This window comes from Coffea eugenioides, chromosome 6 (genome assembly GCF_003713205.1).
Source record: "Coffea eugenioides isolate CCC68of chromosome 6, Ceug_1.0, whole genome shotgun sequence".
Taxonomy (NCBI): domain Eukaryota; kingdom Viridiplantae; phylum Streptophyta; class Magnoliopsida; order Gentianales; family Rubiaceae; genus Coffea; species Coffea eugenioides.
The window spans coordinates 146432-217131 of NC_040040.1; the positions used below are offsets into that span (position 1 = coordinate 146432).

The window sequence follows — 70700 nt, forward strand, 5'->3', positions numbered from 1 at the left end:
TTATCTTTCATTGCCCATGCTCAGCTTTTGTTTTTCCTGTTTCCTTAGTTTAGTAAAAAACTGCTTTGCTTTCTATTTCTGATGATCTGGTTGAGTTTCATTCGAGATGGTTGGCTATAGACTATAGTCAGACCACTGGAGTGCATGTGAATTGTGTACCATCTTCAGATGACACTATTTGTATTTAATTTATTGGAAAAGCCACTATACTGTCCTTTCATTACTGTCCCCATGCACAAACTAATTGGAACTATGGATTCAGTATTTCCCTGGAATTCATCACTGTCCCTTGTTTGGATTGCCATTTTAAGAGTTTTTAAGAGCTTTTCTCTGTTATTTCATTAATCTGAATGTAAGCTTGAGAATTGAGATAGGAACAAGTTAAAGAAATGTTAAAATTAGCTTGAAGTGGGCATTATTTTTTGAAATCTGTTTTATTACTTTTGGACCTTATTTCTTAGAAATCTTATTCTAAATTCTGTTTTAACTAATCAGAATCTGTATTGGTTATTAAATGTTTTTGATTAAGGAATGTACAACTCATTTCAAGGTTCATCATCAAGTCCTGCGATGGAGCAAACTAATGAAGACGTGGAACAATTGAATTACAACGAAGAAAGAGCTGATGAAATGAGTGAAGAAGAAATAGAAATAATAGAAGATGATGGCAATGAAGGAGGACAGCAAGTAGATGGAGATGGAGGAGCTGGTCCTTTTGAGAAAAAGCAAAGGAAGAAGAAATCCAGCATATGGGATGAGATGACTGAAGTAGTGCTAGATAATGGGACGGTCAAAGTGAAGTGCAACCATTGCAAGGAGCTTTTCACCAAGAGTACAACCGGAGCCACATCTCAGCACAAGAGACACCTGACTTCTTGCCTCCAAAGAAAGATGGCCATTGGGGAGCAAAGCAAACAAAAGCAACAAGTGCTTTCATTCACCGAAGGTGGAAGTGATGGTATCACTTCCATCACAAATTTCTCGTATGATCATGCCAAGGTAAGAGAGCTTGCGTCACACATGATTCTTGCACATGAGTACCCATTTTCTATGATGGAGCATGTAGTTTTCAACAAATTCATGAAAGCAGTTTCTCCGTTTTATAAAAAGATTAATCGGCAGACTGTTAAGGAAGATTGTATGAGTACTTATACAATTGAAAAAAGGAAGCTGAAATCATTGTTGAAAGGTCCTGGTAGGATTAGTATTACAACTGATTTGTGGAAATCTGGTCAAAAAATTCAATATATGGTTGTGACTGGTCATTTTATTGATTCTGATTGGGTGCTTCAAAAGCGTGTATTGAATTTTTGCAATGTTCCTCCTCCTCATACTGGAGTTATTATAGCTGATGCTCTAAGTAAGTGCTTCATTGATTGGGGGATTGAGAATAAGGTTTCTAGCATAACTGTTGATAATGCTTCATACAATGATGTGTGCATTAGGAGACTTAGAGAGGATTTTTCTCTAAGAAAAAGATTAAGTATTGGAGGAAAAATTTTTCATGTTAGATGTTGTGCACATATACTTAATCTCTTAGTGCAAGATGGTCTTGGTCAACTTGGTGGTGTGATTGATGTTGTTAGAGAAGGGATAAAATACTTGAACAATTCAGAATCTAGGCTTATTGAATTTGCCAAAATTAAAAAACAGCTTCAGTTGCCCTCTAGAAAACTAATTTTGGACTGTCCAACAAGGTGGAACAGCACTTATTTGATGTTAGCTTCAGGTTTAGAGTTCAAGGATGTCTTTCCAAGATATGCAGACATAGACCCTGGATTTCACTATGTTCCTACTGATTTTGAGTGGATGAAAGTGGAAGAAGTGTGCAAATTTCTAGGAATATTTCATGAAATCATTGATATGATTTCCGGGTCTGAGTATCCAACATCTAACATTTTTCTTGTGGAGCTCTATAGGATTAAAGAGCTTTTAAATGAAAAAGCTCTTGATCCTTTTGACCATATTCGGGCTATGGCTGGAAGTATGTCTGCTAAATTTGATAAGTATTGGGGGGAAAGTAATGTGCTGCTATCTTTGGGTGCAATTTTGGATCCGAGATACAAAATGTTCCTTATTAATCATGCTTTTCCGGTGATTTATGGTGAGGATGCAGCTCCTAGATTCATGGCTGAGATTAGAGACATTCTTTATGAGCTTTACAATGAATATGTTGATTGTCATGTTGTTTCCCATTCTGAACAACAAAGGCAGGTTGTAAAAAAGAGACAAAATGAAGGTTCTACTTCTTCTAGTAAGAAACAGAAAATGACTGCACCCACCGTTTTAACTGGCAAAGAAAAGTTTCACATGCATGTGAGTGAAATTGATAGGGCTCCACCAGAAAAATCAGATTTAGATGTTTATTTAGAGGAAAGTAGGTATGCTTGTGATGCAAAGGCAAATCTGGATGTTTTGGGTTGGTGGAAAGGAGAAAGATTGAGATTTCCCATCTTGTCGAGGATGGCTGCCGATATACTCTCCGTTCCTGTTACCACTGTGGCTTCAGAATCTACCTTCAGTGCTGGAGGGAGAGTAATTGATGATCGAAGAGCTTCTATGTCGGTTGAGACGGTGCAAATGTTGCTTTGCGGCAATGATTGGATCCGCAGTCTCCATGGCCTAAAGAATAAGTCTCGTGTAAGTAATTGATTGGATGTTTTTGTTGTTGTTACAGTTGCCTTATTTCTAATTTTGATGACTTTTTTAACTTTCATACTTTTATTCTGTAGGAATCACTTGATGTGGCCGAATCAATCACATATGAAGAAGTTGAACTTCCTGAATCATTCAATGACTAATTTGGTGGCTGTTGTCCGTTGATGTTGCTTGGGGACAGTTTATGTAATTTTTTATGTTGTAATCTGATCTGGTTTGGACAGTTGATGTTGCTTGGTGGCTGTTTATGTAATTTTTCATGTTATAATCTGATTGGTTTGGACATTTTGGGTTGGACATGTTGTAATCTGATCTGATTTGGATATTTTGGTGTGGACATGTGGTAATCTGATCTGGTTTGGATTACTGGTGGCTGTTGATATCGTAATGTGGCTGTTTATATAATTTTTCATGTTGTAATGTGGACATTTTGGTGTGGACGTGGTAATCTGACCTGGTTTGCTGAAGTTTTAACTTCTTGTATTGTCATTTGGTGTAGTTTTAACTTCTTGCTGCAGTTTTAACTTCTTGTAATTTGATGTGGTTTGGACATTGTAATCCCCTTTGGACATTTTGTTTCTCCATTTGATGGTTTTTGCTGTAGTTTTAACTTTAGACTCTGCCTTGTATTGTCATTTGGCATGGCTTGTTGAATTGAATCAGGGAAATACGAGTATTGTCATTTGGCATGGCTTGTATTGTCATTTGGCTTCAAATGATAAATCAGAGAAAGTGTATCTTCTTGTGATCTGGGCTCTCCCGTAAACGAGCTCGAGCTTCGAGCTCGAGCTCAAGCTCGAAAAGCTCGACTCGAGTTTTTCGCGAGCTCGAGTTCGAGCTTCGAGCTCGGCGGCTCGATTTCAAAACTCGAGCTCGAGCCTGAGCTCGAGTTTTCTATGAACACATCGAGTCGAGTTCGAGCACCTTGTAGAGCTCGAATGACTAATCGAGCGAGCTCGAGCTAGCTCGATTAGGGGTTCGAGTCGAGCTCGATTGTCCTATGCTCGAGCTCGACTCGGCTCGTTTAACAGCTCTAGCAGTGAGGCAAAAGCATGTGGGCTCTTGAGCAAGAATCGTACACTCCAAATTGAAGTGGGCTTGATAGAGTGGATGGGTTAGGGAGAGAAGTCCGATGTGGAAGAGATTCACAATTGAGGGGGAGATTGTTGGGATATCAAGTGTGAATCAATGTCCCACATCGAAAAGAGATGAGTAGAATAAGGAACATATAAGTGGGAATGATCCATAGATCCAATGCCTTAAGGTTTTGGGTTGAATGTGGTGTCAAACCCATGGTTGTGGTTTCCATTCTAACTCATGGTTAAATTCTCCCTAAGTTTGGCTCTCTCAAAGCCCAACAATTATAATACCAAAACATGACTCAACTCTATTTCCTAAACCAAGTGTAACACCAAATCCAATATAGTTACCAAATAACAAATCAATTTCTAAAATTATTAAAATTCTAAACATGCTCGGTTTAAAATATGTCATCAAGTAGCATAGATTTCGCCCGTCTTCAACCTCTATCCAATATTGTCTAATGTTTACCCCATCTGAGAGATTTCATCTGCAGCCTCCCAGAAACCATATCAATACGCAAGAGATCATATCTACTACAAGAGGTACACAAATGAAAGGGTAAAGAAAGCTCTCAAGGCAATGAAAAAGCACCAGAAAGAAAATTTTGTTTCTTCCATTGTTGTTTGAGACATTGCATTTAGCTCCAATAGCTGTCATTGATCCTCATTTTGAGCAAATAGCACAAAGGCAAATATGACCACCGCTGGAAACAAGAAAAGTAGCACTCCTCAATGAAAGTCTAAAAACAAACAAAATAAATCAGTGCACGTTTTCCATTTCATATGTACAACTTTCTCAGATGATGATCAAGCACTAGCTGAGGAAAAAACTAAGAACAAGGGAAAAACAAAAAAGCACCGTTGTGCAGCTTCTCTTAGTCTATTCTTAATTTACAGGTGCTAGTGGAAAACATAAAAAGTACTCCTACAAACGAAACAAGCACGATTGAGCAATTGAGCCTCCATGACAGATTGCATCATGTGTTGCCCTTTAAAGCCCGTAGGGTTCTAAAGCGGCACCATCTGCTCTGCAACTGAGGCCAAGCCCTGCATCAATCTTACAATTTCAGCCGTATCATCAAGATAATATTTTGCCTTGCTGGGTTTTCGACCAACAGTACATGCAAAGACTTCTGCAGTTGGAGCTATAGATGTTCCTGCCACAGAGTTCGTGATGACTTCAAACATGTCTTCATCAGATCTGTCGTCTCCAATACACAGAACGAAATCTGGAGATATTCCTCTCTCTTGCATGGAGGAGAGTAGGCGTTTGGCGACAAGACCCTTGCTCACGCCCTGCAAACAAGCATGCAGGAAACTCCATTAAACAAGAAAGCTTGACAATGTTTAATCTCCTCAAAAATCAGAACGCATAGAATTTTTTGCCGACGAGTAATTTGGAAAGAATATCCAGCAAAGCTTAACATAGGATGACAGTCCTTGGACTATTGTTCTGTTGGTTGATGACAAATATTCAGTTTCTTTTCCTTGTCCTTAGAAGGAAAGAAAAACCGCGCATCCACTAGCAAAAAAATGATAACTCAATACCCATAGAATACATGATAATGCAATGGCATGTTGCACTTATATGTCTCGAGAAAAAGAGAACCTACTTTTCGTCTGTCCCAAGTGAAAATGGCAATACTTGCTAGCTTGGATCTGTTAAGTTCTTTGAGGTTAAGATGCGATGACAGAAATGACTCTAATCCAGGAAGAAGATGGAGACATAATTTTAGTTGAAAAGTGCAGGAAATAAATATAAAAGCATAGTTGTTCTTGCTATCTCATGAATCATGAAGAGGTAATTGATTTGCAGTTGCTAATCTGTATAAAACCTTAGGAAATTAGGCTAAAAAATGTTTGTTCTTCTCGATTTCCAAATGAATTCAACCAACAACATTAACAACTGGTAATGCTACAAAGCCATTTAACATAGACCAGTAAATATAAATTTGCATTGAAGACATAAGAGTTGCACAATAGAATCATTTTCATTGAAGAAATAAGAGCTATCCAGTAGAAACAACAGACGAAACTATATGTACCTGTGGCTTAACTTCAACAATGTTCTGACCACTCTTGACCGTAACAGGCTCATTGGAAAGGACACTTTCAAGATGATCAAGAAGTTCTTTTGCTTGACAGGATCCAAAATCTGGATCTGCATCTTCATAACACCATACCATCGCAGTCTCCTTGATTTCAATTACTGATCCATCAGTTGTTTCTGTGTAAAGTTTCATAACAGGCTCTGCAATCTGTTTCCACCCACATTCCACTGTTGGTACGCAAGTTTCCCACTCCTCATCTCTCCTAATCCTTAAAATGGAAAAACAAATCACAAGGTTCAACAAATAAATTATTTATCTGACCAATGTCAATGTGAAGTGGAATTGTACTTAAAACAATCATCAATACATACCTCAGGAAATGGCCATGTTCTGCTGCAAGTCCAAGCTTTTGACAAGATGAAAACCATTCTTCTAGCTTGTTTCGACTTCTAGCACTGACAATGAAAACCGTGTTGTTCTTATCTCTGCACAACGTATTCAGGATTTCAATCGTTTTAGAGCTAGGCTTCTTATCAATTGAATTCTGAGGCATCAAAGTGCCATCATAATCCAGAAGGATGGCCCGAATTGTTGTCCTTTTGTAAGCTGAAACTATATGCTCCATTAACAACTTCCTGAAATTTGGATCCAGCGCCACCACCCTAAAACTTAAGCCAAATCCAATACCCCAGCATCTCCGCCTTACATGATCCTTACATGTTCTACCCAAATCCTGCAGAAAACTACGAGCCCAATAGCCTACATCATGTGTGCTTACATACTTGTAGTGTTTCTCATGCCTCAGCCGTTTTTCTGGTTCAGCCATAACAAGAGCAGAGTCCATAGCTTCAGCAACTGCATCAATGTTCCAAGGGTTAACTCTGATTGCTCCACTCAGGGATGGCGAGCACCCTATGAACTCTGAGACAACTAACATGCTCTTTTTTGGACTGGAAGGTTTCAATCCTAAAACTTCATCTAGTTTTTCATTTCCTTGTCGGCTAATTATGTATTCATACGGAATGAGATTCATTCCATCCCTAACTGCTGTGACCAAACAACACTCAGCAACTACATAATAAGCAACCCTTTCATAGAACTTCAGTGGCTGGTCGATCAAGATAACTGGTTCATATCCTGGCTGCCCAAATGCCTCATTAATTCTCTTAACAGTTGAGTAAGTTTCTTCCTGAACTTCCTTCACATCTTTCCCTTTCCCCCTTGCTGGATTGGCTATCTGCACCAAAACAACCTTCCCTTGCTTCTCTGGATGTTGCTGCAACAGTTGTTCCATCGCCAATAACTTCAAACTGATGCCTTTAAATATGTCCATGTCATCAACCCCAAGCAACATTGTCCTCCCCTTATCTTGAAACTGCTTAATAAGCTCAGCAACTTTTACCTCCGTCTCTCTTAAACTCAAGACTGACTGAAGCTGCGCCATATGAATACCAACTGGAAGAATCTTGATACTCACAGTCCGCCCGTAATATTCAAGGCCTATGTAACCCCTTTTAGATTCATAAGATAGGCCTAGCATTCGACTGCAACAGGAGAGGAAATGCCTTGCATAGTCAAAAGTATGGAACCCAATCAAATCTGAGTTCAGTAGAGCTCGCAAAATTTCTTCCCTTATGGGCAAGGTCTTGTATATCTCTGATGAAGGAAATGGACTATGTAGAAAAAACCCGAGCTTCACCCTATTGAACCTCTTCCTCAGGAAGGTAGGCAGAATCATCAAATGATAATCATGGACCCATACAAAATCATCTTCAGGATTAATCACTTCCATTATCCTATCAGCAAAAATCTTATTAACTGAAACATAAGCCTGCCATAATGAGCGATTAAACCTGCCACCAAGATCTGGTGACAAGGGCAGCATATAGTGGAACAACGGCCACAGCTGCTGTTTACAGAACCCATGATAGTACCTGCTAAACAGATCGGGTGGGATAAAAGTCGGAACACACTTAAATGTCTCAAGGAGTATCTGCGAGACCTCATCTTGCTCATTCGGATGAATATCCTCCTTGAGACACCCCACATATATGACCTCAAGGTCATCATCACCCAAACCATCCTTCAACTGGAGAAGAAGTGAATTATCATCCCAATTGAAAGTCCATCCCTTACTACTATCACTTTTTCTCTGAGCTCTTATGGGAAGCTGGTTGGCCACAATAATTATCCTATCCTTTTGAGCTGATGATGATGGGTCAGAACACACACTGTCTGAAGCATCATCATCCAGATCAGACATGATACCGGCTACCGTCATAATTCGTGGAATCCTCCGGCTAATACTTCCTAAAGACGGTGCCGGAGCCTCTCCGGAGGCGAGCTCCAAGAGGTTTGAGTATGACCTTGAGACCATTTTCTGTTTTAACCCTTCACTTTTCACTATCTAACTAAACCAATTAACAAACCAAAACCTTATTTGTCTATCCAAAAACCACCTAAACATAGAGAAAAGTACCCCCTTAACTTAAAAGCTTCCTAGCTCAACCAATTCCTCCCAAAAATCAAGAAACCAAACTTCCCACTTTACTCTTCTTAAACCAAGCAACAAATAAAGATTACAGCTCAGAAGCGTGCAAGAAACTATTTAAAAAAGTGATCTTTAACATGTAAATCAAGCTATGAAAGTAATAAAGCTATGAAAGTAATATTTCCTACCTAAACAAAAGTCCCTCATCAAACAAATATAAGTGGAAAGCAACAGAATAGATTCAGATCAAAACAGAGCTAAGAATATAACGAAAAAAAAAACAAGCAGCTGTTTCAAGAATATGACTGATAATTACCAGACCAGCCAGTAACCAATCAGCAAGAGCTAGATAAAGATTTGAAACCAAGAAACTGGCAAAGGACACAGCATTAATGAGAATTCAAGAGTAGTTTCAAGAAAATTTACCAGTTTTTGACACTTGAATCCCAAAAGGTGAAGGCCCTTAAGTAGAAAAATGAAATGAAAAGGGCAGAAGACAGCTAACAAACTATTCTTTTTGTTATCTTTATTATGGGTGGAGTTCCCTCAAAGCTTGTTATATACACTGTCCCACTGTCCAGTGTCCACTGTAACTGGTGTACATAGTTTGTTGATATTTAATAATCTTCAACTTTCTTCCAGCTAATGAATCATAATTTTTTTTTTTGTAAAAAAAAAAAGAATCATAAATTTTTGCAAAATTTAGCCCTTTTATGTTATACTACTTTTGGATTCCAAATCTTAGAACCTTGTTTGTCTATGGGATGATTGTTTTAAGCCTTGAGCAAATGTTCAAAAATAAGGTGTAAATTTGCATAACAGTCAAATTTCTAGAGTTCGAAGTGAAAATTTGATAAAAATTACTCTGAGGGAGTAATTCATTCATTGAAATATCATATAAATCTCGTTTTAAAAAATACATAATTCGATATTTACATTTCTTTTTCGTTACTTTTCACAGTCTCAGTATAATACCATAACCTTTTCCTTTCTCCATTGTTCTTCTAGAGAAAGCAATAGATAAGCTTTCAAATGATAAAAGGCTAGGCTAACGAGGTCAAATTAAAAGATACTTAATGGATGGATAATATAAATTAGTGGTGCCTTATTCAAATAATTTTTTTTTTTTTTTTTTTTGTAATTTGTAAAGAGCCTATGGGATAAAGATATTGGAGGTTAGAGTCTCAGATGCAAAGAGTCAATTAAAAGGAAAAGAATTAAAAAGTGCCCAATGGTACACCTTGACCTATCACTGAGCAACTTAATTGTGCACTCCAGAACCAATCATTACCCTTAGTGTTGAAGAATAATTTTCTTTAAAAAATTTTTTTTGATGTAAACTAATAATGATATTAGGTTTTTCAATTGGATTTTTTTGCCACTAATTGTAGCTGTAATGAGAAACTTCATTCATAGTTAAGGTTTCTTTGTTAGCAGTAAATAGTAAGGGTGATGATTTGATTTAAAGTCAAGAAAAAATTTCTTATCTTGTTTGAGCAATGAATGGATTTAGTTTTTTTTTTCTTTTTTTTTTTTTGTGTAAGCAGAAGGGCTCCAATCCGAGACCTCTTGCTTACACTCTCTCCTTCCATATCACCCAACCCGTCCCTCCCTCCGATGAATGGATTTAGTTAAGTTGACTTACTTTTTATTAATATTTTCGTAATAGCAACTTCTAATAAGAGTGACAAAAGATAAACAAAAAATATAAGGAAACGATATTAGCGCTTTTTAAAATATCTCAAACACTCCTTAAACTTCATCTAATGCAAAAGAACGGAAGGAGTGCCTAAAATTTTCCGAGAAGTGCTAACATCATATTCCAAAACATATTACTGGCTTCACTATTATTTCCCATAAAGGAACTATAAATCTTCCAAAAGAAAAAAAAATTAACAAAAACAAACCAAAAAAAATCACACTGTTTGTGATTTTGTTTCACTTGAGGTTAGAGCTCACATTCTCAAGTTCAAGATTGAGAAGGTATATATTCCTGCATGCCTAATTTTAGTGGGCACAACAATTAATGGACCAACTTACTTGTACTTAGAGTGGTGACAAAAGCTGAAGTGACTATTATTCTTCCCACCATTTCTTGGTCTGGTAAGGTTTGGAGCTAGAAGTGCTTCTTTAATTATGCTGGGATTTTTCACTAAATTGGTTTGTGCATTCCTCTTTCAGTTGCAGAAATGCCACAAAAAATGTCTTCTTCTTTTAAATTATAAATTTGTTTTGTTTGTAAGTGTCATATTTGGAATATATATATCTCTATATATATAAATGATTCTTGCCATATATAGGATACAATTTACTACTTTTATTTAAGAATTTCGTCCATGGTTTGCTTTTTTTTTTCTTTCTTTTTTTTTTTGGTAGTCCTAGTGCTAGCTAACTAATCTAAAGTTGCTCTATTTTTAAATAAATAATTAAATGCAAACCTAAACTATCCCTAAAGCTAGTTTTGCTACAGACCTTTGCAATTCTTTGACAGCTAAACCATAGAAAAGGTCTTATTCTTTTTTTTTTTTTTTTTGGTCATAGGAAAGGTCATATTCAAATCAACGTATATGAACTATCATTGGGCTTTGCAAACAGCTGTATGCCCAAGTTTTATATAAGCAAATGGACAGCATAACCCTATCCGATTGATAATACATACAAAATTACACCATATTATCCCTGCATACTTATATGTTTTTATTATATATATATAGTGTACCATCTCTTTGCTTGCTTAGGTAGTCATTTATTTATTTTTAAATTCAATTTTTTTAATCTTTTTTCTAGAAAGAAAGAGATAAGATTTAAGAAGTGAAAAAGGGATGAGGAATTAAAATTCAAGATATCTAATTCTCAAGGTCTCAACCTTAGTCACTATATGAAGAACTCCTTATCTGTTTTTAAATTGGATTCATTAGGCACTCATATTCATAAAAAGAATCATTATTATTCTTTTCCAATTTTCAACATCTAGGTTAAGAAAACCTAAAGAAAAAAGAGTAAATATACAACTTTAACAATGCACTTAAAGCCTAAGAAATCTAAGGCTGAATTCTTTGATTTCTTTTTTTTTTTTTTGTCTTCACCCCCTGTCTAGTAAATCTCAATTGCCCCTACTCTTTTGTAAATAAAAATCACAATTTTCACTCGCATTATTTAATAATACAAATAAATTATGAAATAATAAAAAAATATATAAATGTGAAGTTTCGAATTCGAACTTCCCCACTCACACTCGAAAAAATGTTACTAGGTCAAGTTGGCATGGTTGAGATTTGTGATATCTCAAAATATCAAGTGTACAGTAATGGGATGGCTGTGCCATCTAACTAGAAAGATCTTATCCACTGGAGCCTTGTAGAGGTCGAAAACGAGGTGAGGGACAGGGTCCCACATAACAGATTGAAGAGGTTGTCCCAAAATGCTTGTACTCTTTGGTACCACCTAGAACTAAAATTACAAAAAAAAAAAAAAAAAGGACGTGGCAACCTAATCCTGTCAAATGAGCTTCTGTACCGTACGTGGCAACCCAGGGGGCTCTCATGAACACGAGACCTTCCCTTGGATTATGTGTAGTCAGTAGTCAAGGCGTTGATAGCACCGTAACAGCTGATCCAATCCATGTCCTGTGGGTTTGACCAATTTTTCAGCTTTTATCATAAACCTTGGGAAGCTACATTATATTGTGTTTTTTCTTTTTTTTTCCCTTTTTTTTATTTTCCTAGTTTACGTAAAGAAAAAAATTGAAATCAAGACTCAATTGAAAGGTTTTATTCTTGTTACTGCAGAAATTTTCATGAGTCCCCATTATGAAGGAGGTACTGTTATGTTTCTCTTTACATTTCAATTTATCTCCGAGTAAATTTTTGCAATATGTTATTAAAAATTGAAATGGTATATTGGTTCTACAAAGTTTTTCAAGATAGATTTATTTTCAAAAAGAATTTAGTGGCTTCAAAAAGTACTCTTCTGCTTTAAGCAAGCAAGAAATTAAATTTCAAAAGAAAATAGAACACCTCATCAAATTTTCTAGTATTAAATCTCCAAATTTAATCTGTTAAAAATCAAAGAACAACCTCTAGGCAAGGAAATATTCAAGAATTAATGGTCATGGATTTTTTTCGGTTTTTTTCCTCTTTTATTTAGTTTTGATAAACTTTAACTTGGATATTTCATTCACGCAAAACAGTGAAGTGAATTTACCAATTAATATGATTCATAGCAAATGGATCGCTTTGCATGCAATATATGCAAGAACTATATAAATACTCAAAAGAATCACAAAATATTCGTTTTTTAGGTTGTTGTCATCAACTTTTCATCACCAATTAGTAGCCGATTGAAAGATACTACTGTTGAACAGCTACTGCATGGATTATGCATGGCATCTTCTTGTTCATGGTGCTTAGGTAAGTTGTCAGGCGGCGGAGCAAAAGCAAGAGATTTAATTTTCTCTTAGTCGAAGTGACATTTTTTGAGTTATCTATTTCTTTTTCTATTTTAGGGAGAGATTATTGAGGTATATTCTTTTGTTTTTCCATTATGTACATTCCGCCTTCTCTATTAGCTTTCGTGTTTAATCTGTTTATTATTGGAACCCTAATAACTAGATAATTGTAACAACCTCATATTTGGCTTATGATTTATAAGGAAAATTTGGACTACTAGTATAGTATACATTTTGCTAACTAAGAAGTTTTAAGGGATTTTCTTCAACATGACATCAAAAATTAAAGAAGATCTATTTAGTTTAGGGTTAAAAACAGAACATTAACGGAGATTTTACAGTATCGTTCGTTAATTGGATATAATCTTGTTAGGCGATCGACTAAATTAATGTTAAATTAGTGATATATTTATATTAAATGGGTAATAAGGTACTCTAGATTGTAGAATTTCCAATTGCATCTTGAGGGGTCAATGTAACACAAGGAAAGCTTTCTCTTTTAGATGTTTGTTTTGAGATATTAATATTTCTCACTGAAATAAGTTAAACTTGATTTTGGATGGTAGGATATGCGAGAAAGATTCTTTTGTTTTTATTTAGTCTTTCATTTTCAAAGAAAGCCAAAAAGAATATTTTGAGAGAATAATTCCTGGATGTCATGGAGCTAGTTAATTTGGGAGGTGGAACCGGCCAAGATATCGTACCTTGTTTTCATCCTCTCATGAGTTCCATCACAAGAATATTTACTTATATATGTTATTAAGTTATCAAGATACAACCTACAAAAGAGAAGACACAAATTTTATTGTCATAGGCTCTTTGACTTATTTGTCTGGCTGTGGCTGGCAACCTGCTTCAATTTTTATTTTTTTACTTGTTAGGAAGTTTCTATTAATTGATGTGGTGGGTCACGACTTAGATCGGATAAGATAAAATTAGATTTGCTATCAATTTTTGTTGGATGCACGAGGGCACGAACATTGATGATTTTTGATAGACAAATATCACAAATCTAGGGCTTCCAACTAGCCACTCTCCTCCCTCTACTTTTTATCTTTAACATTTTTTCCCTCTCTTCTTTCTCTATTGTTTTACTTTTTCCTTCCTTTGAAAAATCTCAAACAATAGAAAAATTATTTTGTTTGGATAGTGTTTTATTTGCCAAATTTTATTTATTTGCATCATTAACACATTTTTCAATCAACTTGTTATCTCACATATATCACGACAATTAAATAAGTGTTACAGTATTTTTTTTCTTCACAAAATTACCCTAGATAAACTACTATCCAAACGTATGTCCACTTTTTTTTCCACCATCCAAAATTTCTTTGGAATATTGATCTTCACTTTTTGACTAGTTAACTAACCTAAAAATATCCATTGTCTTCTATTTTCTGGTATGCAATGAAGAAAAAACAAAAGTATTAGTATGTTTGAAACTAATACTAGATAGAATTAATGTGCATGGCCACTAAGGAAGACCTACTTTCGATGGAAGTTTTACAAAGATTTACAAATAAAAGACAATCTGATGGCAAAAGTTTCCTAGAAAGATAGCAGTTAGGTACATATATAAGACAGCCATATAGGAAGGGTCTAATCTTGTAGTTAGAACAATAATTTTATCGTCTTCCTCACTTTTCTTTCATTGCTTCGTCATTTCTAACCCAATCTGCTTTTGAAAACTTTAGATAGGAAAAGAAGAAGACGATTGGAGACAAATTATACTTGGATAGTACAAAGTTAAAAAAAGAGAAGGAAAAAGTAAGGGCTTATTAGTTGCTCGTGGCGGCTAGCAACTGGCTGACTTGTAAAAGAGCAAAATATCCAGATTAACTGAAACTGATTTAGGACGACACTTTGCATCTAACAACTCTATACAACAAATATCGGCCGACAAAGACACATCGGCAATAATAGCTTTAGGCTTTGAGTCGTCTTCCACTTGAAACACATCTATAGCTTTTAAGACGTTGGCATATGATGGTTTTTGTTTTGTGTTTGGTAAGAAAAGGTCAAGAAATAGGGTTTAAAGGTTATCTCCTTCCAAGATCACGACAACTTGTCCATATATTTATGAGTGATTCAAACATTATTGTTGTTAGAGATCGCTTACCAACAACACATGTTATTCACAAGACTCAGAATCCAAACTTCTCTTATCAACAAGAGATTGCTGTTTACGAGTATTATTGGTCGTGCCAATTCTCGTTGGTGATATGGTGGTTGATTTTGAGCTTTGGCAACACTATAGGGTGCATTCTGTGCTAGGTATTGTTGAATGAGTGGTAAATAGGATGCATTCTATGTTGAACGAAAATAGGATGTATTCGTATGTTCGGATTCTATTGTTAATATGAGAATTATGTTAATGAACGATTTGTAGGAATTTCTGTAAATGACTTATATTTTGAGTGCACGTTCTAACCCGTAATTGTGACCAGAATAAAAGGCATCCAAACTTTTTTCTAAAAAAAAAAAAGATTGGAAAATTGAGATGAGTTTAAGATGCATGAGCAGTAGTTTACAATATTTTTATTTTCTTTGATATTAATATTTGAAAAGCATAAATAGTGATTCCCTACTTACTCCTTTAATCGCTCGATCCTATTTGACGTGAATGTTTGCTACACAAGAAAGATCAATTTTTTTTCCAAGAAATTTCCCTACTATTGAAACCTGCACAACTTGTAGAATTTTGTATTACAATTCTAGGTGAGTGATTGCTTTTACTATTAGTCGTCAATTACACACAATTTGTACTTAAGTTTAAAAACATATGTCCTACCTAGACGTGCACACAAAGAAGAATTACTTTCATTTTCTTTCACTTTCTCGTAAATAGATTTCACTTGCGAAATGTGTGTCGCTATTCAAATAGAGTGGTAGAGAAGTCAAACATGTTTTTGGAAAGACTTTTGAAACAAGAAAAATTCTAAGAGTTCAATTTAGAGAAGCCATTATGACTAAATGCTTGAAATGAAGTTTTCTTATGCTAAATTAATGTGTTTTACAAGATAAATAATGTGACTGATTACCAACCAGTCAAACGCTTTTAGTCTAGTTTATCATTTGGGTGAGTCACTAATTTTGTGCCCCTAGCCATCTTTCATTACATTTTTTTTTTAATCTTTCCTAACAGGAAAAAGATGAAATTTAATAAGGAAGGGAAACAGAAATATAAATCAAAAACCTCTAAATCCTGAAATATCAATTTTAGCCACTAGGCCAAGGCTTCCTCAGCAACTTTCACAAGTTGTTAACTTTATGATAAAATAACTTAACATATGGCCTGGATATGTATAGATAAATAAAAGCAATTCATTAGACAACTTTCTAATATAGCTAAATTAGACAACTTTTTTATATAACTTATTAAGTAGAAATAAAAAAAAAGTTGAATTTACAGATATTTTGTGACATAAAAAATGATTGAAATATGTTTACTATATAATTTATTTTTGAAAATATCCTTTAGATAACTGAAATAGAACATAAGGGGATGGGTTAAAAGGAAAAAGACAAAAAAAAAAAAAAAAAAGCAGTTTGTTGTTGTGGCATTGACCATTCAGATGAGAGGAGATACGTCATCGCTTCGTGTGTGTTCCACGAGGTACGTGGGCCCCACAAGACAAATGGTTTCCCAGGCTTGTGAATTAATTAATTAAGCATGACGATTATTAGTGGATAAGCTTGAGAAAAAGTGACCCAATGCCTCCTATTAGGTGCCCATTAATATAAGTACAAGTGTCCTTTCCTTTCATCTTACCTTATTGTTTTAGGATTTTTTTTTTTGATTAGGTAAAAGGACAAAGCAGCAGTCTTTGTCTACATTATCTTGTCAATTAAGTTCTTGAGCACCCCATGTAGCTAGAAGATATCCTATCATTTTTTTTTTTTGGTTAAGATAAGATAAAATACTTCCTTCTTGTATCAAGTTGTCCCGTGCTTTTCCAACTTGAGATTAATGTGTTATTGAAAATCACAAAAAAAGGATGAAATCACGTAAATATGCCAAAACTACTTTTGAGTCTAAAGGAGTATATAAAACTAAAGAAAGATAAATGACCTAATACTACATTTAGTAAAATCTTGATGAGATGAACCCAACATATAAAAATGTAAATTCTTTTGGAAAATAGTTTAGGGATTGACTTCGATACAATATTTGGACAATTATCGATTTACTTGATTTAATTTGAATTTATTTCTGCGTGCAACTTGTATCTAGCATGGAATGAACTGTCTACATTTTCTTATCTTTCAAAATAGATTTTAATTTATTTGTAATAATGAATGGAGATTTCCCTAAATTACACTCTTTTTTCTCTTTTTTTTTTTTAATTTCTAAACAGAGAAGAGATGAGATTTAAGAAATGGGAAGCGGGAGGGAAACTTTGTAAATTACACAATTAATTTATCAAATAACTATAATTCCTAATATTGAACTTTAAGAAATTCGAGTTCATGAATCAAGAACGCTTATCAAACAATACTATATTGCATGTCAATTTGTGTTACATTTCTAAAAATAAACTGAGGGAAAACCAAAGACGATGAATATGCCTTTTTCAAAGTAATCAAAAACCCCATTATAATCTTCTAAGTTTGGAATATTTTAATTTTTGCAAGACCCTATTTTCTTCTGCTGATGTTTGTAATGGTGACTTATGCATAACTAACGATGGTATTTTGTTTTCTTTTATGATACACAAATGGAAATGTTGGCTAGCTAACTTACCCGATATAGTGAGGAAAAATTATGCTCATATCATAATAATTTGTATTTTTACAAATTCTCACGACACCTATGTAGCAATACTGTTGGTAATTTAGGGGCACGTCGACAACAGAACCAGTTTACAGGGCATCATTCTATAATAAAACCAGAAAAGTTTGCAAAACATTTCATATTTACAGATTTATTCTTTTTATAAAGAAAATGGAAAAGAAAGCCAACTGTAGGTCTTAATTTTTCTTCTCCTTTTCTTGTTAAGTTCTATATCTGCATTTCAACCAAAAAAAAAAAAAAACTGTTCATTTAGGAAGGAGGAGCAGCCCCCCTTCCAACAAGGGGGGAACTCAGCATGATGGATGATGGAATCAAGATAAGTATTTTGATTTAGCACTTACACTGGCCATGGGTATCCGATTCACCCTGGTCAATTGAGGGTTAGCTGGTAGTTTTTGTCCTTTTGGAGGAAATTTTGAGTACAAACTCCAAATGAGACAACAAAAGTATATAAGTGTATTTAGAATAATTAATGTGTACTAATTACTAGTGTCCATTAAAAATTTTCCAAAATTTATAAGGTGGGAGCAAATGATCTACTAAAGATTGGCTAAAAGATCTTGCTGGAAGAGATAGGTACTGTATAGAAAAGAAGAACATTAAACCAAACTCTATCCTAGTTTTTGATATTTTGTTTGTTTTGTTTTATGTCTCAAAATATCTTCAAAATATCTTCTCTACAGATTCGGTCACTATTGCAAGTAGTCGCCATTCTCTGTTCTTATTATGTTTCTTCTGTCATCCTATGCGTTTTTTTTTTTTTTTTTTGGAAAAAAAAAATTCTCTAATGGGATTCAACAAGCCCTACTTCAATAAGTAACTTATTATCTGAATACAAATATACTTTTGTTAGATATCAATTTTTGTGTTTCGATAGTTTTTTTAACATTATTTATTAACATATTTTTTAATTAATTTTTTATTTTACATATATTAAATTACTACAACACATTTTTCTTTCGAGAACTTGAGAAAATAGCAACCCAAACAGACCGTAACACTTGAGATTCTTCTCATTGAATGCTGTTTGTGGACTTGTTATGAACAAACATTTCTTTTCTTTTTTTTTTTGTTAAGAAAATCTTGAATTTAAAAAAAATTTGTTCTTTCCACTTGAGACACAGAATAGCATCTGAAATCCACTTGAAACAGTGATGCCTCATAAACCAGAAACCAATATTAAAATGCAATTACAGGATAAGTATGAGCAAGCTTTGACTGAATATTTTATTTTGAGCAAAAGGATGTTTTATATTTATCGGTCCCACAAATATGCCGGCCACATGAATCTAATTTTACACAAAATCCAAAGTGCAATGTTTCAACTTGTTGATAGACAAAGCAGAAGCAGACATGGTCAACGTAGACTTTAGGATCTATTCTCGTTTAGATATTTATTTATTCTCATTGGAGACGTGAATCATAATATTAAATTATAGGAGAGAAGAGTCTAGAATTCTAGTTTCATATCGTCCTCAAACTCCAAATCAATAAGCAATAAGGATGCTTATAATTATTCTAATATATAGTTCTCAAATAGCCCTAGGCAACAAAAGTATGAGATCAGTCGAGTTTTTTTCAAATTACCATTGATGCAACAAAAAAGGAAAAGCAAACGGTTGAGGAAAGGAGTGCAAGTGAAAACTCTCGAGTTTGAACCCTCTCACTTATATTATAAAATAATAATATTTTTCTCGACAATCTACCTAATAATTACTTATAATAGACGCGTGACGAAGTTGATAAAACATGTTGAAATCATGTTGAATTCTATTTTAAGTTTAGGGAATATTAATATCTACTGTTAGTTTAAACGTTAACTGCCAAAAAGAGACTCTATAAGTTGCTTTTTTACTAAAATGAGTTTAGTGTCAATATTGTCTATTCATCCATTAATAAAATTGAAGAATAAAACATCTAAAGCAATCGAACCAAAATTCGTTCACCTAGCATTCAAGATGGTCAAGAAAAGAGATGCTTGCATCAGGCGTTCAAAAATGTAAATAATGGAGTCACTTCGGTGAGTTGTAAGTTTTTTTTTTTGGGGGGGAGAGGGGGGTCGGGTGGGTTAGTTAATTAAACAAAAGTGGTTGTGAAATATTGGATATTTGACTTGTAATATACTAGTTAGAGAATATATGCAAAAATACGGAGAGTTTTGATACACCTATCATTTCCACTAATATGCAAAAGTACGGCTACACCTTATACGATTATACCAAGGCAATGTTGACTCGCCTTGAAAAAATCCTACAAAGTGATTCATCCTATGGCTTAACCTAATTGCTATAGATATGTGTTGCATATTTATTGTTGAGGCCTCCAATTTAGTTTTTTTACTAAGCGAGGATGGAACTTAAGAAGCGGGAAGAGGGTAAGAAAATTTGAACCCAAAATTTTTAATTTTTGGGGTTTAAATCTTAGCTATTAGACTAAAACTTCTTCGACCCTTTTTTTTTTTCCTAATATTAGATGAAGGTCTTTGTAAAGAATAAAAATTGTGGTTGAATTAGCACGACACGCAAACTTTGCATGACCATGTAGGTGAGAAAATACAAATTCGATGGTTTAGGACTTTTTAAGCACCGGTAACATTTACGCTTTGTTGAAGAAACTTTTTTAACACAAAGCTTTAGCAAATCAACAATTTACTCTCTCCAATATTTCAGGTGTTGAAACCTTGGATTCACCAAAAACCATTATTATAATCGGTTATGCTAAAGTAAATATTGAATATTCCTAAAGAAATAAACATCTTTTGCACACAATATCATGAACGAAACGGAACGAACCATTGCATACTAATTAAAGAGATGAGGCATATCTTCCTTTTTTTAATTTTTTTGACTTTCTATTTCCCACTTTAGAAAATTATGGTGAATAATACTGTATATATTTTGACGTATCCATGAAAGTAACACCAAATGTAATCAATTCCATATGAGTCTGTGACCTTTTGCACATGCGATGGGCTAAGTATCAAAATGGACCCCTAAAACAAAAAGGGATATGAGTGACTCATTCCACTATAATAGTAGATGGTTTTCATACCCAAAAATCACTAACAATGGCATATATTTGGTGGATGATGAAGCATTTGTACAGCATGAAATAGTTCCCATCTTGGAAGAGAGGGCACATTTGGGTTAGGGTTTTTGAGATGGAACAAGGAATTAGTGGAAGTTTTATTTGTCTATACTGGAAAATTACATTAACTCATGGGCTGTAAATGGGATCAGGGCTCTCAACAATCTCCATTTTCAATCGCATCTAATGATGTAGATAGAGTTTAAGAAAAATAAATAAATTTAAGATAATAAATGCAAATACAAGCAATCAAATGTATAGGAAAGGTACTATTTACATGCAATTTCTTCACTTCTTGAAAAAAAAAAAATGTGCCCAGAAAATAATCTAAACCATGTGAATTTGAAATGGACAAATTTTCATCATAAACGAAAAGGAAGATGGAATTGCTTAACAAATAGCCAAATTGTCTTGCTGTTGACGTCTATATATAACAAAAAAAACATAGGAATGGATGTGAATTTTTTTGCACTTCTGAAGAAAATTTGATCCTGTTGCTCTATCCTGTGGACAGTGGCTCAGGGCCTCGTGTTTGGGCTTTGAAGCTCTTCTATATTTTTTCCGTCAAGACCTAAAATTGTAATTTTCCTCAGCTGCTGCGCGATTCTTGAAATTATCACATTTGGTTCTTCATATTTTTCGACCTTATGAGATTGAATATTTTAATTTTGATACATTGCTTTTGATTTTACAGTCAAATTTGAAGAGATGATAGGGGGGACAAATAGCAAGTACCAACCTCCTGAATGGCCTCAAAACTCTTAATGAAACCAAATGAAACTGCTAGAAAGAAACCTCAGGATAGATTTCTGATATTATCTAACATAATAATGCAGACAACTAATACAAGTGACCCAAGTCCTTTCTAAATTTTGGAGGCTAGTGCACGAGCAACCAAACTCCTTTTGGGCTGGCGCTAGCTATACCCTGCCTAGTATCAACATTTGAACTACGACAAAGGTGATCTAATTCACCACTCATTAACCTCACACGGAAGTATTCTTCTGATATGGTCTAATGGTAGCTTCCTAATGTAGAGGCATGAATGCAGAAAAAAAAAAGGAAGAAAGTTGTTCAGAGAAGAAATCTTTCTTATGCCCAATGCTATTGGGACAACATCAAGTAATTATGACCAAGCAAACCATCCAAGTAAGCTGTAGCAATTGCACTACTAATAAAATTCATGTAAAATGTCATGTCAGCTAGGCGATGATGCGCCTACACAATGTAACACCATCTCCTATAGGAACCTGAGAGATCTCAACTCGCGGATCCGAGGCTACATAGTTGTTGAATTGTATGATGGCTTTTCTGTTGACAGTGGATCTTTCGTGCATTTCAATTTCTTCACTGACAACATATCCACCGTATAGAGTATTATCATAAGCGATAATTCCTCCAATCTTCACCAGCTTGATTAGTTGTTCATGGTACTGGATGTAGCTTGGCTTGTCTGCATCCACAAATGCAAAGTCGAATGTTGCTTCACTGGCTTCCTGCATGAGCATGTTAGCCTCAAGATCAGCAACTATCGAAGTGGCTTACATCATCAGTTCTCCATGTTTCTAACACTACTGAATATCCATATTGAAGTAAAACTAAGAACAGAAGCAATAAGAGAAAAGTTCAAACTTTCTTAGATCATTTGCATTCTCTTGAGAGGTAGCAATCAAGATTTCCATATCGAGTTGAGTCGGGTAGCTTTGTCATGTGCAGAGGCTTCAAAGTCCATCACTTACCAGTCAAATAGAAATCCAGAGCTGCTAGTTAAATCAGATCAATCTACTATATTCTTGGTATTATGGTTTTTTAGAATGACAAGTATCAGTTTTATCTAGACTTTCAAGGGAACCTACTAGTGGTTACTTTATAGTGCATTTTTTCCAGAAAAATCTGAAGGGAGCTTCTGGCAAATGCTGCATACTCACATTGTTCAACAAATCATTTAGAGCAGAAATGCCATCTGATTTGATGAATTTGATTTTGTTCTCCACACCAGCTTTCTTGATGAATTTCAGACCAACTTCAAATGCTCCTTGATCAGGGTCTATTGCAACTATCTGCTTGATATATGCAAACGAATGCAGTATTTCAAGATTTGCATCAATTTATTTGTAATCAGTTGTACAGGAAAATACCACATTCTAAAATTCTACTTATTTTTTATTTGCAACAGAATATGGTTAGCTATGTCTAAAGTTCTACTTATTTTTTATTTGCAAGAGAATATGGTTAGCTATGTACCTGGCCATCATCAGGAAGTGCAAGAGCAGTAGTAAGAAGAGAATAGCCAGTAAAAACACCAATCTCCAGTGTCTTCTTGGCATTCATTACTTTCAAAAACATGGACAGGAAGAGCCCCTCATCAGGTGGCACACCCATAAAAGCCCTGCAACACAAGATCAGTATAAATGTTCCTTTCAAATAAGCATCATGCATCCCATCTCTGCAACTTTGCAAGATCAAATCTGGTTCCAGGCCTACAATTGCTGATTGACGTTTTGCAGCAAACAATTCTGCATCAGTATAAATTGGTCTAGCAGTGTAACCAATCAAGAGCTTTTGAAGCAATAGAATGCTCGCTAGGCACTTTATGTCTTTTTATTTATTGACGAAGTAAAGAAAAGAACAAAATGTAATTTAATCATCATGCTTCATAGCAGAAGCAGAATTGGAACAGCCAAAAGATCTTAAGTCATGAAAAAGTCTGATTACCAGCATTTCTTCCATTAAGCGTTATGGTATTTTCGGTCCTGGACATCAGTAAAGGACAAGACAGGTGGTTTCCAAGGTTGACTACATAAACATTGTAGTTTCATTTTCTCGAACTATGCTCATAGAGTTCATACACCCATGCGCTTGCAAATCTTCATGATTGGCTAACTCGATGGTCTACCTCTTCTGCCAGGTTTTTCTTCAATGTGTAATCATCCTAACTGGTTAAACTGTTTATAGATCTTCCTTGAGTACTTCCACACAATAAGAAGCAACTTTTTCTTACTTCCCCTTCAAGATAATGCTATTTTTACCACATAATGGATAACAGCCATTTTTTTTTTCAGTGAAACGTGTAGCTTCATTTTTAGCTGTCAGATATGTACAAAATTGCGTAAGAAAATTTGAAGTTTGATAATTTGGAAACCAACTAAGCTGACTAAAATATCATATAGCTATGATCAAAATCAAGGACTTCTCCAAATCTTTCCTATTGTCTTCAAGGTATTGGTATATCAGCGTAGATTTAAGCTTGAAGCAGGACCAAGTTTCTTTTCTACAGCTTTATCTAGACTTATCATGCCAAAAAGCAAAGAAGCAATATTAAAAACTAGAAAGCTTATTGGACTCTATACTGCATATTCATGACACAGGAAAGGAATTCCGAGATACATATTTTTGAAACTTCATAGTCATTTGCAAAGCTTTAAGAAATCACTAAAAGGCCTTTCTGTCACTTTTCTGAGCTGGAAGAAGAAAGGTATCTGAGTTGAAAATTAGAAGTTAAGAAGTCCTGTCAGTATCAGGAGTTCGCGTTACCTGGCACCATATTTGCTGGCAGTCTCTTCTCTTAGCTCCTTCAGTTGTTCATGCTCTCTTGGGTATGTGCTAGTATTCAAGATGTACTGCACATAAGCAGAATCAACAAGGCAATTACATAATGAATGAATGCTTGGACAGAAGGCACTTGTGCATAGTGAACAAATTCATCTCAAGTCGTCATCAAATTTATAGATTCCTTCAACGGGGTTATTCATTCAAATATTACCTTTTCTTTGTTTAGAATCTAAAAAATATTGTTGCTCTAAAGTAGTTCCAAATTTATAGTAAGTGCACTTCTTTTTCCCTTTGCTTCCCAAAAACAAACTCTACTCCATGGCTGGGTTTTTCTACAAAGAATAATTCTCTTCCCACAACCACAAATCAGTTTTCAGTTCTGACGCAAAAAATCACCTTCGGAGGTTTTCAGAGCATCCAAATTTATTTCAAACGCCCATCCCAGAAATCTTCAAAAATTGTCAAAACTATAGAGAAGGTGGCAAGATTGCCTAATCAAATCATGCCTCTCCCAATGCAGTTCGAGCCAGCAGTTGAGAATCAGCTGCCCAAAGATCATGATCAAGGATTGAATCAAGTCATTAGGTCACAAATGGACAACTCGCAGGCCAGAAACCTTATATGCTGAAAATTATCATCTGGTTTGTACCAGAAAAAAAAATTATCATCTGGTCTCGCAGGTTTTCTTCAGGAATTTGAAGGAACACCACCAATAGGTGAATTTTGCCTCAAATTGAGCTGGTACTTTTCAATTTGAGAGAAAGCACAGGACTGCAGTGTTGAAATGGCACTGGAAACAACCAAAATTCCAGCCCAAGACAGAAAGCTTATGAAGACAACTGACTAATTCTGAAAAAAGCGTACTCCAACTGACTAATTCCAGATCAAAGTACATCTATAAGAAATTCAGCTCTGTTTCCTAACCTAAATCAGCTGGGAACAGGCAGAATCTTAATTCTGAAAAAAGAGATTTTCCCACACCCAAACAACAAAAAAGAAAAAAAATTCTAAAGCAGAGGGAACTTTCGTTCTTTAAACTGGCGTCTTCTTATTTTCCATCTTAGCAATCAAGGCCGTTCATCTTTAATTCTTTATGCAATCGGGTATATTATCAGTCCCTAATAAACTCTTTCTTGCAAGTTTACGTACTGAACTGACTCTTGTAAGGTGACGAAAAATGTCTCTGCTGAATACACTCGTGAGCAACACAGATAAACAACCATATATAACACCACAACAAAAATATTTAACCAATTACACCCAGAAAAAGACAGGGAGAGGAAGAGTAAAATTGAAAAAAAAAAGGGATTCAACACAAGAACTCAAAATTTTGGAAACTTATGAGCTGGTTAAAAGACAACAGAGAAAAATAATACTAGTAAAAAATAAAAGATTAGATTCAAGTGTTAATGGGGGAGGACTGGCCTTCTGGAGGGCCTCACTCTGGAGAATTGTCTTCATTTTAGAACCTCCTTCCTTGGCCATGCTACTGAAGATGAATTCTGAAGATTTTGTAACGTGCAGAAATGCCCCTTAGCTTTATTCAGCCCAGAAGATGGTGGGGCTATTGGCATATAACGATATTAATCCAAAGTTTCCGATGCCATATCCTCGAGAATATTGTATACATGCATAGTTATCAAGTGTGTTACAGCACATCGAAGAAATTGTCAAACATTAGGATCATGCACGCAGCAGCATGGGCCGTTTACAAACAGGATCGAGACACGATAATGCAACACATTACGGGCTAAGAGCCTTGCATATCATCTCTGTTAGATTGGGGGTACAAATTAATCAAACTACTCAACTTGGGTTCACCCTTCATCAAAATTTCGACTCGAATTTGGTGTTGACTGATACATTGGATTTGATAACTCTTGTTCAAGTAAAAAAATCAAAGCTGGAGTACTTATTGAGCCTTATCAAATAGTATATTTATAATAGGATGTATCTAATGAATGTGCCTACGACATGTGTTAAGATATATTTTAAATGTCATATTTTTAGAAATGTAAGATTAATTAAAGAAAGTAAATAAATACAAGAAAGAGTAGGTAAGATTAAATAAAAAAAAGTATATAAATGTGAGAGAGTAATAATTGTGGTGTCATATTTTTGGAAGTGTAAGATTAATTAGGTAAAGTAAATAAATACAAGAGAAAGTAGGAAAAATTAAATAGAAAAAGTATACATATGCGGGAGAGTAATAGTAATTATTACTGTATGTATATACATAGTAGGTTAGATGAATATTAAGTGTATTAATAAATGCCCCATGAGTACCTATTAGAAAAATCTTTATAATATAATTTTTAATTATAAAATTTACTAAAAAATCAAGCTTAAAACCTCAATTGAACTCAATTTGGTTCGATTGAGTTCGATTTGGTCAAGTTTGAAGTCAAGACCAAGTAAGGTAAAATAAATTTGAACTCGAGCTCGACTTTGAAGATTTCGACAAGATTGAGTTGGAATTCGATTTCAAATATTTTTACTCAAGTCAAGTCAAGTAGTAGATTATTAAACTCGACTCGGCTCAGTAGTAACCTTGATTAGATTAAGTGGTGAAGCCCCGAAAAGGCTCTACCGCTAATAAGGCATGCGAAAGTGTTTTGACCCCTCACATGCTTGTTTTGTTTGTGTCTGTTCTTCAAGTTGCTTCATAACCTTCAGCCCAATAAGTGGGCCTTTTCATGTAGGCCTCTCTAGTTGGGGTGGGTTTCATGTAGGGCATAGTGAACTTTACCCCTCAATTCCAATGCCCCATTAAGGACTTTATACTTTATACAGCCAAATCAATGAATAGTCTAGTATTTAAATTTGTTTATTTATTTTAATAAGATTGAACTTATCTTTAAATTTGACTTTGCTTATTTATTAAGTTGTAGTAAAACGAGCTTTTTATCGAGTAGTTTAACTTTTTTGGACATGTAAATTTCAATTTTTATTGAGCAAAATTTGAATTATAATTAAAATTTCATAAAAAATAAAAAATTATTTGTAATTGAGGTTAGTCAATTAAACTTGAACGACCATGAGTTGATTCAATTATAGAGTAGTTATATTCACCTGCCAATTGCATTGCAAACAACTTGCTAGACAAATTCCAAAGAAACACGCTTTTAGAAAAAAGAAGAAAAAGCGGATTACGTTTAGATATTTTCCACCGTCAATGTTCCCATTAACGCACCAATCAGAATGCACCTTCCGCAGAATCTGCACCGTGCCATCTTTCATTTCCTTTTTGAGTTTCTGTCAATCAAAACACTGTACATTCCCCCCTTTCCTATACATGACCTTTGGTTGCTTCTATGGTGGAAAGTAGATGGCCTGCCCACCATAGGCAGAACGAATGCAAGGAGGACACCTCAGCACAAGCATCTCTATCCATGTTTTTGGGGCCCAGATGAGAGAAGGTGACCGGCAAAGCCTATTATCATCTGAAGGAGTTAAGAGCAAATAGTAATATAAATTGGGTTGGGTAGTTAAATAAATTAGTGAAACTATAGATGCTATACTGGAATAACAATAATAGGAAAGGACCTTATAAATACCAAGAGATTGTAGGGTTTTAGTCAATAACCAAGCAGAGTGTGCGGCGCCGTCTCAATGAATGAGGGTGCAAAACAGAATGTTGCTTCTAGATTGATTTGAACAAAAGGAAATGAGTTCTGAAAGGCCAAGCTTGTCCTTAGTAAATTTGTTATCATCAGAGGCGGAGGAAACAGAATGTGGGATAAAAAATTTTCACCATACAAGCTCTCCAGGACCCAATCGCAATGCAGAGAAAAACACAACATTGGCTTCGGAAGATGGCTTGCCAAAATATCAAGCATGTGCAGCAAAGGTATGAAGTATACTTGTAATGTGATATGACTGGAAGTATTTAAGACATTAATTAACGATGGCAATAAATGTAACTTGAATCTCACAGGCAAGTTGGAGGAGTAGTACGTCAACAGAAACAGTTAGGGAAGTGATTGATAATCTGAATAGTGAACAGAGGATAGCAGTGACCAAATTGGGATTTGGTTCTTTGCTAAACTTGCGAGCTTTGCATGAAGATGGGCAGTTCTTATTTTGGCTGGTTAATAATTTTAATTGCGAATGCCGTACTCTCGAAATCCATGGGTGTTGCATCAAAGTTATGACAGAGGATGTAGAGCATGTGTTGGGTTTGTCAGCAAATGGTGTCAACATTGCAGCCTTAGAGAAAGATTGGTATACAAATGATCTGTTGGAACAAGAACTTCACATAACAGTTAAAGACGGAGAAGTTGTCTTGGCTGACCTGAAAAAAAGTCTCTTGTTTATGCAAACTTCAGGGGTAGAGTTCAAAGTGAAGTTCGCACTTCTTGTAATAGGCAAAATTTTGGCTCCTAGAAGTGATATTCTGGTGAAAAGGACCTTCATTCCTTTTTTGCATGAGGTAGAGCTAATAGAGCATATGAATTGGGCTAAGTTCGTTCTTGATGAATTGGTAATTGGAATAAGAAATGCCCAAATGATGAAAGATGAGCAAGTGGATGGCTGTGTTGTCTTTTTGATGGTAAGGAGTCACTTAAATTGCAATTGTAAAATTAGCTTTGGTTTATGTCTAACTTGTTACATAAATGCAGCTATTCTACATGGAGCACTTCTCCATTCATGGCGATGCATATATCCCTTTGCATATCCGTGCAAAACCTCGGATACAATTGTGGGGCAATGATAGACTGCAAAGAAGGATCAGTAGACTAAAACATCTTGGTGTCATGGATGGAATAGAGGTAATTATTTTTTTGTTGGCACAAAATTTTGGTGGTTGGATTTTTTCCTTTATTTCATTTTGTTACCAGAAATAGGCATATAAATGAAGGATAATTATATACATTCATTACAGGTTGAGGTAATTGCGGATGATTCTGTTTGTTACACTGCTCAGCATGGGGAAGAAAGTCAAAACTGTAACCTTGGAAAAAGGATGAACGAAGTTGAAGATTCCACCAGGGAGTTGAAAGAGGAATACAAAGAAATTCAGGATTCAATGTGTAACATGGCACAGTCGTTGAAGACAATGCAAGATGCAATAATTAGTGAGATGAAAAGATTTATAGAAAGAGTTGGGGACAAAGAAGCGACTGCAATTAGTTTAGGGGAAGGGAATGGAATGCTGTTAACAGCAAAAATGGCGTGTGCAAGAACTATTTAAGGAAGTACAAGCCAAAATGCAACCCTATTTGTTTTAAAGAGCCTATTGCATGGAATATACTCCCTCAAACAGAAAACCAAGAAAATGATCTAACATCCAGATTTGTTGAATATGAGAGGGATACTTCCATAGATGTGACTTCTCCAGTGAAGGTGGACAATGTGGAGGTAGTAGCTGAAAAGGAAGCCTCACTCAGGGTGTCTTCAATGGATGACAAAATGCCCAGAAAAACTTGCATCAATAAGGCTCTTGGACTTGCAAATCCGGATTCAGAGATGTCTTCCACAGGGTCTGTGAAGGCTAGGCTATTAAATATGACTAGTCAGGGGGTTGTACCAAAGCATAAAATTCAAATCTCCCCAGCGAGCAAGAGACTTTTCAAGAAGAAGAATGCTTCTCCAAAGTCTAAAAAGGTAGCTTTTGTTGTGTGTCTTTGACTCGAACAAAGGTTACCTGCATAATTACCGATGATAGTTTAAGGTGATTAGAATTCTACTAAAGTTTCAATTTCAACAGGCCCGGTGCTGCAAGAAGAGGAAGCAACCATGCAATGGCGATAATCCAGATTGTCCAATCGAAATAGTACGTAAATAATTATAAAAATGATTTGCATGTTACTGTTTGATATTTATGTCTAAACAAGTGGCTAACCATACTTATTATAGGGAGATAATAGTACTAGAGATGGGGAATTACCACCGGAAACACGTGCAAGACTAATTGATTTGCTTTTTGATAACAGATTGCCAAGATAGTAAGTTTGACTTTGGGTTTTTGTAGTTGATAATTGAAAGATTAATTGTATAGATTAATATGTATTATTTATGCAGCACCACTTTAGCATCAATGTTAGGACAGAAGGCTACCCGATCGCAATTGAGGTCTCTTAGGCCTGGCCGTTGGATCCACGCAGAGGTGAAACCACTCTGATTTTGTCAATATTGGTATTTTGGTATTTAAAAATGGATATGTCAATTAGAAAGGTCTTAGCATGCGGGAGATTTTTTTTATTCTTTTTGCCATAGGTATTGAGTTGTTATAGTGCATTATTAACACTCAGAGGGAGAAGGGATTTGAAAGGCTCCCGGAGAGTTTGGTACCTACCAGCTTACTTAGAGGTGAAAATATTAAGGCTACTCGTTATAAAATTCATCATTGTACCCCTTTTATTTTAATTATAAGAAGTTCTGCTAGGTAATGATTTTTTTAATTAAAGACACATAGTATAATACTGCAGCAATTGATTCTTCATGATACTATTCGTCCCGAAGGCATATACGGGAACTATCTAACTGAATCAAGTTTCGGGGGCCCTATCAATGAGTGCGAGAAGGTAAAGCGCATGAGATAACTAGATTGAATTATGATGTCTCAAATTGATTGCTAATTGGACTCTTTTTGGTTAACTTGTGTTAGATTTGTTTACCCATGAACTGGAACAAGGAACATTGGTACTTATGTATCATAGACATAATTAGCCGTCAAGTTTTCATTTGCGACTCTGCACCTGATAGCAATGCTGTTAACAAAGAAAGGGAGAATAATGCCAAGATTGTTGTGAGTGTCAACTAGGTGCTTAATCTTGTTACATTTCCTGTAACTAGAACTACACAATGATTGATGTCTCCAATTAATGATATTTGAGCAGTGTGCAGCGATTGAAGAGGCACTGTCATATGGATTTGGCCATGGAAATAAAGGAGATGTGAACAACTACAAATTTACTATGCCTGAAAATTGTCCCAAACAGGGCAATGGGTAGGAGTTATTGTTACTTTACCATAAGACGAATTTATTTAATGTGACTTGATCTGGAAAATTAATTTTTTTTCCTTGTTCAGCAATGATTGCGGGATTTACATTGCAAAATTCATGGAACATTGTGGTGATGTTAAGTCTGGCTTCAAGTTGCATGTAAGCTAACTAAGGAATGAGCAATTTGATTTATTTGTTCTCTTTATCTATATTTTACTATTGCATTCAACTAAGAATGAAAGGTGATGTATGTTAAAAGGTGACAAGTTTGGATCGTCTGAGGATTGCATTTGACCTTTTCCTGGACTTAGGCAATGAAGTTCGACACCTCTGCGTGTATGATTTCGCCGGATTGGAGAACTTGTTCGGATGATTACGTTGTAAACTCATGTGGAGCTCAACAAGTTGCAAGATTTTAGAAAATTAATTGTACATGTTTTTTGCCGTGATATTAGATGCGCATGATGAGTAACTATATCTTTGTTGGTGGCTTGTTATTGGTCTTTTGTAATTTGATTGGTCAGGCCGTTATTGGTTTTTTGTAATTTGGATGACTATGTTATTGGTCTTTTGTAATTTGGTGGCTTACACGTTCTATCAAATTAATGACACACAAATTAATGACAACAAGTTGATATTTATTTACATTAATTTTTTTTAAACTAAGCACCTAATAACCTCTAAAATATCACAATCAAAATTCTGTCATGATCAAAGTTACTGCAGGCAGCAGCATTAAAAACGAGAGTGACGGTTACTGCAGAAATTGAATTTTATTTTCCTCTTATTACAGTACAAAGTTTTACAGCCTTCTTCTCCTTCTACCACCAATCATCGAGTGCTATCAGTAACATGAATAAAGGTGTCATTGAATGAAGCAAAAATGTTGGCAACCCCAAAAACTTGCTCTCCGTCCCTCACAGCAGGGCCGAGGGTCACGTTCTCTTCCTTTGGCTCCCTTGTCTAGAAGAAACGACATGATGTTAACTGCAACACACTTCCTTGTCCAGAAGGCATTCTCTTCCTTTGGCTCCCTCAAGAGTAATGACCTCAACCCCACTTCCTTTAACCGCAACACGCTTCAAATTTGAAGTTACAAATGCATTGATATCTGGGTTGCACTTTGAATTTGAAGTCACAATTGTATGCAATGATGGAGCTTTGCTCCAATCGGTGCTGAAAGTGACATATCAACTTTTGTGTACAATCCTATTTACCAAAGCCTGACCTGCAATAATGACATTTGGGAGCAAGAAGCACGTTATACACCAGATTTGTGGGATTAAAATGAGTTTTTTTTAATACAGCTGTTATCATTTAGCCATTAAAAAATATTTCATTATACACCAAACAAACAACTAAATAAATATTTCTAATTCAAATAGGCTATAGGTGCAGCTGCATATTATAGATCACAATCGATGAAAGTTTGGAGTCCGGATCTATTAAGGTAGTTGCAAGGAGTCCATCCAATTCATCTTTATCACTCAACATCACTGCACATATAATGGCCGGAAAAAAGTACTACGTTGTTTTCTCCGGTAGGAGAATCGGTGTGATGCAAACTTGGGTTGAATGTCAAGCTGCCACGAACAGGTACAACGGAGCAGTTTTTCAATCCTATAGATCATTCCTGGAGGCAGATGCGGCATGGAGGGCTTATACCGACCATACCTCAACAATTACCCCAAATGTCCGTCAGCCCACTGATCGTCCTGTTGTGCATCCATTTGCAAACACACCACAACATAACTATCCTAATGCCCCACTAGGTCCCTCCACATATTGGCCTTCATCTTCAGCCATCACTCACTGCTCAACAACTGCATCAGCAAGATCTCCGACCAGCAGTGTTAAGGGGAGGACCTCGAAGCCCGCTTCCATCTGTCTCAACTGCCTCATCAGTCTCATAGTTCTCATAAGTCTCATTTATCTCATATTTCTCTTCCGCAAACAAGTGGAACCATCACCAATGTCTCTATCATCCAGATTTGATGCCCCTAAATGTGATTCGAAGTAGCTCCATGGTCAAATGGGTTTGAAGATCAATATACTATTTAAACATTCAGTTGTAAAAGAGTAAAACTAAGGCTAGCAGTATGGTTACCATGTTTTCCTGGTTGAGAAATCTGGAAATCCCGACGCACTAGATGACTCTTCTGCTTGATGGAATGCTCCTCTCACCTTGTTCATGATCTTAATTATTATGTGATTTGTCTGCAAAATGTTAATCAAGAGCTGCATAATATCTATATATATACATGTGTCCCGATGATTGGGAGGAAACCAAACTAAAGGCGCCAGCAGCGTAAAATGAAAATTTTAGGGAAATGGCGCCATAAAATTGGTAGTCAAATTTTCAATTCAATGGATAGATTTTCAAATTTTCATTCACCACGCGGCGACTAATTTTTGAATTTTCATTCCAAATTTTAAATTTGCATAGCCGGTCTACTATTGTATGCAAGTAATGTCAATAGATGTATGCTACAAACATATAATTAAATAGTGTCAAGGGCCCTAATTAAAATTGACTTGCATGATTTACCATGTTGCAACGTCCTAATCGGAATAGATAAATTACTAAATTAGTATAGATAAACCATCATAAAGTATAGTTGACACTTATATTGTCAATCAAGAATCTTAATTTGCCCGAATTATATTTGAAATCGGGAATTGCTATGTTGCAATGTCTAAATTAGGGGTGAGCAAATTCGATACATATCAAACTCATGACCGAATTCAGATTATGAATTTGGTAGTTTGAAATCGGCTATTTGGTAATTTGGTACAAATTCAATACGTATCGAATTCATCGAATTCTAATATGGCATGAAATAGGTAGGGGTGGGCACGGGTCGGGTACCCGCCCCATTCACCATTTGACTGACCCGACCCATACCTTGCGGGTCAGTCATTTTCTGACCCTTACTCGCTTCGCATATCAGCGGGTACCCGCTAAGATAGGGTCGGATCAGTGGGTACCTGCCCCGCCCCGTTTATCATTTAATTTTTTTAAAAAAATATTTATACCAATTTAATTTTATATTTTACACATTCATCTAAGATTTAATAAATTTTTTTTCTAAAAAAAGTTTCCCACCAAGACACAAGCATATAAAGAGAATATAAGATAAAGGAAAAAAATTAAAAGAATTCAAAATCAAGACACAAGCATTATTTTATAGTGTGTGTATAAAAATAAAAATAAAAATAAAAAATATATATGTGGGGCGGATCGGGTACTCGCGGGTTTTTAATTATGTGACCCTAACCCGTCTCACATCTTAGCGGATACCCGACCCTCTTTTGACTCGATCAAATAATAAAAATTGGATATCCTAATTTTCGGATCGGATCGGATATGACGGGTTTTCGGGTTAACGGATAATTTTGCCCATCCCTAGAAATAGGTAATGAGATTATGAATTTGGTAATAACCAATTTCGCATTCAAATTCGGTAATATGAAATAGGGTACCGCATTACCGCATTCGAATACCAAATTAGTTTATAAAATTCGGTTCATCTATACATAAATGCTATTTAGTATTATATTATATAGGTAAATGCTATTAATAAAAGTTATTATATGGTATTATCATGTACTTATAATAATAATAATAATATATAATAATGTACAACATATAATTTTAGTCTACGGTTTATTATCACTAATCATTGTATAGTCTAAGGTTTATTCTAGTTTAAATTAATCACTTTTTATGTGTTCCTTAAATCATAGACTAAGGATTCTACGTATAAGCGATGAAATAAATGCCAATTAAATTAAAGTTCATATTGATTAGAACATATGTAATGTGTTAAATTATTCATAAATTTGGGGATTCACATCAGTAATAATTTTTAAAAAATCGATTTTTTTTTTATAAATGAATTCAGTTAACCGAATTCATTACCATTTTCGAATTCGAAAGGGGTTGCAAAATGAATTCGGTTATAATCAATTCGAAATTGAAAATGGTTTAGATTTCTATAAGTCAAATAACCGAATTCACCGAATTCAACTAACCAGATTATCGAATTTGCACCATTTCCTCACCCCTACAATCAATTGGAATTCCATTTGATTAAATTGATCAATTTGTATAGAGGAAACCATAAATAGATGATAGGTTGAATTGAATTTATGGGGTTGACAGTCAGAAGATCTTCAAATCTTAAAAGAACTGAATTGCTAGCTTGTCGAATAAATGATAATAATTTCCCGCGATTTCAATTGATTGGAGATGTTGGGCAAGTATCATGGAATTGGAAAGCAATTTAATGAAATTACAGGACAAGTAAAAAAAAGATTACTTGCTTGCCAAATAAATGATACGTCTTTCCCTTGTTTCAAAACCCGAAGTCTATTCAAAATAAATACACTGTTTATGAAGGGGAGGAAACACCCAACAACCACTATATGTGTAGCTTAAAACATATGATCTCCATGGAATAGATAAATAGTGGTCCATGTATGGGCAATTGGCAACCACGACAATGAGCTTGTGAGTGGGAGACGAGCAGGTTGATCTAGAAAGAAAGGTGGATTCCAAGAAGGTAACTCTAATCTGAATCTTAATTTTTTTGACATTTTGTTCCTTGTGGCTTGTTCATGTTTCCCTGTGTACTATTTGAATAGATACTTCAAGAAAAAAAAATTGGCTTCGGATAGATAAATATTTTACCTTCAAAAAAAAAAAGAATAGACAAATATTTAACCTGCAAAAAGAATAGTGGACTGTGTTTTTGGGCCGACTAAACTATTTCTTATAAGCCAAGAAAAATACACTAGTTTCCCTTTAAATACACTTCAAATTTTTTGTTTACACGTTAGCAGAATGTTTTGTATTCTTTTCCATGCAAACTTCGCAAACACATTGATGGGGTTTCTAGTTGGATGCATTTTGAAAATAATGGCTTTCAAAACATGTATAATAGTCTGTAATGAGGACCCCTTAACATAAGATAGGACCTGTGGTGTTGAGTACAGCGTAAACATACGATGCAATCTGCTAATGATCCGAACGGAAAGCGACCAGTGCAAGATTCATGGAAAGATTTGACCATGTGGGACGCCATTGATGAATTTGAAATATCAGAAACTGAAGAGGGAACACAAGCAATGTCTGTTAGGGGACAGCTCCATGAAGGAGTGCAAGACTTCAACTATGAGGACTTAGATGAACGAGATGTGATGTCAATGAAGTTCAATACGGAAAACGAAGCTGAAGCCTTCTACGTGATGCTTGGTCGAGCAACAGGATTCAGTGTCCGCAAGAGTTATAAGCTAAAGGACCCCGAAACTGGTCGGGTCAGATATAGGCAATGGGTGTGTAGTAGGCACGGGCTCCGGGATGAGAAACACATACAAAGAGAGGATCGGCAAAGAGAGCCAAAGGCGGTCACAAGAGTTGATTGTAAGGCATGTTTCAAAGTAAGGCTTTCAGTTGAGGAGGACAAGTATGTGGTCAGTAATATTGTAATGCGTCACAACCACAAATTAGCAAGCCCAACAAGTACGAAGTTCCTAAAATCCCACCGCCACATCTCAGAAGCCGACTATGCTCAAGCGCACGTTCTTCGTCGTGTTGGAATGAAGACAAGTCAGATTATGAAGTTGTTCGTGCTTCAATGCGGTGGGTATAACAATGTTCCTTTCACTATCAAGGACCTATATAATAAGATGAATTCAGAAAGGATGGAAGAGATCGCGGATGGCGACGCAGAAGGGGCCTTTGCATACCTATTTGGTAAGAAAGATGTAGATCCGAACTTGTATTTCAATTTCACAGTTGATAGTGAAGGGAGACTATCAAGGTTGTTCTGGAGCGATTCCAGGTCACGTGAGGACTACAGATGCTTTGGTGATGTTCTTGTATTTGACAGCACCTATAATACAAACAAATACTTGCACCCTCTTGTGGTCATGTGCGGCATCAACAATCACTTCTCCACGTCCATATTTGCATGCTCAACTGTACGCGAGGAAGACGAAGGGGCATATGAATGGGTCCTTAACACTTTCTTGGAGGCGATGGATGGGAAAAAACCCATATCGGTCGTGACTGATGGCGCTCCACAAATGAGAAAAGCCATAAAAAAATGTCTCCCCAACACGAAGCACAGATTGTGCTGCTGGCATTTGAACCAAAACCTTAACTCACATGTAGGTAATGAGGATTTCAGAGCAGGATTTAAAGATTGTATGTACAACAACTGTTCTATAGACAAATTTGAAGCAAAGTGGGCCAAACTGGTATGTTCGTTCAATATGGAGAACAATGACTGGGTTAACCAAGTGTATAGAAAGAGGAAGCGTTGGGCACTAGCATACTTAAGGGGCTATTTTTTCGGTGGCATGCGAAGTACACAGAGGTGCGAGAGGATGCACGCTATGTTAAAGATATACCTTCATAGGGAGTTAAGGCTATTTGAGACTCTTAGAGCTTTTGATTTGGCCAATGCATGGCTTCGCCATGAGGAGGCAAGAATGAATGTTGAGACAGAGCACACTAGTCTACTACCAGCAACCGAGACCCACTACTTGGAGCAGCATGCAGCAGAAGTTTTCACTCGAAGGATCTTTCTCAAGGTTAGAGCTGAGATGAGGAGCCAGGGGTTATACTTCAGATATAATGCCATGGATGATGGAGTCCAGTGCATTCATTTTATTTCCCATTCCTATTCAAATAAGGAGTGGAGGGTTTTATACAATAGAACTTCTGGCATAATGAGTTGTTCATGCCTGCAAATGAAGACCGTAGGACTTCCTTGTAGTCACATGTTTAGGATAATGGTGATAGAAGGAATGAAGAAAATTCCACCTAATTGCATTATGCAGAGATGGATGAGAGATGCAAGACGTGGGAGGAGTGGCAGTCTACGGGAAAGATCAGAGGTCACTAATGTTAATGAAATGGCAAGGTATGCTCGTTTGTCTAGTGGTTGCAATACCATGTGCTACTATGGGGCAAAGACTACTACTGGATACACTCGATTATTGAATGTAATAGACATACAAACTGCCGAAATGAAGACCCTATCCTTAGAAGAATCTACTGCTACGGGCAGCTCATCACAAGCGCATAGAAAGGGAGATGCATCTGGTAAAGTGGGTATCGGTGATCCTCATGCAAACAGGCCGAGGGGTGATCAGAGAACTAAAGGAAAAGAAAGACACATCCGCAACAAATGTGGAAATTGCGGGTTAGTTTTAATAGTTGTTATAAGTTTTCGACTTTTCATATTCTGTAGTTTCTATGGCGTGTTCATATTTTTGTAGTTTCTATGGCATGTTTTTTCAGTGGTTTCATGTATATTCTAACTTTTTGTGGCAGTGGAAGGGAAGGCCATAATAAGAGAACTTGTCCCCTGCATATAGAAAATCCCAACGACGACTTGTCTCACGCTCTGGGCATGTCTCCAGACATCTTTGAGGGTAATACAAGTGCCGCTTGGGTGAGGGGGGGAATGAACATGCATTTTAACTCGGACAATGACTGGGATCAATTGGACCATCAGGTGGGTTGTCCAATTTGTCTTTCTAGAAAATGTTTTTTTTTGTTTTTTTGGATACTATATTGTAAGGTGGCTATAAAATGTTATTTTTTATGTTTTTAATCATCACGGTGGATTTGTTTATGCCCTTTAATGTTAGTTGCATGATGTTGGAGTAAAGCAGGGGTTGGAGCCAATTCACGGATTCCAACAATCGGTGGACACTACGAATTATACATGGCTGAACAATGGTAATCTTTCTAATTACCAACCAGTAGATGACGAGGAGGAGGAAGACATTGACTTGAATAGAGATATCATGTATCCAGCTTGGTGAAGGGATGTAATAGTGTATTTGATGTTTGTTTTTTAAACAATATGTTGGGTTACACCTTTTTACTTTATCATCAATTGCATTTTTTGCTTGCTTGTTTCAATGGATTTGCTATCATTAGATAATCCTATCACAACAAAATGGATTTGTCATGTCCAGTATAACTAGTTGCAGAGTTAGAATTTAAATTCATAACCATCTAGTTATTTTAATAGTTCAAACGTTCAATCTTTGAAACTTTTGTATTATGTGATTTATGTTTATGGTTGTTTTATCTACAATCTCAATTCTAGTTTCTTGGTGTATTATGTTAATTATATTTATGATTGCTCATCTACAAATTTGATATCGATTTGAAAGTCACCATGTTACGTATAAGTTTACTTATCTAATTTCTAAATTAAAATTAAAATCTACCAAGTCAATTATGTCACGATTCTGGTTTTTTGTAACACTATGTTAATTATGTTTCTAATTATTCATCTACAATTTTGATTCCAATTAAAAATCACTATCTATGAGCACTTAGTTAGAGGGATCGCTGTTAGTATAAACTTTTTAAAATCATTTTCTAAACTTTCGATTTTATCCTTAGGGAAAAACTTTTAATTTTTCCTCTAATTGCTTAATCACATTTTGCCAATATAACTACCCTAAGTATTGTAATTACCAAATTACTATAACCTTATGAACCAAAATTCTTCAATAAATTATTGTGAAAAATAAATTTTTTATACAAATTAATTCTTTTTATTTATTTATGTATATAATTACTCATCTACGCGAACTAACAATTAAAGTTAATCCTTAAGATTGAAGTACACATAAATACATTTATGGGCTTTTAACTTACCAAGGGTAAATGCAATAAAGAAAAATCCCTTTTGAACTAATGAACAGAATTAAAAAAATTGAATGGCAAAAATTGGATAAATTACTTTTAAAAAAAGGGAAAAAAAGAAGAAGGGACAGCAAATGTGAAGATTGTGCAAATGTAGATACATTTTAGTATAATAGAATACTTAGTGAATATAGGTGCATTGTTATCTATACTATATATAAAGTTTGAGGAAGGGATTTGGAGTAAACATTTTATGAACATTTTTTATCCTTATAAAAATTAATTTTACTTTAACTATCTATAACTACTCATTGCTACTTTTACTTCTAACTATTATTATAACTAACAATTAAAGTTTGTTTCAATAATAAAAATTTTATTTAAAATATATTATCATAAATATTATATATTTTTTGATTGCACGCACATTATGAAAAACGAAGCTGAATATGATTAATAGTCCTTAAATCAATAGGACTAAATGCGCTTAATCAATAGTCCCAAGGATTATTGCATCTGACCAATTTTTCCAAATCTTCCAGCTCTTTGCAGCTTGTTTCCTGCTAATTAGGCATGGGGAGCTACTCTCCAATTAATGATAATTCTTTAATGCATACAAATGCCCGCAACTTGTTTCCTGCCAATCAGGCATGGGGAGCTACTCCAGAATTAATGATAATTTTTGGGTGCATACAAAAGCTCATAAGTTGTTGAGGGGCATACATGTTATTTATCCTAAAAGTACAATGGACATGGTGAAACTTCTTCTACCAGGTTCCGGTCACTACTTTTAATAACCTTTCTTCACCCAGGCCCACAGTGCTGAGTTGTCCTAATTTCCTTGGCTCTTCCCACCATGCATAGGCAGGTCAGCTTTCCACCATAGATGGAACCCATGACCTTTCTTTCCCAGAGACTTCTGTGGAGTCAGGACCACGCTTTTGAAAAAGACGCACCTCAAACTGACTACATTCCTCGCCCCTTTCTCAAGTCTTTTAAGCCCACTTATAAATTAGTCTAATTCAAGGGATTCAGGTACTTGGTCTCGAATTCGATTCAAAAGGGGAAACTATTGGAATCCCACTTCCAAGATTGGGGATTTTAAGACCAAAATTCATCTGGGTTTTTCTTCTTAGGTCGTATTGTCGAGTGGGTCCAATTCACAAAAGTGGAATTCCGTAGAAGAAGGTTGATTTTTGGGACCAAAATTGACGTGGGTTTGTCTTCTTAGTGCTATAATTGAAGGGGGTCTGTTCAAAAGTGAAAGTTTCATCGAGAAAAGTTGATTTTGTTGGTTTATTTTTTATCCGTTTTTCTGTAGTCGGGATTATGGTGAAATCTTTGGAGAATGGCTCATCAGTGGCTCCATTTTTGTTGAAAATTTATGAGATGGTGAGCGATGAATCAACCGATGAGTTGATTTCGTGGAGTCAAACACATAGCAATAGCTTTATCATATGGGATGTCTCTAGGTTCTCTTCTGAATTGCTTCCAAAGCACTTCAAGCACAGCAATTTTTCCAGCTTCGTTCGCCAACTGAACATATATGTGAGTTATCTCTGCAAAGTATCATTAATTTTTTGGTTTTCCGAGTGAGAATTTGCCGAAGGATTATGTTTTTTTTTTCATGCTTATTGTGCTAATTGCGTAGATGCCTTTTTGAATTTTGTTGGTTCTTGATAATCTACGAAATGAGCTTATTATTTCGGTTTATTGGAATTTTGTTGATTAGGATATGAGTGGCTGAAGTTTCTTTCTTTTGATTTTGATGAGTAGCTAGTACTTAAGACGGTGATTCTGGAATTATGTTAGTTGAAGATGTGTCTCTGTCAAGTTGAGAACAGATTGTAGTGGATTGTTCTTCCTACAATGAAAAAGAGAACCTAATACAGATGGTCTGGAAATATTTTGGTAAGATGCATTTACATGTGCATTAAGTTAAAAATAATCTGTTTCCAGAAAGAATTTGGTTTCTTCATGACATGAATGTCCTTTCTTGCTATCATGCTTGCGAATATCTAAGATATTTTCTTTGTGAAACTTAATGATTCCTGAATTTTCCATTACCTCATTCCGAGCGGCTGTCTCTGCAATTCATTACCGATCAAAAAAGGTGCCTGTTTGTGGGTCGATAAAGATTAACAAATAGCTAGCTGCCTAACCTCATAACTGGAAACAGCATATTCTGGCATTCATTTTATTGAATTAATATCTTTTAACAGGCTTTAGAAACAAAAGATGGGCATGAAATTTTAATTCATTTCAATCTAGTGTTTTTCTTTTTCTTTGCCAGTTAGGTGATTAATGGAGATGGTTCAATATTCTCCTTTTCTACATCCTATGCTAGGATAGCATAAAAGATTATCCATGTTCGGTATGTTGCTGTGATTCCTGTGACTGGAATGCAATTATTCATCTTGGAGAGGTTTAGATATGATGAATACTGTTCCTTGTTGTGTCTATTCCTTCCATGGCCTTAAAATAGCAGAGCTTGTCAACTGAATTTGTATTGTCCTTGCTTATGATTTATTTTTCTAACTTGTATCTTGTGTGAGTTTACGATAGTGGATCACCTTGTCCTGGGAAAGTTGAATCGGGTTAATGTTTCAAGGTTCATCCATTCTATGCCATATTTTGGCACTCTCTTTCTGCATACAGAACTTTATCTTTTATTTAGATGGTGAATGGATTAGAATACAGAGTACAATATTGTTGCATCATATCTTGCCTCAAAAGAATAGCTATGAAAGATAATTCTTCTGAAGTTTATCTTAAAGGACTTTCCAAGTTAGAAAGTTACAACAACTACTCCTAAATAATGGTTCAATGCATTTCATTGTGGTAGTTAAACTAATGATTGTGGCAAAGTTTGCAATTAGAATTTTTTTTCATTGTGTACAACATTGTCTGCCCATTTGTTCGAGTTTAGATGTTGCTCTGGAACTACTTGGACTATGTATATTTTAGACGAATAGGTGTTTGATTTCTTTCTGCAAGGTGTTATAAGGAGATATAGGACTCCCTAAATGTCATGTTTATCCTTATCAAGTGTTAATTTTACTATGGAGAGTAATGTGATGTGTCTTGACGTATATTCCTGCTTAATTTAGTACTGAGTTCAACCAGAAGCTCTGGTTGAACAATCAATGTCATTTAAAGATCAAACTTTTGTGCCTTCAACTAAGCTGAGGATGTTGAAGCTAAAGTAATAAGTTCTGTCCTGGCCATTGAGGGACAACTGGGTTCGTTTATCGACATTCAAGTGCATAGAGTTGGCAAGCTGCAAAATGCTGTGACCAGCAAGGCGGTTCCCATTTAGAGTGCTTATCTCTAGTTATGAGTGGTAGCTTGTCAATAAAGGTAGGAACATGTTTTAATTTGCTCATAGCTCACTATCTGATGGTAAATATCTTGTTGCAGTCCATAAAGATGGTTTATTTTCAAACATGGATAGAAGTAATATCTGAAGTTTCTATATTTGATTTCTTTAAGCAACAAGGACAATTTGAAAAATAACAGACCATTTGTGGATGCGTGCTTGAAATTGAAAACTGACACAGTGCTAATTTCTGTCATTAAATGTGACTTGTGGGACATCTTTTGAAGTTTTACCTCGTTATTGATAAAATTTTTTTTTTTAATCTACATACTTATGACAGTCTGCTGATCTTAGGGTTTCCGTAAATCTGATACTGATCGCTGGGAGTTCTCAAATGATGAGTTTGTTAAAGGCCAAAGGCATCAACTGAAGAATATCGTTAGAAGAAAGCAGACTCCAGCACAAGCGCAGAGGAAATCTTCCCAGCAGAAGGATGCTGATCCAGGTGCATCTGAAGAAGATAGGAGAACTGCACTGAGGAAGGAAGTTGAAACTCTGAAGATTGGTAAGAATACACTCATGCAAGAACTGATAAAGCTGAAGCAACACCAGCAGACCTCACAGAGTAAGCTGGTGCTTGTAAGAGATCAATTAAAAGGTATGGAGAAGAATCAACAACAAATGCTATCATTTATAGTGATGGTCATGCAAAACCCTGGATTTTTCATCCAGTTGCTGCAACCAAAAGAGAACAATTGGCGCGCAGCTGAAACTGGTAAGCACAAATTTAGTCCAGTTGATGATGATTGTGAACCTTTATCTTCTGATGGAGCAATCATAAGGTATCAGCTTCCTGCAAATGAGCCTTCAGAGCCTCCCTGCATCGCCCCAAGTTCTAGTTCAGAAAAATCAGTGGAACTCGATCTTTCTGATGAAATAAGAGATCTCCTCATGAGTGTGGATTTCACACCATTACCGTTGGATGAGAAGATGCTTTCTCTGGAAAGCCATGGACCTCTTGTTCTTCCGGATTCACCTGGTGGTGACTTTCTGATGGACCAACTCCTTTTATCAAGTCCACTTGCAGAGTCTAAAGACACTGATGAGCCTGATTCTGAAGTTTATCTAGATACTGGAATGGACATAGAATCAGCATTCCAGGCACAGGAATCTAATAAACTCAAAAGTCCGGAGGATGGATCGAATCAGAATAGATGGGTTGATACAACAGGAATACGCAAACAACTGGATAACCTTGAAAGCTTGGACTTTTTGACCGTGCAAATGGGCTCTCTGAATTCCTGAAGCCCGCTGCAAATGTTATTATTCGCTATATGCTAATGCTGTATAAATCAATTGAGATTTCCTGCTAATTTTGCTTTTTCTTTTCTTAATACCACATAAGATTCTGGTTTATCATCCTTTATTGCTGGGTATTGTCAAAGACAAATTAAGTGTGTTTTGTTAAATATGGCCTACTTGGTATAAGCTGTTATACATCATTTCAGAAACAACCATTTTCGTTTCTGAAAATTTACAGAATCTAATCTTTCTGCTTGCTTTTGCAGCAAATTACTTGGGTAGCTTTGTCATATAAATTTTTCCAGTATAAACATGATGCACGCTGTTAGGCGTCAAGTGCACTGCTAAAAATGCTTCATTTACAGGTCCTGTTGTTTTGCACATTAATGTAGCAGGATCAAGATTTGTATTCTTTCGATTATGGTTCTGAGCTGGGTGGAGAGGAAACGGGGCAATAAACTTCTACCAAAATCCTTGGGACTTGAAGAGTCTTAAATCTAAACCATTAGACTGCAGGGCAAATGAGTCGAGTTTCGACCTAATCAAGTTGAGCTTCAATAAAATTTTACAAAACTCGAACTCGAACCCGGCGAGGTTAAAATGTCAATCTCGAGCTTGAGCTCGACTCAAATTTGAGTTCGAGCTTAAAAAAAATAAAATTTTACTATTAAAAAAATAATATATATATATATATATATATATATATATATTATATAATTGAATTTGAGTTAGCTCGCAATCTAACGAACTTAGAATTTTTGAACTCGAGTTCGATTTGATCAGTTTGAATTAGATTCGAGCTCGGACTCGAGCCACTCATGATTGGTTCGTAAGCGACTTGATTCGTTTGCAACCCTAGACTGCACCACCTATCAATCCTACGGAGGTTTATGCCTTTAAGCTCCATAACAAACCTGTTGGATTTTGTTTATGATTGAAGGAAAAGCTCATAACAGATTTATTAAATTCTTGAGAATAAACAAGTAACATATATGTTATTCTTCAAACTAGGCTTCACTTCTACACAAGGATAAGGAGATGGCTATCCTTGAACAGCTTTGGCCATGCCAAAAGCAGCAGCAGATGCACTAGCTCCAATCAAAGCGGTTTGCAGAGCACTTTTGATGGGATTATTTCCAGTAAAGTAGCCCTTGGCAAACCCAAAGACAAATAAGGCTATTAATGTTATGGCAACAGATGCCAAAACGGCCTTGCTTGCAACTGGGATGAAAATGTAAGGAATAAGAGGGACAATTCCACCAACAATGTAGGAAATGGCAATGGTAAATGCACTTTGCAGTGCTCTTCTTGGATCTGGCTTCTCCAATCCGAGTTCAAATCTGCATTTTGCTTGAAATTTTAATAGCTTGACTAGTAAAACGCCAATCAAATTCTTGGAGAATAAAAGCAAGAATCTTGAACGCAGAAATAATACCCTTAAAGAAAAAAATGTACCCGTGCTTAGGAAAGTCATACTTCTGTTTAGACAAGTGTTTGTTACTCTAAATGGTTAATTCCCCTCATTAAAAAGTAAAACTATTGTGTTTTCTCAAACTCAGTCTTGGTGCCTAATATGGGTGGTTACCATACCTCAAAAATGTCTCTATATAATATGGTTTCGAGTATATCGACCTCCATTTGACCCCAAAAACAAAAACAAAAACAAAAACAAAATCCTTAACCTAGTCAATTCAAGAAACTTATCTAGTGGTGAAACAGAAAGGGACATTAATGGACTAGGTTCTACTTAGTTTCTTTGTTGCTCTTTCAAACAAATTGTTTCTCGGAATTGTTATACTCAGGAAGAATAGAGTTGATTGCCACTAAATAACAACAAAACCAAAAAACATTTTAGTTCTTAAATTGCAAAGTAAAGTACATTATTCCCTATAGTTGTGACATGCACCATTCGAATCCTCTTATATTTGAGAAATTTTCAAGAAAATTGTTTTGGTGTTAGTCTCATTTTTTGATCGGCGGTTTGGTTTATGCAAATCACATTGGACTTTATTTATTTATTTATTTTTTGTCACATTATGGATTCATTCTACTTGTAAAAATATATGAGCCCCGTAACATTTCATGAACAAATTTGTTTCTTTTTTCTCTTGTAAAAAATTCTGACAAAAATATAGGAGAAATTGATGATTTTTTTTTTGTGGTTAACCTTGTAACATGTGGCGCTTATATTCCATGCATGTCAAAGTTAAACTTACTTCATCATGAAATCAAGCCAGGCTTGTGGGTTCTTCCTCAGAGCGTTCACCACTGGCTTATATTCATGGGGCTCAATTCCATACCTGGACAATATCTCTGCGACCTCTGCTGCTTCTGCATTGTTGATTTATCCATGAAATGGAGACAGTAAATATCGTTGGTTGATTAAGAGTAAAAATCCATTCAAAAAAAAAAAAAATCAAAACTCAAACCTGTATCTGGTACAGCAATGATCTCTTCCTCTTCCCTTTTGAGTTCTCTCATGTAGTGGTCAGCCTCACTTTTTGCAGCAAGATAACTAAATACATATGAAAAATTAGCACTTCAATTGAAGTTATGTGGTAAAAATTGCATAAAATTGACACCAAACTATATACAATTTTCATATCCATCTGTATGTTGTGTATCTAAATGCATGCTGCACCTGTTGAAATTGGTATACATCTTTGGCCATAATCTTCATGCCCTATGCCAATGGCCAGTCCAGTTGGGTAGGGATTACATGCTTTTTTTTTTTATAAATGTTTTTCATTAATACGTAAAGGAAAAAAAAACCCAAGAATTATACATAAAAAGAAAGATAAATGAAAAAAAGAAGGAAGAAATATTCTCAGTCCATCCTAGAACAGTACCTAACTGACAAGAAAATATTCAGTGCATCTATTGCATCTTATTGGTCTACCAATATACGAGCCTATGCATGTAAGAATTAGTCCTATTTGACTGTTTCTGCAGCATGATTTTCGTTACTATTTGGACCAAACTTTATTTTGTGAGGAAATTAGATGTGGAAACAAATCAAGAATCGAAAAAGGAAATAGAAATCACCCTCCAAGTCCCATGGAAATGGCTCCAGCAGCAACCTCAGCAATGCCAGCAGTGAGAATGATGGATGATGAAGCATTAGCACCAGACAATCCAGCAGCCAGAGCAAAAGGGACTGTTAGGCCATCAGAAACACCAATAATCATGTCACGTACAATTTCTCCAGCTGTGAAATGGTTCTCCTTGTGTTCATCCAGCAATAATTTCTCTTGTTCTCCAGCCATTTATTGCACTAGTTTTTCTTGAAAAGGAAAAAAAAAACCAAGAAAGATTTTCTCTTTATGAGAAAGAAACAAGAAATTGATGAGAGCAAGACAAGAAGAAATGAAGTTAATCTATATATATATATATATATTGTCTTGATAGTTGGTACTCTTCTTAGGTAGTACTATATAGGAAGAAAGAAGAATTCCCAGCTGTTTAGTTTTGTTTCCACATTAAGATGGAAAGCCCCGATTCCATGAAAGAAAGTTTGCGTTCTCAAGTTTAGAAAGTTTTCCTCTTTGCTTTTCTTGTTTGTCTCATTCCTTTTATGTTTCATCCAAGCAATACAAGGTTTTGCCACTTTTAAACAAAAGAAAAAAAAATATGAGAGAAGATAAATCTTGCAATTTATTTATTCTTTCCTTTTTTTCTGTCTTTATTTTGATATTAAATTTTTTTATCCCATCCCATTTTTCCCCTTTGAGATTCAGATTGATAGGAACATTAAAAGGCATAGAATACATGAGTTTTAGTGACTCTCACATGCTTAAAAGAATTGGAATATTCTTATTTGAGGAGTCCTATTTTATAGCATTACTGGAAATGAGCATAAATTGCTGCTTTTGGATTTAGCTTTTTAACTATTCTATGCTATATTCTTCATGCTGAAATCTATGGTTTGGTATCGTGATGAAAAAAACTATGGTCTCCTGCTAACGGCGCGGATAGGTCCAATCGAGGTACGTCCAAAGTTGGTTCAAGAACGGCACAGAAAACTTCACACAGTTCACACACTAGGCGCACATCCACCACACGCCTTACCCACCTTTTGACAACGCAAAAGTTAGTACTTAACAATTTACAAATACTATAATAAATAGTACTCATATACGAACTCAATTTCGCTTTAGGGCCCTCTATTTTGGGGATAGTCATACTTCACCACCTTAGATTTTAAAAATATGCAATGTGTGTGCCCCATCCATCTTGCGAGGTTTGAACTCTTAATTCCAGGAAGGTATATTGCCAAAAGTATCTTTGTCCATAATATGTTTCATTTGCCGAATTTAAACAATAGGTAATTTTTAGACTGTTATTTATGTATTTATGAATTTCCTTGCAAATCATAGGCAAAGTTAATTGAAGTCTTTGTTCAACACATAAACATATGTTTTCAATTTGGAATAACTTATCTATTAAAAGATAAATTTAAAAAAGCCTCGTGAGTTCATGTTGCTTTTCTAATAATAAATCAAAAAATAGAAGCTTTGGATCCACCTCTTCAAAGATTTAGGTTCCAATATTAGAAGAGAAATTTAGAATAAAAGAAATGATGGATAAATTATTTGAGATATTTTTACTGTAGCACTTTTTGTGATGTAATGTATGTGAGATAAAAAGGTAATTGGGAAGATAAAAAGGTGTGTTAGAAATTGTAATGATGATGTAAGCAAATAAATTTTGACAAGTAATCCTCAATCCAAACAAACCTGATGGTTAATTTTCTAAAGTTCTGGTCTCATCTTTTTGGAATTTTTTGCTCTAATTTTGCGGGATACCTTTTATATTGTATTTGAATTTTACTTTTCATATTGTGTACAAGAATTACGCTAGTTTTTCTCTAATTGAGGATCAATTAGTGTCTGAATTGCTTTTTTTCGCTTAAAAGGTTTGTCCGATCTATGATATATTCATTCATGGAATTTGACAAAATCTATCTATTTAATAGCACCTTAGGATAATATAACCTTAAAATAAAAGTGAAGGGCGAGATTTAAACATGAAAAAGTTTGTAGAAAGCATAATAAGAAGAGATGAAACAATTGGCCAACAGCTAGCTACCAAGATAAAGCAAAGCATGTAAATTGTAATAGTAATTCAAGGGCAGTTAGCTCATTTTGTTCTCTTTTTCTAAAGGACTTGGTAGTCGAGATGTTTGATTGGTCTTTTCAGAGAGGGCGAAGTGTATACTTTTGAAACTCAAGAGAGTAATGTAATAATATCCCAAAGTATTTAGGGTTTCAATGTAATTAACTCTACAAGGAATCTATAGCGTGATCAAATTTTTGTATTCCACTTCTTGGCTCACTAAACAAAGCAGAAAAATCCATTGTAAGTTTCGTCTTTTCTCTGAATGCTTCCTCATGGGATGTCCCTTTACCCTGGTGGCCTCAATTTTGGGATGTCCAAAATGTGTATAATAGGAAAAGGATGCCTTTCATTGAAGGGGAAAAGGACACGGAATATTATTAGCTATGTAATTCATTTTGATAATGAGAAGATTCTATGGGCTTCTTCTTTTTTTTTTTTTTTTGGTGGGAGCACAAAGATTCCAAGGTTGGATATACTGGATTGGTATATTTGGATGTGAAGGGAGGATATAATGGATGAAGCAACTATCTTTGTCCCATTTTATTCATCTAAAATAACAAAGAAAAAAAATGAAGAAGGAAGAATTATTATTATTATTCAAGTCCAATGATATAAGCAGCAAAAGTTTAAATTACTAAGCATATGAGTTTATAGAGATACCACGTAAGAATTCAATAACCTGTACTTGAGTTTATCAAATTAAAATTTTATTACTCGATAAATTTGTCCATTTTTTTTTTTAGTAAAAAATTTATTTATTTTGTGTGAAAGGATTGGCTAAGGTTGATTTAGTTTCGGGATAGCTGAGTTTGGAATGGGCCTGACGTGCCTTGGGTAGATATGGGCTCACCATTGGATATGCCAGTAGGAGATATGAGCCCATTTTCACATCTACCCTAGCTCATACGTTTGTTTCACACACAAAGGCCTCATGCGCATAAGGTCGACTTTATTGGAAAATTCCATTAGTTATATGACGTTACAAAAATAATTTATTTCCTAGAAAGTCCAAAATTCTACGTATAGATCTTTTTGTGACTTTAAGTATTTTCTTCACCTTTTTGCTGATAGGGTACATACCCTAGCATCCTTGTAAATTTTTCCCGGTCTACAAAAATAGCCCAATCTTGGGGCACAATGATTATCTTGAGAACAAATGCAAAGGCCCTCCAAAGCACAGCCATCCTTGTCTATGGTGATCCCATTTTTCAACCCAAGAACTTGGTCTGTCCATTCACTAGAAAACAGCCTATTTGGGTCATAATTTTCTTTGACCTTCATGAATTCAGTGACATTTCTATATTTCTTGATTGCCCCAAGAAAAGCAACATTTCTATTCTTTCCCCAGTGTGGCAACCCTCCATACTTGAACATAGCAATTTGCTCTATCTCTTCAAGAATGTCTTCATAAAGCCTAGGCTTGTTTGGGTCTTTGCTTCTGTAGTATGTGATATCAAAGTCTATCCCATCTTCTTGTTTTCCCAAATAAGCACTTGAAGCTTTGACATACCTCATTAAGATGCCATTGTAAATGTCTATGCCACACAAGGCCTTAGGCACCAAATTGACAAGATTTTGTACGTCTTCAATGAAACCCTTGACTTTTGAGAACCCTATACTAAATGTTGTTTGGTGAAAAAATAAGCCTTTAACTCTAGGGTCCCATGGACAAGCTGTGATCAATGCATCTTGAATTCCATTAAGGCAGCTGCCTGATGCCTGCAGACGATTTTGATATCCAACTATTGGATATCCCTTGAATATAATACCTAACATAAGTATCAGAAAGTCATTGGTCAATGCTGGATTTTTTTTCCCTTTTTTGTGAACATGAAGCAAAGATACAAGCATGGTAAGAAAATAACGTATTGACATATTTTGTTTGACTAAATCTTTTATATATAGATAGTTTATACACTTGAGAGTCTAAATACATGCTATATATGTAAAATTTGGTGTTTAAATTTAAATGCAAATGATATGGCATGCATTTAAATTAGTCAGTATATGTACTGTTAGTGTAGGAAAAATTAATCCATTTTATTATGATTAATAACAAATTACAACTAATAGGTCAAAACATTTTGCTTAATTATAATCATAATTATTATGTCACCAACTGAAATGGCAAGTCCCATTAAATTTGTACTGCATACACTTTTCTCTCTAGCTGATTAATTAGTTTATTTTAAACACTATATAATACTCGGATGATAGTTTATTTGTAGGCTGATGGTACTAAACATTTACATTGAGTAGATTGGAATTTACTAAGGAACTCTGACATGTTGACCAATTCAGGCTAGCCAAATTCTGCACTCCATAGAGTGGTAGCTTACGTATTTATGAACTGGGTACTACGGTGGTTGGTATTTCTTAACTAGGGGCTATTGATGTGGGCTGAATTTCATGAATGGGACAAAAGCTCTAAACCTTCCTATAATCCTATCTGATCTTAAATCGAAATCCAAAAAAAGTATAAAGTTTGAGAGTGATTGTTTAATATGTACTCTTCTAAACTTTTTTTTTCCTGTTGGATTTATTCTAAAAGGCATGTACCCCTATGAACTAGCATATTTTGTCCGGAAATGAAAAGGTCAACAACACATAAGTTTCAAGAAATCAACAACTCTGACGAAAACAAAGAAGAAAAAACCAATGTGACATCAGGTTTTTAGCAAAAGGAAAACCATTATCACTTTGTCGGTGTATTCATGTAACTTACTGCCGAAAGCAATTGCATGGGTCAGGTGACTGATTGACATACAAAAACAGTCAAGTCAAGCATAGTCATACACACACAAACCAACAGAAAACAGAACCTAAACAGAAACCAATTGTAAACTTAACATGGTTGTGACTTGAAATTTGTAGACATAGACATAATCAAATTATTAATTTTATGACAAAGAAATTTGGGAAGACAGGTGCGTTTTGATTAGCTTTTTTTTTGGTATTTTAGAAAAAATTTACTGCAACAGAGTTTTTATAATATATTTTGAAATATTTTTAAAAAATATTTTGAAATATTTAAGAGTAAAAGAATTTTTAGAATATATTTTGAGATATTTTTTAAATATTAAAAAAAAATTAGATTACTTTTTAGAATACCTTTTAAAATACTTTTTAAAAATTTTAATAGTATTTAAAAAACTAATTTTTGAAAAACTCAGCAATCCAAACAGAGACAGCTGAAAAATTTTACTATTAGCCACTATTAAACATGATTTATCTGCATGCAATGATACTGAATTGCATTAATTATGAGATGTGATTAGACCATATTTCAACATGGCAATCTGCTAGTTTTGTACATGTAATAAAGTTGGTGCAGGGGGAACATGTTTGAGCTGTGAAGTCACTTTCCCATTAAATTCCAGATGAAAGACAACCACATAGATGAACAGTTTGAGAAGAATAAATACCATCGTTGGTGTACCCATATGCAGTCGCTTTTAATGTAAATATTGTTGTTGCCGCATTTAAGCATATCCCATTTGCATCATTTGTTGATTCTTGAATCTCCTCTGCATGGTTAAAGTTCACTATTATAACAACCGATAACATTGAACAATAGATAATTTTCAACATCAGTAAAAGCTCGTTTTGATAAATAAATAAGTCAAATTTAAATAAAATTTCAAATTTACTAGAATAATCAAATAACCTTGAACACTACGGTATCCGATTTGACTAAAATCTTTTACACTCCTAAACCTAATCCCTGAAAATTGCTTTATTTTTTTCAGAAAAAGTATATAATTATCAACTTCCCTGAAAATTATTGGATTCTTTATTTTTTTTTTCCTTCAAAAAATGTATAGAAAATAAAGGGGTAGAGAAATAATAAATGAATTATTCAAAGAAAAGTTTGGCTGGACCTGTGGATCTAACTGCTGCGACAACAAGTGAAGGAGTGGAGCGAAAGCCAGTGAAATCATTAAGGCCATTTCCCAGGGCGTTGGTGGCAACTCGGTCATCAACCCTATAAATCACCTTTTTTTGACTTGGATGCCAACTAACATCTGCAAATTCATGCTGATATCCAAAGCTTGATGCTTGATCTCCAAGACTTGAATCATTCTTCTCCATGAAGGTGATAGATCGTTTGAACATTGGTTGAAGCTTCAAAGTTACCTGCAATTGCAATAATTTTTTTAAGCACCATTATTATTAAACTAATAACTTAAAGTAACACTCGTTCTTGTTTCCAGATAGGATGAATTATTTTACTAGTAACATAAGCTATTCTCGTACTGTTGCATCAAAAATCTAAAATTTTACTGGTCCAAAATTATACCAATTCATAACCGTACTTGATTCGAATCAAGACTATAAGCATTACAAAAAGCGCATAGACTTTTTGCATATCATTAAATAACAATGCCTTAATTTGCAACTTTTTCACAAAGTTCAAATTAGTAGTAATTGATTCTTACTACCATGATGTTCCTTTCATCGAGCCATAGGTTCATATAACTAATGGCTTCAACAGGTTCATAGTTGAATGGATATCCATTTCCGAAATGAGTCTTGCACTACTTGTCTTGGATGAGAGGTCACACTTCACTTGTGATTTACCAAACAAGTATGATTTTGTTTCTAACCTCTACCCCCTATATCAAAAGCCCTACACATGATGATGGCCCCTCCAATCCCTAAGGCCTTTTTTGAAAACATATTTTTCAATTATTTTTTTACTTCATATGAATCAAATCGCTATAATAAATTTTCTATAAAAAATCTAGAAAAATGCAATCCAAACAAGGTGTTACCTTAAATGCAGTCACTTTTGCAGGGAGGAGAAACAAAGATGCAGACAAAAATGAAAACTAGTACCAACCTAAGTACCTGTGAAATTACTCCAAGAACTCCGAGAGAAACTTTTGCTGCATTGAGCTCAGGATTATCACTCTCAAGTATCCTCACTTTTGCATAACCTTCCTCAGGTCCAGCGGGTGTGACAATCCGAAGCTGAACAACATAGTCATGGACAGCACTGCCCAAACCCCATAAAGAGCTGCCATGAGCCCCCGTGCCCAACATTCCACCAACTGTTAAGCCCCACCAGTACGGTGCATAAGGCAAGGCCAGCCCCACCTCGGCCGCCTTGCTAATCAGCTCCCTGAGAGTCATCCCACTTCCAACAGTCATCGTCATGCTCGATTTATCGACATTAATGGTTTGATCAAGGTTTTTCGTGCTTATCAGAAGGCCATTCTCGCCATCAGGACAAGCCAACTTGGGAATACTGTGGGAAGTTGAAGTCGCCACCTTCATTTTTCTGTTTAGTAAAGCTGCATTTGCTACTATTGAGACTAGCTCAGCTTCTGTTGAAGGGTAGACAACTTCAGCTGCTCGACAAATGGTCCGATCAGGGAAGGACCCATAAGTGTTGATTATGGTGCAGTTGAAGGTTTTATTTGAACATCTTATTGGATCTTGAGGTGGGCTACTTTCGGCGGTGAAAATAAGGATTGACAAAATAATGTTTGATATCCCAATTTTCATGAAAATGGTCTTATCAGAATATAGTTTGGACATGTTTTCAGGTCCTACGAGTGAGGAGAAGTGGAAGACTCGAGGGTGATGAAACAAAAGCTTTGTATTAGGCAAATTTATAGGCGTATTGAAGGAGTACTTACCAAGCTTGATAAATTACGCATTGAATAAAGAGAAATATTTATCGTATTCCACTTTTTGTTAATCATATTTTCACTGTCATTTTTATCATATGACTTTCATTGTTTGATAAGATAAGTATTGACAGTCTGATTAATAAAAAGTAAAATGTGATTAACATTTTCCTTCAACAAATGATGGATTGTGACAAGAAAAATAGCAAAAATAGGGGCCCTTTATTAATTCTTTGAAAATAACTCGTTGACTTTGGAGGTTTTCATGAATTTACTAGGTCGGCGAGGATAGTGGTACAGAAATCCGGGATTTTGATCCACGAAAAGCGCAACACATGTTGTCATAATGTCTGGAGACGACATCACAAGTATTTTCCAGATTTTCCCCTTTGGTTTTCGGATCTTGACCTTGATTGATCATCCATTCGATTGATACATTTTTGAGAATCTTGATGTTCATACGAATCAGAAAGTAAGTTCTGAGCTCATTTTCATCTAGTGCTAAAATTTATTAGTGAATTTTTTTTGTTTTATTATTTTTCTTCCAAGTAGAGATCGAAAATTGAGTAAACTTGAAAGGAAATAATACTTGTAGAATTTGACATCAAAAGCGTAAAGTCATTGGCTTTGGAGGTAGTTGGATGGGACCTCACGAGTACCATTTCAAATTAATTTATCCTTAAGGTGTAAATACGGTAGAATAGGGTGTAAATAAATTTAGATAAGTTGTAAATAAATTGAATATAATATAAAAAAATTTTGAAATAACCATTTTATCCTGAAATAATTTGGAAGTAAGGACAGCAGCATAAACATTTGGTTTTCGTCAGCCAAATTATCACTTTGTCAAGAATTGTAGCTAGCACATTATTACCAAGCGGGAGAACTGGTTAAAAACAATTCCTTGTTTTCAACTCAATTGACAAAGGTTACAAAGTTAAGATGAGTCAAAAGGAGCAATTTCAAAATTGTTATCTACTATAAATTAGTTAGAAAAACCATGCCAAGGACTATTGACCTAAAACTTGACAACATTGGAAATGTATTTATATTTAAAAAAGATAAATTAATTCAGACTTATTAGTGCAGATACTACTAATATAGTAAGATTGAATATATACACACATAACACTAATACCTATTTTATGTATATGCATATAGGTGTATTCACGTCAACCCTTATTTAGTAGTGCTTCTAATCAACATATAACGTGTTTTGCAGCCCAACTAAAACCCCACAGACAATACACGAAACAACTTGGGAAAGATCACTTTTTGCTATTTTCGTTTTTTGGGTCAAAGTCTTCCATGAGTCTTCAAAATTTTGTCAAGAAAATTACCCCAAGTTCTTTGTTTTAAGCAATACTGTTGATTTCATAGACTTGACTTCATAGATGTTAGTAATAATTGCACATTCCGTTCTTCTCCTTGCCTGTTGGTTTTATTTCAACTTTCACGAATTCATCATCTGATATTACGCTAAAGGTTGTAGTACCAAAGAAATTTTCATGCAAAAATTCATGGGCTGTCGACCCCTGGCCAGCCGCGTCAACCGTGCATCACATGAAGCAAAATCATCACATCTTTGAGTGGACTACAACTAATGACTGCAGATGGTAGGACGAATAATAAGAATGCATCTTAGTTTCTTATGTAAAGTGGAAGCAAAATATATACAAATGGAGTCGGCAACAACAGCTGGAATGATGATAGAAGAAGCAAGAAATTCTTCCAACTATACTTGTACATGTGTTAATTACAGGCATGCCTAACTCTGCAAGAAGGTGGAATTCTGGTGTGGGCATGGGAGAATGTAACACTTCATCCTGCTCATACCATATCGTCTATAAACTTTTATCACGTTCCACTGCTGAAATCCCACAAACCCTCTTCTGACATTTATGCCAATATTACTAGATTTAGGGCGGTGACGAGCACTAGAGTTGGGATCTAGTGATGGTCTTGATAGAATGGGCATGGTAGCCCCTGATGTACCCGAGGTTTGAATCTTTTGATTAATAAAAGTGGAAAATCTGCCTACAACATTTTCTTTTAAAAAAATTCCATGCCATTAGAGTACAAAATAAGCACACAAAACTGGTGGGGTCCATCGTAAAATTTTAATCTTTTCTCCATCGCCTGAAGACAAGAATATACAACCACCTTGTTTTGATTCAATGGCCACCAAAAAAGGATTAAATCTCTCTTTGAACTGTTGGTCGGAGATTCGAATCTCATCTATAGTAAACAAAATCTAAAAGAGGTGTTAGAGCATCCTTTTGGTCTAATTAGATCTGTATACCTGCTAATCCTTTACACAGTTTTTTTAAATTCCCCCTCTCTCTATTCTAAAATATATTAGATTATAAGAATGTTGCGTCAAAAAAAAAAATGAAGAAGACAAGAATATATAGAGCCCAAATTTTAGGTAGTGCCCTTAGGATGCATGCCTCGAATTGAAAAACCCATAAACAAAAAAAGCATACACTTCCTCCATCCCATTTTAATAATCCTTTTTTTTCCATACAATTTAAGAAAAGTTAATTAACCTTATTGAAAAAATAAATTTAGCTTACTATCTTTCTAAAATATCCTTACATTAAATGGAATATGACTAATTAGTTTTGCATTAAATAGTTAGGTTATATTCAATACTAACTTGCATTAAATAAAGATATTTTAAAGAAATTTAAAGTTATCTATATTCTTCAATTGAAAATGAACTATAATTTGGGACGGATAAAAAAAAAAGACCTCTTAAATTGGGACGGAGGAGCACTTGTTTCAACAAATTTTGTGAACATATTAAACTCAACGGATGATGTTGGATGATGTTGTAGTGGGGTGTAGTCACATTCCATGCTGTTACTTGCTCCCAAATGTCCATTGCAATTGTTAAGTTTACCACAATCTCCGGTGGGTTGTTTTGGATAGTGAGCACAATTACAGTTGTCCCTGTACATTAACCTCGATCCATCGCGTGTGAGCCTAATTAAGGTGGTACCCTTCATAAAGTCAAATTGGTGCTGGTTTTTTTAAGCACTATCAACAACGTTTTGTCTGGACTCTAGCATATCCATCGTTTTATCGAGTTTCATTGCTAGAGGGCTATAATGGCTTGTAGACTTGCAAAAGAATCTTTTGTTTTTGGTGTGATGTCAATCTGATCAGCCACCAAGTTAGACAATGAAAGATTTTCTGATGTGCTCAAATTCAATCCCCAAAACCAATTGTTCAAAGTAATCACTTATAAACAATTGGAATCAATTGGTAAAGTTAAATATAATTCCTGCTGTATGCTAAATATAATTCCTGTTGGTAGGCGAAACATATAAATCACCATATAAGCTCTTCAAGGCCTGCGGCACCTGAATTGAGGCTCCCCTCCTGCCAAAGTTTTTTGCATCAATAGAAAGAAAAAAAAAACAGTTCCATTTTCCATCAACTGTTTTCGTATTTATGTCATCTCAAAAAAGGGAGCTTCAAAAGTTTTGGTCAGGCCGGCCTACTAGCGTACTAATGTAAACATTTACCACCATTTACGGTATATCACAAAATGATACATCACCTCTGACCACTATTATCAATTGTCCAAATTTGAAATGGGAATATCTCGAACGTGAAGCCTACATATTTATTGGTAATAATTAATTTAGGTAAATTCTGGTCACCATCATGAGTCAGGACATACTTCTGAAACTACGAGTCACTTATAGAGATTCTTACAAACCATTCATTGATACTGTTTTCATATCTGCAACATAATTCAAAGATATATATATATATTAAAAAATGATTCATTCTTATTAATTGAATCAACTTGTGTGGACATTATTCTTCGTATGTTCCATTATTCTTAGGACCTTTGAAGCGTATATTCTCCGGAGTCTTAGCTTCCGGTCAATTTCTTCTGATAGCGCCGGTAGGTTCTAGTAATCCAAAACGTATATATTTTATGAAAAGCCACTTTTAGCGACAAACAATTTTCCCATAGCCAATTGAATAAGTTCAAGAATACTAAAAAGTTTCTTTACATGTTGGACGCAATTGACACATTCACCATCGTTTGAAATGGACCAAAAGCTCCATACTTAGGGGGTTGGTGAATCTTTTTCTGTTTAATTTGGTTTAATTTGGGTTTTGCAAAAAAAAAAAATGTAAGTTAAATTTGTAATGGCCAACCAATACTTAATCTTTATAATTTTGTTTGTTTCAGTAAGTACAGTTGCTAAATGAATTTTCTTAAATAGTCAAAATATATTACGATTGTCATATATTTGTATAGTAAATCTAAAAACTAATCAAGCGTGGTAGAGCAATTTAATAATAATTTTTTTTTTCGATAAACGGACGTGTTCGTGTTTTAAGAAACTTCCATACTGAATGAATTGAAGATCAAATAGTTAAGGACTAAAAAGTAGAAAATGAGAAATTATTGGAGTATATATCATATTCAGCAATAGTTTAAGGGGTTCAAGGTTAACTCATACAAAATACTTGAGCGCTGCACTAGTGCACATCTCATCTAGAAAATATAAAATATTAAGCATGCGGCTTCAAGATGCAATAGCAAATCATGCTAGTTACCAAAAAAAAATTATGGATCTTTTACGACCTTTATTCTATATATTATGTTGCCATGAGTCCTTCATAATATTCTATTTTAACTCAATTTTTTAAAGGTTCCCATAAATATTGAAAAGATAAAAAAACAATATACAATAGACTTAAAACTAAAATATAACAAAATCACATAACCATTTCTATTGTACTTTTTAATTTTTGTTATATATATATTTTTTGATCTATTGTGTTTTTTTTTCACTTGTAGTAGTTATGGGAAGTTTGAAACTTAAGGAAAAAATAATTAAAATGAAAATTTATGAATAACACATGAAAACATAATATAACTAGTTTTGTACCCATTCGTTGAATGGGAATTGTCCAAAAATAATAAATTATTTAGTGTAGTTCATAAAAATATTTTCATAAATTACAAATTTATTGTATAATCTAATATAACCTTTCTTAAATAAATTGTTATTCAAAAATAGTCTTATAATGTAAATTTAAACATCTAATTCAGTGATTAATAATTCTAAATGCAAAAAAAAAAATCGACAACATGATGACATTCAAAAACTTGAAAATAGGGAAGATCAAATCTTGGCTGATCTTTTGTAAACAAAAGAATGGTCAACCCTGATGCGGTTGAGCACGAGGCCCAAAGTGTACAAGTAGACCCTGTGAAGGTGCCCCAAGGCCCAGTGACACGAGCACGAGCCAAGAGATTCAAGGAGTCCCTTCAAGCCTTGGTACGTGCCGTCCAAACCCAAGAGAAACCGGTCATTGAAGGAATTGAGTTGGAATATCCTTGCACAACTACTAAAATGCTGCTTACAATTGAAGATGCAAATGTTCAAGCTCCAAACGGCGGGCTGAGCCGCAGTTAAGTACCCTCGCTGAGCCGTACGGGGGTCTCGCTGTCCGATCAGCGAGTCGGGGGTCCAAGGGGGCGACGCGCCCCTGGCTTGGGGGCCCGGGGGCGCAGCGAAGCCCCCGGTGGGGGTTCGGGGGCAACGCCCCCGAAGCTTATGATCTATAGCTAGTTGGGCTAGCTTTCGGTCAAGTGAAGGCCCAAGGGGCTGGCCGAACTTTCCTTGTTATTTTTCCAGTTTATTAGGTCTTAGTCACGGCTATTAATAGCCTCAAGCCGCATGTTACATTCAGTTTTTGAGAGTATTGAATAAAATTTCCAGAATTTCGTCCATTCCTTGTGGCAAATTCCCTTAGCTTGTGAAAGCTAAGTTGAACATCCTAGAGTTGATCCTAGGCTGTTCTTGACTTATCAATCAAACACACACACTTGATTGTGGCGTCCTCTACCGTTAAATCTGTTCTTGAGTGGTCCAAGTTCGGGTTCAATTCCGTCAAATCTTCATCGTGTTCCTCTAGATCCGAAGTAGCTTCCGCGTCTCGTATCAGCTGGCATCAGAGCTAGTTAGAGGTATCACGAATATCCTTTTTTATCGTTTTTAGATCTATTTTAGTCTTCTAATTCGTAGCTCAAGTGCTCGGGTTTGTCAAGTCCGAAATCTGTCTTTGTTGTTTCCTTGTCAGAAATCTGTCTTGGTTGTTTCCTTGTCAGAAATCTGTCTTTGTTGTTTAGTTGTTGTCCGAAATTTTCTGTCCAGTTTTGTCTTGTGTTTATGTTCTGTTTAAATCCAGAAAAAAAAAAAATCTCTTGTGTTGCATACCTTATTGTCATTCCCTTGAGTCGTTGCTGGAATTAATTGCTGGGTTGCCGAATCTGTTTGCACTTGTTTCTTGAACCTTTGTGTTGTTGCTTTGCAAAACTCGAACATCAAAACCTTATTGGGGAAGTCTTGAGCTTCTTGGATCAAAGAGGTTAATCTTCGCAGTCTTGAAACCTGAAATAAACCTTCAACCGTGTTCTTGTTTTCATGGAACTTTGATCCTGAAACCAAATCTGTCCAAGTTGTTTACGTTAATTGCTGTGAAATTGTGGTCTAAACTAGCTGGCTATTGTGTGAAAACACCCCAACAGAAGTCAAAAAAAAATTCAAGAAAGACGGCTCTAGTTTCCAATTCTTGACCAGCCTTCAAGTTTTACCAAATCTGATTCAAAGGTCAAAAAAAAAAATTTTTCAAGAAAGTCGGCTCTAGTTTCCAATTCTTGACCAGCCTTCAAGTTTTACCAAATCTGATTCAAACTTGGACTTTCAAATCTGAACATCCCTAGTCTTGGTCAGCCTTCAAGCCACCAAATCTGATTCAAACTTGGACTTCCAAATCTGAACAACATCCAATTCTTGACAGCCTACAAGTTTACCAAATTTGGTGCAAAATCTGACTTCCAAATCTGACCAGCCCCAAAATTTCGAATTTGGACCACTTGGGACTCCCAAATCTGACCAAACTCCAAGGTTTCCAATCTTGGCAACCCCAAGTGTCCAAATCATATCACGGACCAAAAAGACCACGGACCAGCAGCTCAACACATTCCAGAAATTTGGGTTTCGGGTAGAGTTTTCTAGGATTTTCAAAATTTCAGCATTCAAGTTAATTGTCTTACTTTCTTTTGAGTCGTTAGTTATTGTCCAGCTATATTTTGAGTCTTGAGTCGTGTCTAGGTCTTCAGTCATTCACCTCCATTTATTGCTACTAGCTTGTGTGTCACTTGTTGACTAGTCAAGAACGTACACTGCGGTGACGCCTAGTTTGTTCAACTCGAGCAACTAGCAAGCCAAGGAATTGCTTGGTAAGATTATTAGAGAGTGATACACTTGAGTGAAATACGAGTGTGAGTGGCCTATACATCGTATTTAAAAAAAAAAAAAAAAAAAAAAAAAAAGAGAGCAAGGAACTCGTTTTTGTTTATTTGTTTTGCAGGTGAACTAAATATGTCTAGTGGAGTGGGTAGCCAAACCATGGACATCAAACTACAGTTGGAAGCCATGATGGGGGAGTTCAAGCGATTACTTAAGAATGAAATTGAACCATTGCATGATCGAATTGATCAGTTGGAGAACTCGAGACCTCCACCTACCCCGAGTAAGGGCAAAGAATCTGCATACTCAAACGATGAAGAGGAAGCGTTTGAGGGAAGGTACCAAAATGATCAAAGGTTCCAACGTCGAGGAGATGACACCATTAAAGGTGTCAAACTCAAGATTCCCTCATTCCAAGGCAAGTCGGACCCCGAGGCGTACTTGGAGTGGGAACGGAAAATTGAGTTAGTCTATGAATGCCACACCTATACGGAGGAGCAAAAGGTGAAACTAGCAGCCGTAGAATTCACTGACTACGCCTCCATTTGGTGGGACCAACTTAGGCTAAGCCGAAGGAGAAATCGTGAGAGACCTGTGGAAACTTGGGAGGAAATGAGGAGTCTGATGAGAAAAAGGTTCGTTCCGAGCTACTATAGTCGAGATCTACACCGTCGGCTGCAAGCTCTCAACCAAGGGTCCATGTCAGTTGAGGATTATTATAAGGAGATGGAAATGGCCATCATGAAGGCGGATTTGCGTGAAGATGGAGAGGCCACTATGGCTCGTTTTCTACATGGATTGAGGCCCGAGATTGCCGAAGTAGTGGAACTCCAACACTACCTCGACATGAATGAAATGCTCGAGAAGGCGGTTACAATTGAACGGCGCCTCAAGAGGAGGGGTACTGTGCGACAAAGCACTACTTATCAAGCTGGAAATTGGCGTACTTCTCAACCAAAAAGGGAGGAGAAAGCCGCAGCTCCTTCTTACCCTCCAAGGCCGAATAACCTCCCTTCCAAGGCAGCGCCCAAGCCTGACTTTAAGGCTAATAATGCAGCTACCAAACCGCGTGGTCGAGACACCAAGTGTTTTAAGTGTCAAGGATTTGGCCATATCGCTTCTCAATGCCCCAGCCAAAGGACCATGCTGATGTTGCCAAATGGGGAAATTGTATCAGATGAGGAAGAGGAGTACGAGGGGATACCGCCTCTAGAAGAGGAAGAGAATGAATCAAGTGAGGAGATACCTACGCATGAGGAGATTGGATGCCTAGTGGTTCGAAAGGTCCTCACTACCCGCGCCAAAGAGGAGGAAATGGAGGTACAACGGGACAACCTTTTCTACACAAGGTGTCATATCAAGGATAAGGTGTGTAGTGTTGTTATTGATAGTGGGAGCTGTGCCAATGTCGCTAGTCTGCTCATGGTAGAAATGCTAGGGCTCCAAGTTATCAAACATCCAAGACCTTATCGCCTTCAATGGCTGAACAATGAAGGAGAAGTCCGTGTGTTTAGACAAGTAAAAGTGTCATTCCGAATTGGCAAGTATGAAGACGAGGTTACTTGTGATGTCGTGCCAATGCAAGCAAGTCACCTAATTCTTGGCCGGCCTTGGCAATATGATCGCGATGTCGAATTCAAGGGAAGAGCTAATAAATATGTCTTTACTCATTGCAATAGAAAGGTGACACTTGTACCTCTCACCCCAAAACAAGTGTATGAAGATCAAATGAGGCTCCAAAAGGAGTATGAGCTAGAACTTGAGAGGAAAAAGCGAGAGAAAAGTGAGGAAGAAAAAGGAGAGAGTAGGGCCGAACCCCTAGGGAAGAAAAAGGCAACAAGTGGGTCGGCTATGAGAGAAGAAAATAAGGGGAAGCTAAGCTTGCTAGCAAAAGCCAAAGATGTAAGGCGAGCTTTGTCTTCCAACCAACTCTTACTTATGCTTGTGTGCAAAGAAGAGTTGGTCAATTCATCCATACCTACTGACTCCTTGCCTTCTACTATGTTACATCTCTTGCAGGAATTTGAGGACATATTTCCTGAGGATGTACCTGATGGACTACCACCGCTAAGGGGAATCGAGCACCAAATCGATCTCATTCCTGGAGCACCATTGCCTAACAAACCAGCCTATAGAATGGGTCCTGAGGAAACAAAGGAATTGCAAAGGCAAGTAGAGGAATTGCTAAGGAAAGGTTGGGCTAGAGAAAGTCTAAGTCCATGCGCTGTACCAGTGATTCTCGTGCCAAAGAAAGATGGAGCGTGGAGAATGTGCACCGACTGTCGAGCAGTCAATGCAATCACGGTAAAATATCGTCACCCTATCCCTAGGTTAGATGATATGTTAGATGAATTGCATGGTGCCATTATATTCACTAAAATTGATTTGAAAAGTGGTTACCACCAAATAAGAATGAAAGAGGGAGATGAGTGGAAAACCGCTTTCAAAACTAAACATGGTCTATATGAGTGGTTAGTAATGCCATTTGGCTTAACTAATGCACCTAGTACCTTCATGCGTTTGATGAACCATGTTTTGAGACCTTTTCTTGGGAAATTTGTAGTGGTTTACTTTGATGATATTCTGATTTATAGTAGAAGCTTAGAGGAACACTTTGAGCACCTCAAAGCCATCTTTGCAGTACTTCGAAGGGAAAGGCTATATGCCAACCTTAAGAAGTGCACATTTTGCACTGATCGTGTTGTGTTTCTAGGATATGTTGTAAGTGCGCAGGGCATTCATGTAGATGAAGAGAAGATTAAGTCCATCCAAGAGTGGCCAACACCTACCTCTGTAAGTGATGTGCGCAGCTTTCATGGACTAGCAAGCTTCTACCGTCGCTTTGTGAAGGATTTTAGCACCATTGCTGCACCTCTTACCGCGGTCATAAAGAAGAACGAGAAGTTCTTTTGGGGGGAAGCCCAAGATAAGGCTTTCCAATTGCTGAAACACAAACTCACACATGCACCACTCCTTGCAATACCTAACTTTGATCTCACTTTTGAAGTGGAATGTGATGCATCAGGTGTAGGAGTAGGAGCCGTACTCATGCAAGGAGGGAGACCGATTGCCTACTTTAGTGAGAAATTAAATGGCGCGGTCCTCAACTATTCAACTTATGACAAGGAGATGTTTGCCCTCGTACGTGCTTTGGAGACATGGCAACACTACCTACGTGCCCGGGAATTCGTCATCAAAACTGACCATGAGTCTCTCAAGCACCTAAAAGGACAACAAAAGCTGAGCAAACGGCATGCCCGATGGGTAGCCTTCATCGAGTCTTTTCCATACGTCATCAAATACAAAACAGGTAAGTCTAATGTAGTAGCTGACGCTTTATCTCGGAGACACATTTTGCTCACTGCCTTAGATGCTAAACTCCTAGGCTTTGAACTCATGAAGGAGTTGTATAAGGATGACTTGGATTTTGCCAACGCTTATGCGAATTGGGGAAAATCTGACTTTGAAAAGTTCTTTGTACATGATGGGTTCTTATTTTATCTTACCAAGCTGTGCATTCCTCGAGGGTCCATACGTGACTTACTTATTCAGGAGTCACATAGTGGTGGACTAATGGGACACTTTGGTGTCACCAAGACATTAGCTGTATTGCAGGAACACTTCCATTGGCCTCGCATGCGCAAGGACGTGGAGAGGATTGTTGAAAGATGTGGTGTGTGCCACAAAGCTAAGTCTCGGGTCAACCCAAACGGTTTGTATACTCCTTTACCCATACCTCACCAACCTTGGGTTGACATCTCCATGGATTTCGTGCTTGGTTTACCTCGTTCAAAGCGTGGCCATGACTCTATATTTGTTGTGGTAGATAGGTTCTCCAAAATGGCTCACTTTATTGCATGTCATAAGACGGATGATGCTTTACACATTGCTGATTTATTCTTTAAAGAGGTTGTTCGTTTGCATGGCATACCTAGGACAATAGTATCCGATAGAGATGTCAAGTTTTTGAGCTATTTCTGGAAATCTTTATGGGGTCGGTTGGGAACCAAACTGTTGTTCTCTACCTCTAGTCATCCTCAAACGGACGGACAAACTGAGGTAGTCAATAGGACTTTATCCACACTCCTACGTGCAATCATAAAGAAAAATATCAAGTCATGGGAGGAGTGTCTACCTCATGTTGAGTTTGCATACAATAGGGTTGTGCATAGTGCTACACAATTCTCGCCTTTTGAAGTTGTGTATGGTTTGAACCCCTTAACTCCCTTAGATTTGTTGCCATTACCTTCTTCTGAGCATATGAACTTAGATGGCAAGAAGAAAGCTGAGTTCGTGAGATCATTACACGACAAGGTTCGTACCAACATCGAGAGGAGGACGGCCCAATATGTCCAACAAGCTAATAAGCACAGGCGCAAGCTTGTCTTTGAACCAGGTGATTGGGTCTGGTTACATTTGCGCAAGGAGAGGTTTCCAAAACAACGGCAAAGCAAGCTGTCACCAAGAGGAGATGGGCCTTTTCAAGTTATTGAGCGCATCAACGACAATGCATACCGCTTAGATCTGCCTGGTGAGTATACTGTTAGTGCTACATTCAATGTTGCTGATCTAAGTCCATTTATTGCAGGGGACGAGTACGATTTGAGGGCAAATCCTTTTCAAGAGGAGGGGAATGATGCGGTTGAGCACGAGGCCCAAAGTGTACAAGTAGACCCTGTGAAGGTGCCCCAAGGCCCAGTGACACGAGCACGAGCCAAGAGATTCAAGGAGTCCCTTCAAGCCTTGGTACGTGCCGTCCAAACCCAAGAGAAACCGGTCATTGAAGGAATTGAGTTGGAATATCCTTGCACAACTACTAAAATGCTGCTTACAATTGAAGATGCAAATGTTCAAGCTCCAAACGGCGGGCTGAGCCGCAGTTAAGTACCCTCGCTGAGCCGTACGGGGGTCTCGCTGTCCGATCAGCGAGTCGGGGGTCCAAGGGGGCGACGCGCCCCTGGCTTGGGGGCCCGGGGGCGCAGCGAAGCCCCCGGTGGGGGTTCGGGGGCAACGCCCCCGAAGCTTATGATCTATAGCTAGTTGGGCTAGCTTTCGGTCAAGTGAAGGCCCAAGGGGCTGGCCGAACTTTCCTTGTTATTTTTCCAGTTTATTAGGTCTTAGTCACGGCTATTAATAGCCTCAAGCCGCATGTTACATTGAGTTTTTGAGAGTATTGAATAAAATTTCCAGAATTTCGTCCATTCCTTGTGGCAAATTCCCTTAGCTTGTGAAAGCTAAGTTGAACATCCTAGAGTTGATCCTAGGCTGTTCTTGACTTATCAATCAAACACACACACTTGATTGTGGCGTCCTCTACCGTTAAATCTGTTCTTGAGTGGTCCAAGTTCGGGTTCAATTCCGTCAAATCTTCATCGTGTTCCTCTAGATCCGAAGTAGCTTCCGCGTCTCGTATCAAACCCATTACCAAAACATCAATTTTGGTACTTAATATAAATGGCTTAAAGATTAATGTGAAAAGAAAAGAAGCTGAATGAAATATTAATAAAAGATAAGAATTCAGAATCAATCAAGTCACAGGAACATAGCAACCTTCTAAATCTGTTCATGGCTAATAGAAACCAAAACGAAAACATAAGATGTATTTTGCTATTAAGTCAATAACATAAAAAATCTAAATAGTCTGATGTATATTCCATAACGTGAACTGCTGTATGACAATGAACTTGATGCCTTGCCATTTATGTAATCAATGACACCTGCTTGTTCTTTGGAAGTTTTCTATCAAAGTCTAAAAAAAAAACATTGAAAACTGCACAAAATTTTTTTAACCCCAAAAACCTAGAAAATAAAAAAAATTAATACGTTGTTGAAGACAATTAATAAATTGTCAAAAGCAATTAAAAAATCATGTGAAAACACATAGTTTAAAAGGCCACTTTTAAATCACTAACCAAACAAGCAATATGTGTTCTACTTGAATTGAAGAGTGAATCCATAAATTGAAATAACAAATTAATTACAAAAACCTTGCCAGAAATAAAAACCAAACTGTAACTTTTGAAAACTTAGAAAATTCAAATTCAATGACCTAGCTATGAAAAAGGTGTAGGAAATTACAGACCACATACATCGAGCATAAACAAAGTCAAAATGTTGTCCTTGCATTGAAGGGAATAAAAACGAAGTTCCAAATCCGGTCCTTGCATTGGAAAAAAAAATTTCCAAAAACATTGTGGAAAAGTGTAAACATCTGCATTGCTTGATAAAGTGATGAGTAATAGATCGATAACCATATATATGAGTACAAATGTAGAGCATCTTCGATATCGATAATCTGATAAAGATAATCTAATATTTGAATGATATTTCGAACTTTTGAAGTGAAGATGAGAGAGAGTTAAAAACATAATTCAAAATTATTTATACTAATCTCCTGGAAATTTAGGCTTGACGATTAGGGTTAAGGGTAAAAAAGGTGAGAGAATGGAAGAGATAATTATAGAAGGATTATCTAGAATTGTAAAGTCAAGAGAAAAAAGAGGGATAGAATAGCGTAGGTTATTAGAGGATTAACTCATAGAGCGCATTGCACCTACTTGCTATGTCGATAAGCCACGTAGGAAAGAGATAAATTAAAAGAATAAGGATGAGAATGAGACATTATTATATATATATATATATATATATATATATATGATTTATTAAGAATCCTATTAGGAAATTACTTGCCGTCTCGTGAAGCCACATAGGAAAGAGAAAACATGAAGGGATAAGAATGAGAATAAAACTTTATTATATATATATATATGGTATGGGATAGAAAGTGAGATAGAACAGAAGATCAATTGAACTTAATAATTAATAGAAAGATAAACGACCCGAATGGAAGATCCTTCACTATACTAATCCCATCTTTCCTAATGGATCATACAACTATTTTACCTTAAAAAACTCACTAGCACTCTTATATTTCTTGATTGCCCCAAGAAAAGCCATATTTTTGCTTTTCCCTCAATGTGGCAACCTTGCACATTTAAACAAGGCTATTTGATCAATCTCTTCAAGAATGTCTTGATAGATGCTGGGGGGCATTGGATCCTTACTTCTATAGTAAAGCTTATCGAATTCTATAACATCTTCATCTTTACCCAAATAAGCAGTTGAAATAGTGATATGTCTCACATGGATACCATTATAGAGGTCCAGGCCACAGAAAGCCTCAGGTTGCAAAGCAACAAATTTCTTCACATTTTCAATGATGTCCTTAATCTTGGACCAGCTGATGCTGATTGCAGTATCCAAGTAGTATAAGCCCATAAATCTAGGGTCCGAAGGGCATGGTCTGGGGTATCTAGGAATGTACCAGATGATTGAAGGCAGATGTGTGAATCATAACCTAATTATGTTGACTCATTTAAATCGGATCATTAATAATCGGATATGCAATGAACTTTGAATGGGTTTAAATGGATACTCAATTTAACTCATTTCTTAAATGGGTTAATTCATTTTGATCCATTATTAAATATGTATAAATAAATTTACTCAATTATATCCATTATCCTATTATAACCTGCACAAATCCGTTTGAATCATCTATTTTAACACGTCTAATTGAAGGTGATTGCTACAGCCTACCACAGGGCAGCCATTGAAAACCACACCAAACGATAACATCACACGTATATTGCAGATTTTCCGCCACAGGACATTTTGGTTTTCCGATCTTAATCTTTATTAGTCATCCGTTCGATGGATACATTTTTGAGAATGTTGATGTTCATACGAATAAGAAAATAAGTTTCGAGCTCATTTTCATCTAGTGTTAAAATTTTTACTGAGAACTTTTTCGTTTTATTGCTTTGCTTCCATGTAGAGATTGAAGATTGATTAAACATGAAAAGACATAATCCTTGTAGAATTTGGATCTGTTATTTAAATGGATGGATTTCTCAATCACAACTTAGAAAAATAATTTGAATTATCATTTCAAAGAACACAATCCGACATAATTGTTGGCTCTGTGAAACTGTGAAAGCATTTGTTCCTACTTCAACAGAAAATGGCAAATTATGGAAGCTATTGCCCATTTCGGAAGATATGAAGATGACATACGCTATGATTTTAAAAGCTACAAACTGCTTTTAACTACTAATTTTTTGTAAGTTTATCATTATCTTATAACATTATTCCTGATTTATAGATATTTTTTCGATTATTTAAAATCTAAGCGATTTAATTAACGTTAAAGAAAGTGTTCAAAATTATCACGTCTATCAG

At 35.8% G+C, this 70700-nt stretch overlaps 8 protein-coding genes across 9 annotated transcripts; 3 read left to right on the top strand and 5 right to left on the bottom strand.

Moving 5' to 3' along the window:
• The first annotated feature begins 570 nt into the window (after positions 1-570).
• On the top strand, positions 571-2801 carry LOC113776264 (zinc finger BED domain-containing protein RICESLEEPER 2-like). Its single transcript, XM_027321381.1, has 2 exons — positions 571-2640; positions 2733-2801. Exons 1-2 carry the CDS (start codon positions 571-573, stop codon positions 2799-2801), a joined length of 2139 nt encoding a protein of 712 aa, XP_027177182.1.
• Positions 2802-4449: 1648 nt separating this feature from the next.
• Positions 4450-8785, bottom strand: LOC113775057 (alpha,alpha-trehalose-phosphate synthase [UDP-forming] 6-like). The gene is made up of 3 exons (XM_027319782.1): positions 6163-8785; positions 5786-6059; positions 4450-5036 (listed from the first exon to the last, which is right to left on the bottom strand). Exons 1-3 carry the CDS (start codon positions 8166-8168, stop codon positions 4749-4751), a joined length of 2568 nt encoding a protein of 855 aa, XP_027175583.1. The 5' UTR covers positions 8169-8785; the 3' UTR covers positions 4450-4748.
• Positions 8786-21401: 12616 nt separating this feature from the next.
• On the bottom strand, positions 21402-25709 carry LOC113775074 (putative caffeoyl-CoA O-methyltransferase At1g67980). The gene is made up of 5 exons (XM_027319806.1): positions 25589-25709; positions 24146-24231; positions 22856-23000; positions 22540-22671; positions 21402-22107 (listed from the first exon to the last, which is right to left on the bottom strand). Exons 1-5 carry the CDS (start codon positions 25646-25648, stop codon positions 21814-21816), a joined length of 717 nt encoding a protein of 238 aa, XP_027175607.1. The 5' UTR covers positions 25649-25709; the 3' UTR covers positions 21402-21813.
• A 10413-nt stretch (positions 25710-36122) lies between these two features.
• On the top strand, positions 36123-38954 carry LOC113776269 (protein FAR1-RELATED SEQUENCE 5-like). The gene is made up of 3 exons (XM_027321388.1): positions 36123-38326; positions 38425-38641; positions 38778-38954. Exons 1-3 carry the CDS (start codon positions 36123-36125, stop codon positions 38952-38954), a joined length of 2598 nt encoding a protein of 865 aa, XP_027177189.1.
• Positions 38955-40715: 1761 nt separating this feature from the next.
• On the top strand, positions 40716-44580 carry LOC113775577 (heat stress transcription factor A-8-like). Of its 2 annotated transcripts, none has more exons than XM_027320517.1 (2): positions 40716-41340; positions 43466-44580. In XM_027320517.1, the coding sequence occupies exons 1-2, from the start codon at positions 41122-41124 to the stop codon at positions 44414-44416; spliced, it is 1170 nt and encodes a 389-aa protein (XP_027176318.1). In that variant the 5' UTR covers positions 40716-41121; the 3' UTR covers positions 44417-44580. The 2 variants fall into 2 exon arrangements, with proteins under 2 accessions (XP_027176318.1, XP_027176319.1); XM_027320518.1 differs by lacking the exon at positions 40716-41340 and adding an exon at positions 41717-43152.
• A 790-nt stretch (positions 44581-45370) lies between these two features.
• On the bottom strand, positions 45371-47749 carry LOC113772880 (vacuolar iron transporter 1). Its single transcript, XM_027317377.1, has 4 exons — positions 47459-47749; positions 46843-46928; positions 46630-46744; positions 45371-45753 (listed from the first exon to the last, which is right to left on the bottom strand). Exons 1-4 carry the CDS (start codon positions 47677-47679, stop codon positions 45456-45458), a joined length of 720 nt encoding a protein of 239 aa, XP_027173178.1. The 5' UTR covers positions 47680-47749; the 3' UTR covers positions 45371-45455.
• A 2733-nt stretch (positions 47750-50482) lies between these two features.
• LOC113772879 (probable L-gulonolactone oxidase 6) lies at positions 50483-55104 on the bottom strand. Its single transcript, XM_027317376.1, has 4 exons — positions 54383-55104; positions 53413-53668; positions 52957-53058; positions 50483-51300 (listed from the first exon to the last, which is right to left on the bottom strand). Exons 1-4 carry the CDS (start codon positions 55073-55075, stop codon positions 50585-50587), a joined length of 1767 nt encoding a protein of 588 aa, XP_027173177.1. The 5' UTR covers positions 55076-55104; the 3' UTR covers positions 50483-50584.
• Positions 55105-69431: 14327 nt separating this feature from the next.
• Positions 69432-69737, bottom strand: LOC113776274 (probable truncated L-gulonolactone oxidase 7, mitochondrial). The gene has a single exon (XM_027321395.1). It carries the CDS (start codon positions 69735-69737, stop codon positions 69432-69434), a length of 306 nt encoding a protein of 101 aa, XP_027177196.1.
• Positions 69738-70700: the final 963 nt, after the last annotated feature.

Bases quoted from the DNA above. Each gene is read 5' to 3' on its own strand.
- LOC113776274 (XM_027321395.1), bottom strand. From the start codon at position 69,737: ATGGGCTTATACTACTTGGATACTGCAATCAGCATCAGCTGGTCCAAG.
- LOC113776269 (XM_027321388.1), top strand. From the start codon at position 36,123: ATGCAATCTGCTAATGATCCGAACGGAAAGCGACCAGTGCAAGATTCA. The intron at 38,327-38,424 runs GTTAGTTTTAAT...ATGTTTTTTCAG, and splicing joins AACAAATGTGGAAATTGCGG to TGGTTTCATGTATATTCTAA. The intron at 38,642-38,777 runs GTGGGTTGTCCA...CTTTAATGTTAG, and splicing joins GGGATCAATTGGACCATCAG to TTGCATGATGTTGGAGTAAA.
- LOC113775057 (XM_027319782.1), bottom strand. From the start codon at position 8,168: ATGGTCTCAAGGTCATACTCAAACCTCTTGGAGCTCGCCTCCGGAGAG. The intron at 6,060-6,162 runs GTATGTATTGAT...TTCCATTTTAAG, and splicing joins GAACATGGCCATTTCCTGAG to GATTAGGAGAGATGAGGAGT. The intron at 5,037-5,785 runs GTACATATAGTT...GCTTGTTTGCAG, and splicing joins TTGTTGAAGTTAAGCCACAG to GGCGTGAGCAAGGGTCTTGT.
- LOC113775577 (XM_027320517.1), top strand. From the start codon at position 41,122: ATGGTGAAATCTTTGGAGAATGGCTCATCAGTGGCTCCATTTTTGTTG. The intron at 41,341-43,465 runs GTGAGTTATCTC...TGCTGATCTTAG, and splicing joins TTCGCCAACTGAACATATAT to GGTTTCCGTAAATCTGATAC.
- LOC113772879 (XM_027317376.1), bottom strand. From the start codon at position 55,075: ATGTCCAAACTATATTCTGATAAGACCATTTTCATGAAAATTGGGATA. The intron at 53,059-53,412 runs GTCCAGCCAAAC...TTAACCATGCAG, and splicing joins CGCAGCAGTTAGATCCACAG to AGGAGATTCAAGAATCAACA. The intron at 51,301-52,956 runs GTATTTATTCTT...TACTTATGTTAG, and splicing joins ATATGGGTACACCAACGATG to GTATTATATTCAAGGGATAT.
- LOC113776264 (XM_027321381.1), top strand. From the start codon at position 571: ATGGAGCAAACTAATGAAGACGTGGAACAATTGAATTACAACGAAGAA. The intron at 2,641-2,732 runs GTAAGTAATTGA...TTTATTCTGTAG, and splicing joins GCCTAAAGAATAAGTCTCGT to GAATCACTTGATGTGGCCGA.
- LOC113775074 (XM_027319806.1), bottom strand. From the start codon at position 25,648: ATGGCCAAGGAAGGAGGTTCTAAAATGAAGACAATTCTCCAGAGTGAG. The intron at 24,232-25,588 runs GCCAGTCCTCCC...GCTTATGTGCAG, and splicing joins AGAGTGAGGCCCTCCAGAAG to TACATCTTGAATACTAGCAC. The intron at 22,672-22,855 runs GTACATAGCTAA...TATATCAAGCAG, and splicing joins CACTTCCTGATGATGGCCAG to ATAGTTGCAATAGACCCTGA.
- LOC113772880 (XM_027317377.1), bottom strand. From the start codon at position 47,679: ATGGCTGGAGAACAAGAGAAATTATTGCTGGATGAACACAAGGAGAAC. The intron at 46,929-47,458 runs GTGATTTCTATT...ATATGTATTTAG, and splicing joins ATTTCCATGGGACTTGGAGG to TTATCTTGCTGCAAAAAGTG. The intron at 46,745-46,842 runs GTTTGAGTTTTG...TCAACAATGCAG, and splicing joins CATTGCTGTACCAGATACAG to AAGCAGCAGAGGTCGCAGAG.